Source organism: Nymphaea colorata, chromosome 2, assembly GCF_008831285.2.
Source record: "Nymphaea colorata isolate Beijing-Zhang1983 chromosome 2, ASM883128v2, whole genome shotgun sequence".
In the NCBI taxonomy this organism is placed as follows: Eukaryota; Viridiplantae; Streptophyta; class Magnoliopsida; order Nymphaeales; family Nymphaeaceae; genus Nymphaea; species Nymphaea colorata.
This window is the reverse complement of record NC_045139.1, coordinates 26000788-26052564: the sequence shown is the minus strand read 5'-3', so window position 1 is coordinate 26052564 and position 51777 is coordinate 26000788. Positions and strand designations below refer to the sequence as shown.

The window sequence follows — 51777 nt, the reverse complement described above, 5'->3', positions numbered from 1 at the left end:
TTGCCTAGGTCTGCCCTATGCTGCTTTGTAGCTCTGGTTAAAGATCTGACATTGACTTTGGTCTGGCCTAAATCGGGTCCTGGTCCACTGCCCTGATCTCTGTCAATCTCTGAACTCAGCTCAAGCCCTGTCTTACCCTTTGTTACCTTAGCTACTCCACCCGCTCCTCCCACTACATCCATATGAGTAATGTCCGATGCAACTACAATTGTTGAACCCTGAACCATGTCAAGGTGTCGTGTGGTCCCACCCACTCGCATGCGCTTGGCTCTACGCACATAGGTGCTATCGGCCGACCCCACAGGTCGCTTCTTTGGCTTGCGCCCTTCCTCAGCCGCGCATAGTGCCGCAGCTTGCTGCTCTCTGCGTTCCACGTCGAGGTTAACCTCACAAGATACAGAGGACATAGGCCTGTCAAGTGGTAATCGGCATGCCCAGCTGCAACTCATGCCGCTGGTCGGCTCTGCTCTAGTGCTCTTGGCCAGGCCTTCGGCAGTCCTCGATAGTGCCAAAATTAGGCACGTATCAGCTCCTCACTCGCCATCAAGCAACCAAAAGAAAACCACAAAAATCCAAATTTTCTCGCTTTTTAACGCTAAAACAAACTTACAATGATTATAGTTGTTTTAAATTGCTTGATAACACCATTGGTTGCCGATTTTTTGTTTGTTTGTTTTTTGGGTACATAGGAGCAGTTTAGAACGACATTAACTACAACACAAAGTCAAGCTACATCAATCAGATCATCATCAATCAACTAATGCAGTCACTCCAAAGGATCCTTGAAAGGCCTATGAGGTAATAACATCAGCACACATATTAGCTTCTCTATACGTATGACATAAGGCACTCCCAATCTCGTCCCATTAATTCATTACTGCTCACTATCTGGAATAAAGGGTCACGAGGCTGCACTTCATTTATAACTTTATTCACAACTATCAAGGAATCTGATTCAACAATAACTTTATGAAAGTCACGTTCCCAAGCTAATTTCAAACCATGAAAAATAGCAATAAGTTTAGCCTTAATTATACGACCATAACCCGCACAACAAGTGAAGCGAAATAACTGTTCTCCATTATCATTGTGAAATAAACCACCAGCTGCTAAGTCACCTGGATTTGTTTTAGCAGCCACATTAACATTCAACTTAACAAAACCCAAGAGAAGTGACATCCAAGCAATAAAGGTATGAACTTTAACGACTTTTGATTTTTGCTCTACAGCAAATCAATGACAAAAATGAATTACCAAAGTTGTTAAATAACAACTTTAACAACAGTCCATTTTTTTTTTAAAGATTTTCAACAAACTGAATACACATCCAATAGATTAAACAAACATTACCTATTTTTTGACTTGGGATGAACATCCACATTATCTAGATTCGAGGATTAAATCCTGAGATTTTTATCTCAGGATTTTAATCCAAGTAGTGTTTGGCAGCATTAGGATTGAAATCCTAGGATGATGCCCATAATTTCAAGACTGGAATTAGTCGAATGGAGATTTGCATTCCCATTCCAAAATGGAGGCGTGTCTGTAAGACGTGGATTGGAATACACTGGATTTTTGTCTAGTGTTTGTCTGCATTAAGGAAAAATAGAAATACAAAGAACAAGTGAATCAAAATGAATGGGGAAGCAACCATCAAATTCTTACATTACATGCATAACATAAGATAACGATTTGACAAAACATCAGATCCTATAACTCGAATGAAGATCTTGAATTACAAATGGAGAAATAGAAAGAACAAAGAAAACAAAATGGCACAAAAAAAACACCTTAATTTTACAAGACAAAGATTTAAGTCATTTTTTCTTTAAAGGGAAAGCAAGCATCAAATTCTTACATTACAACAAAAAGGAACCCGATTCAGAGATGAAAATCAACGGAAATTATTTGGTGTTGACTCCACTTTGTCTTTAGAGAACACTTTAACATTACATTTTGCAAAAGAGGAAGGCGATCAATTGAGGTGGAAGACGATAAGAGAAAAAGAGGAATAGCTGCCCACTGATTAGGGGTGAACAACGAGTCCAGCTGCTCAAACTAAATTCATTAAAGCTCAGCTTGTGAACAAGTTCGAGCTGAGTCATTTGCTTAACAAGTCGAGTTCGAGTTCTTGAGTCGACTTGTTCAAATAATCAAGTTGAGTTCGATCTCAACACATAACTGCTGAGTCAAGCTCGAGCCTTAATCCAGTTTGTCGAGCCTTAATCAAGTCAATATATTCAAACGAGTTTCCGAGTTTGTCGAGCCTTAATCGAGTCGAGCTCGAGCTCAACACGTAACGATGAATATCAATTCTTTTCTAAGGAGTTTGTCAAGCCTTAATCAATTCGAGTTTGAGCTCAAAATGTAACTGCCGAGTCGGGCTCGATCTACTTCCGTCGAGCAATTCTCGATCTCGAGCCGAGTCGAGCTCAAGATTTCATTAATCGAGTCGAGTTCGAGCTGACTAGACTCGAGCTCGACTCGGCTTGTGCTCACCCCTACCACAGACAGCCCATCAGCAAAGAAAGACATAGAAGTCACAATATGAAACTCACTAATTTGTCGGGTGGTTGGAGAAAGAACAAGGGTTGCTAACTTGCTGATGGGTTCATGAAGAGAGGGAGATAGGCATTGGAGAGAAGCAATGGCAGAACCACATGGTGACTGGTGTAGCCAACTGTCCAGTCTCTTATTTTTTTTATTTTTAAATGAGCATCTTTAAACATTGACATATATATATATATATATATATATATATATATATATATATATATATATATATATCCCACCAGATATGAGTATTTTTAAACGAGTGCCCCTCCAGCCAATTTTTCTAGCTACGCCACTAGAGAGATGTAGGTTGTTGCTGGAGATCCTTTTGTTAAAGACAGGGAGTGTCTTCCAAAATAGAAAGAGTCGGCACATTGCCTGCTGCACCCCCACTCGACGAACCTATTCCTGCTGCACACCCACTCGACGAACCTATTCCCGCTGCACACCCACTCGACGAACCTTCGCCCCATGAGTGGAGCCAAGGGGGCCGCATGGGCCCTGGCCCCACCTCAATTTTTTTAAAATTTATATGTAAAAAATTTAGAAAATTTCACTTGTCTTGTATAAACATTTTGAAAAATGATATTTCGGTTCGTGTCAAAATTTAGAAAATTTAATTCGACCCTCCTCACCTTTGCCCTTTTCCTGGCGAAGGCAGGTCTGTCCCAAACGAACCTCCACCTACAGCACACCCACCCGACGATGCTGGCCACCACCTCCAAAAAGGTGATCAGTTGAGGGGGAAGACGATGCCCTAAGGTGCAATTTTTTTTTTTTCTGGGATTTCTCTCAAGTAAACCGAAATCCATGGATTACAATCTTGATTTTTGGTTAAAAATTTGAGATTACGATCCAGTGTTTGGCGGAATGAGGAATAAATTTGAAAAACAAGACAAGGATCCTACTTGTTGGCGAATGTAAACACCAGCCCCAATTTTTTTCTATATTTGCATATAAATGTTATTAAATATTTGTTTGTATATATACACTTATATCTTATTAAGGAATGAAAATTATTGAAACGGTGTTTCTCAACAAGAAATTTCCAACTCAGGTCAGTAATTCTGCAACGATTATGAGAAGATTACAAATAGCGGCACAATTTTTAATATATTTACAAATAAAATTACCAATAACTAGCTTAATTTTATAAAAAAAAATTGTCAAACGCGTTTCATAAATATGAAACATCGATATATATATATATATAAAGACTATCTTATCACTTATAAATTTTTTCGTCAAATATTTCACGATTTACTCTTTCTTGTCAACATGCTTGTAAAAACAAAAAAAGAAAAGAAAGGGTACATGAGAACCGTTAAATAGTTAAGAAATCAACTTAAAAGACCTGATTGTGCGATTTTTTAGAAATTAATTTTTTATTAAGGTAAAGTGCTTCAGTATATTTTAATATTTGTTTTTATAAACTAAAGTTTGTAATTTGCAAATTCTGACGAACCGTTTTAAGTATTTATTCAAAAGGAAGTTGCGGCTTGTGGGGACGTCCGAACAGGAGACCTTCGGGTCGAGGAAGATCAGATAAAGATTGGCCGTATTAAAGGGAAGGACCTGACCGACTGACCGATCGTGCTCAAGGAGGAGAAGGGAGGGTTCCCTTATCAATAGCGTTGGAAGTGAGGAAAAGAGAGGGGAAAGGAGTAGCACCATCTTGTCCCTTGCTGCTGCTCCTCTCACTCCCTTTCGTTTGCAGGCCCGTCCTCTACAAATCCTCATATATATCTATCTGTTTCTCTCTCTCTCAATTGCCAAATACATCTCTGCTTTTCTAAGTGGAGAGGAGGAAGAACTCTCCCTTTCTCTCTTTCTTGCTGTGAAGTGTATTCCCCATTCCAGAGCAAGAAGGTGGAGGAAAGGAGGACGAAGGAGGTAGGGTGTTCGGGGTAGCACTCCCCACCTTTGGCCCTATTCATTCAGGGAAAGGAGTTGCTTTTCTATCTCTACATGAATTTACAATTTTCTCTTTATTGGCCCTGTTGTTTCCTTCTACTGCTTGTCCGTGCTGTGGTCGGACTTCACATTCTTGTGGTACGGAGAAGCGGTAGGCGGATAAAGCTTGAAAGCCTGACTTGTGGAGATTTTCTGTTCAGTTAATTCTGTAGATTACACCCGAAATGTGAAGCATTTAAACCGATATTAGTTCTCTAATTTAACAAACTTTCACTTCCCGGTGACCTAAGTTGGATGTTAAGCTGTTCCTTCATCTTAACAATGGATGGTCGATACCTGTTGTATTTTTCGTGAATAAGTTTGTGTGTCCAGACGGACAGTTATGTCTCTCTTGGTATTTCCTCCTTGTCTACATTCGGGCTAAGGAGTTCTACTGTCGAAGGTGGCGTTTGGATTTAATTGCTTATCTAGATAAAGGGGACAAGATGGAACGTTCTGTTATGGAACCAATGCAATTTTGTTACTTATCCTCTCTATCTGGATAAGTCAGTGCATCCAAAATACTAGCCGTTTAAGGGTTTAAAGTGATTAAACTTTAAACTGTAAGTAGAATATGTTTCGTACTGTCTGGCATGTTACTGCAGGCAGGTGGAACCGGTTTTGTCATTTTCTTGTGGTGCATGATTACGATATTACTGTTTATTGGGTGCTTTAAAAAATGACCCTTAGTGTTTGGAACTGTTAGGGCATCTGTTTTACTGATTGGAATGCTATTGCAAGGCAAGGAAAAAAAAATTGATGCTTCCCTATGGTACTCTTGAGAATATTATGGATTTTGTGAAGATTTCTGCCTTTCTTTTTTTCTCAATATCAAGTGAAGAGGAGAGCTTCAGATCTTCTCATGTTACTCCTGTCGATGGCTTTACCAATAGGCCCTATATGTTTCACTATTTGGGACACAAAACTGGCTCTTTTATCCTGTAATAAGGTTTCATTTTTTTTTCTGGATAGTTTGGGGGCTTCCAACCATTGGATACGTGATTAGCTCTTGGAGTTTCTCTACCTAGATCTTCCTTTTTCTCTTTGTGTCCATGGAGAGGAGACATTGACTTACTAAACGTTCTTTTCTCTTCCTCGTCTTCTGTCTTACTAGCTAAATATTTGGTGGATACAAATTCTGTCACCTTGGTTATCTTTTAATCATGCTTCAGTCTACCGTGCCTTCATTAGTAATCTAAGTTAAAGTTCTATATGCAAGCAATCATGTAATCATTGAACTTCCTAGTGATTATTTCATGCTTCATAGATGGAATATTCTGCATTTTGTTGCTTTTCCTTGCTGGTGCAATAGTTATTATGAAATAATGTTTGTATATCTGGCTTTGAGAGCATTGTCATGGTATTGGAATTACAAAAACGTAATGTGATTGAATTTTTTTTGCCCTTTAGTTTTTCCATATGGGTTTAGTTTCAAACATGATTTAGGCTGTTTTATATCATTCTATTATCTTGCTGAAGGACTACATAAGTGACACGTTAACTCATTAGACACCTATTCATTTTCAGGAATATACGTAATGGCTGTAACTCCTTGTGGCAGTACATGGGTAGTGCAATTGGGAATAAGACCACGGTCTATGATGAGATATTCGGCTGTGAATACAATTGCAGTTTCAGAGAAAAGCAAGTTATGGACATCTCACTGGTGAGCATATTATTTACTATCTTGGCAACAAGGCATCAATTTGCTGTATCTGGCCATAAAGTTCTGCCCACATGTTAAGTACTTAAGGCCTTTAACTTAAAGGTCACGAGTTCAACAATCCGTGATGTACCTGTGTTGGCATAATCTGGTAGTCGTCTGCCTAATCCACTTCAACTTGCAAAGAAAAGAAGAATTTCCTGTATGACATTTGTTCTCACGAGGATAACTATTCTGTATTACTCAAGCGATTTTATGTGTGTGTCTCTGATTGAGAGAGAGAGAGAGACTCTAGCATTTTACAAAACAGTCGCAAGGTCTCTATGTTTTATCGAGGATTCTTCCTAACCTTAGATAAGTTGTACAAGCATTTCATGTGAATAATTGCTGCACTTATGTGCTGTGACTAAAATACTAGACAAGGCACTTGTTCTGGAACCAGATAGTCATATAGTGTGCAGAGAAGTTAAGTTACTATTATTAAAAGTGCATGATATTTACTTATGTAGCATTTGCAAAAATCATAGACTGAAGGGTTTTTTTCAAAAATTTCTTTGGAGTTTTATTTTTTAACCTTGAGAACTGAATTTAAATATAAAAAATGATGGAAAAGTTTATAAAATGATAGGTTTCATACTTTTTGTTTTACAAATGTCAAAAACAGTCACAAACATTTCATACAAGCTTTGAAATTGTAAAAGGAAAACATACACCCGTAAAATATATAACAGAAGATTTATTTTTAACAGAGAAAATATGGGGATCTATCATGATATTTATTTTGGGTGATTTAAAAATAGTGGAGTGTTTTTCAAACTACTGTTTGAACTAGTTTGGGATGTAAACATGATATTACTATATTATAATATTGCCAATATCGGTTACTCGCTTAGAGACTCTTCACCCCTTCTGCAGAAACATTATTCATAAAAATTTATGGTTAACATAACTCTGAGTGAATACTTATTTTATCCTTTCCCATAGTTGGCCTCCTTCAAACTTGGCGTTTGGTTGGCTAAAGTCATCTGTACAGCTTGGAAAGTGAACTCAGTGATTTGGGTCAATCAAGCTGCTTTATTTAATTTTCTTGAAACAAAGGATAAACACAACCTATGATAACATCTATATATTGGAAGTTGGACAAATATAGCTATGATCGGTTGCTAGAAAGATGGTACTTAATAATTGAATTGTTTTATGTTAAAGCTCTTTTATTGACTTTTGCATCTCCCTGTCTAAAAGGAGTTCGGTATAGAGAAATTGGGTTTAAACTGTCAGACAGAGCCAGGGTTTGGGTGTCAGCCCTTTGTACGAGCTGAAGCATGTATAGACCCTGGGTCAGGGGTATTAAGCTATGTGTCCTTATGATTCTGGGCGACCGACAAAGTCTTTCAACCCAGTTGCAGTTTTCCTTGTCCAAGAAATTGGGGAAAAAAAAAAAAAATTACTCCTCCTTACCTCTGTCTCGATGTTACTTAACTGCAAATTTCAACAGTATTACATGTGTTTTAGGCTTTTAGCAATGTTTACTTTGTCATCATTTGACAGATTATTTGTATGTTGTACTTATCTTGCAGTGCTTTGAGCAAGGAAAAGAAATTGGGGTCGTCATGTACAAGCTTCTTTTCCCAAGATTCTCTTTTCGCGTTGGTTAATATGGGGTCACAACATCTTAGTTGTCGTAGAGGAGCACGTTTTGTTGTTAGAGCTGATGCTGTAAGTACCAATGGTGGAATCATTTTATGTATGATTTTCTGGGTTTTCCCTATATCTTACTCTGATTTGTTGCATGCTTTTTTTGATTTATGTTTAATTATTCTGATGCTATCTAATTCTTCTTTAAATAGGATTATTATTCTATCCTTGGGGTGTCAAAGAATGCCAGTAAGTCGGAGATAAAAAGTGGTAAGTATTCTCACCACTTTTTCTTATTTGTCAGTCTTGAATGCAATTCTCTCTCTCTCTCTCTCTGTGTGTGTGTGTGTGTGTGCTCCCTGTGCTTATGAGCCTCTAGGAAAAAAAGGCCATTTGGAGATGGAAAACAAGGGAGTGGCCCATAACATACGCATATCCCTGTTCGACGTTTGCTAACATTTTTGTCACACACTCATGTACAGATGTAGTGTATCCATACATACATATATAATTATATCTATAAACCTTGCCAACAGAAACCTGATAAGGTCATGATCCACAAAATTCAAGCAAAAGTAATTCAAAAGTTCATATGTAACCTGTTGGACCATTGCAATGACCTCCAAAATTTAAGCAACATATTTTATAAGCCAATGCACAGTCCAATACAATTAAAGGTGACAATTATTCATATTCCATTGAGATTAAGATTGCTGGAATGCAAATAAAAGAAGACAAGATCATGTGATACACAAAACTTTCCTTGTGCAAAGGAATAAAAGAAAAGCTCAATAGTAAGTATTTACATAGAAAAAACTTGTTGGGACATCAACAAGCTCATTCTTGTGTTCATCATTATTTATTCATAAGGGACTGGCAGTATGAGGGACAATATGAACCAAGCAGAAGCATGATAATTCTTAAGGGACAGAGTATGTAAAAATACCCGGTAGCCTATCTTTTTTCTTTTCATTCATTTAAAATAAAGGCACATGTATTATTGTTGTGATAGTTTTCTGCTTCAAAAAACCTGTTGCACAGATCAAATAGCCTTCTTTTTTTTTTTCTTTTCACCAAATGCATGTTTTTTTATTCAATGGAAATCAGATCAGATTACCAAAAATGGGGACTATTCAAACATAAATTAATGGAAACCCGAAAACCTATCGGACTCATTTCATTTCAGCACATGCACTGTTGCTATCCAAAACCTACTGCAGAAACTGACTGCTATTCCAACAGAAATCAACAGAACTGGGGTATTGAGAAAAGAGGGCACGACTGATCCTGATCCTAAAACTTATAGACTATAGTCTATAGAACCAACAAGGAAAGGACTTGCTAAACCTCTTATTTGGTTGGAGAAAAAATTCAAAAGAAATATTAAGTGAAAAAATATGGAAAAATAAAAAGCACATTGCTGGAAGGTGTAGCCAGAAAGCTCAAACTCTCTCTGGAGTTAGCTGCTGGTCATGGGAAGCTGCCGCAGGTTTCTGGAGGCTGCACAGGTGGAAGAGGAGGAAGAAGAAGAAAGATTCAGAAAAGAAACACAGAAGGCTTTAAAAATTATAAACAGGTTTGCCAGACCTGAACTGGTCTTGCTGTAGATGCAGTCGCACCCCATATCCAAACATACCTGCGCCCACATGTTGCCTTACTCACATGGGTATGTGAGGATAAATCACATACTCATGTGACATAGGCTAATGCTAGACGAGAATCATGAGATAGTTCGATGGACCCTTGTGGCTGTGCATTTGTAAATTTGTATATTGTTTCCCTAATCTATTTGAATGTGGATTATGTGCATACCGTTTGTTTTAGCAGTAACATTACTGCTTGTCCTCATTGGTCATTATGGTTGATGATGTTTGTTCTTTTGCTTTTCAGCTTATCGTAAACTTGCCAGAAGTTACCATCCAGACGTGAACAAGTGAGTCTACAGTTTCATAATTTTTCATCATTTTGTAGTACCATTCTTGATTTTCTTGTGAACTTTATGATAGATTTTCTTTGTTAAAGTTATTGCATGTTGAAACTGCACATAGGAGTGGGGACAAGTGCCAGTATAGTGGTACAGGTTTGGACACAGCGGTTTTAGAAAATATGGCATGGGAGTACGGGAGGGTACACACCTATGTCACATGGGTACGGGTGTGGGTTCAGGCGAGGATGCAGGTACGGCTGGCCGTATATATATATATATATATATATATATGGAAAAATACATTCATTAAAATTACAATCCAATAAAATGCATATAATTATATTGTAATGTATTGAATATATAAATTCTATGTTGTATATTGAACATATAATTACAGATACAGCAATACATGGGTGCACCTGCGCACCTGAAGTGTCGAAGGCATGTCTGTACCCACACCCGTGTCCAGGTGAGTCGACAGACACTTCAGGTGCACAGGCACACCTGTGTATCAGAGGTACACGCAAACATATTTAAAATATGCATAATCCACAAAAATGCAAAATTAGTAAAATTAACTTTGAAGTGAAAAATATAATTATAAACTCAATATGTTATACACATATATGAAAATAGAGATTCAGTATTTCTCGAGGCTACTACAACCAAAATCCATGGTTTATAATTTATAAATTAAGTACAAGGAAATCCCACTTAAAATTATTTTCTATTGTGTACTAACAAAGCGAGAGTGACTATATCCACTAATTTTATAGGACATTAGAAGGTTGGCCAATGCAAAAAATTTATAGAATCTCCTGTGCCAGCATATAGGACTACTAATGCAGGACTACTAATGCAACAAGAGCCATGAAACATGTCTAACTTTTATATCAGGACGCAGCATCAACCCTGCAGCCCATCATTTGATGCTGCTGTTCTCAAAAGTAAAATGATCTTGCATGTTGGTCAATAATATTTGGATAGAATTGCCGTTACCTAACTTAACTTTTTTTCAAATCTAGCATATTTTTCTATGAAGAAACAATTGCAAAAAAGAGTATGTTACAGTAACAACAAAATAGGTGAACAAGGGAAAGCAATTGGATGAGGAAGATGGAATAATTGGACGATAAAAGAATGTGAAGAGCACTGCAGAGTCTCTGAAATCTGAAGACTCTGAACTGGCTGTGATGGTCTGTACAAAATACTCAAAGCAGCATAAGTCATTGCAACTGTGACAACTTCTACTTAACATATAGAACTTCTTCAGTCGCTTTGAGTTCGTACACTTGTATACATGTAAACACCAAAATGAAGAATGTTTCACTTACATTTGAATAAAAATTTTTTTCAACTCAACAAAAATGATTGCGCTTCTCACTACGGATTGAAGGGACTGTAATGACAGAACAGAAAGCATGGATCTTGCATGATAAATTGGGGAAAATTAAAAAATTGTTCTGCATAATAAATTGGGGGAACTGACCAAAGATATTCTAATTAGGAAATTGGGGAAAAATGGTCAAAGATGACAAGATGTTCAGATGCAAAATCAACAATCTCTTTTATTAAAACATCTAGAATACGCATTTAAAAAACACAAAACAAATCAAGAAACCCCAAAAGGATAATGAAAAAACACCACGTGCGTTGCTGCCCTCATCAGTTGCTACCACCTCTGGTTGCCATTTGTTGCCAGTAGTCTTGCCTCTACACTAATCATTCTCATGTTGCTGAGAGAACACAACATGCTACTGATGGAAGAAGGCCTCGACGGAGGGTGGACGGGTTCTTCAGGTCAACGCTTATAATTTTTTTTTTTTTAAAGTTAATGTTTTTGGTCATGATTGACCCAAACCCCATTCAAAATGTACCCACAAGCCCAGGCATACCCATGTCACAAAATTGCATACTACAGGTATGCCTGGCCATCTCATGTACCCATGTTACTTAGCACCTGGGTTGAGAGAAATATCAATTGACTGGCTTTTGAAGGCCTTCAAGAAACCTCATGATGGCTACTCCTATTTCTGTTTTTAAAGCCGGTGGTCCTGTACCAGTCACTCTTTGTTGTTGGAGGCCCTTTGTAGTTTGTACTAAAGTTGCTGCTAAAGTTTGAGTTTTGTGATGCTTCTAGTTCTGGAACTGAGATTTTTTGGATTTCTCTGTGAGTTGGTGGGTGCATGTCACTGCTCGCTGCTTCCCTCTTATTGAGATTCAGCTTGCTACTCCCGACCCACACACACATTACCAGTTAACATTTAAAAAAAAAAAAAACTCTTTGAGGACTGGATTGTCAACCACTAGTGCAATTTTGACTGTTTTCAAGCCATTCAAGCTGGCATATAGGTGGTTTTTGACATGTCCATGTTAATAAAATAGAAAAATTTGAAGATTCCAGGAGTATCCATGGAAAAGATCATTTGAGCGACTTTTTTCCAATACTTAGGCCCCTGTTATGTTCAGCACGACCATGCAAGCAATGTTTGGTCATCTAGTTTTTGCTGTGAAGTTTTCTGCATTTGCCTTCTTTCTGTTCTGCCATTCCAGTGTTTTTCCCATTTTGGTTGGGAAAGAAGGGTGGAGGGAGGAAATTTCCGATACCTATGGTTTCTCATACTGGTTGAACATGATTTTCATTGCTTTCTAATGAAATTCCTAGAAATTTTCTGGCTCTTCAGCTTTTGATACCTGAAGGATGCTTTTGTTTATGAGATTCTTGAAGCATGTTGGTTGCTTTCATGAACTTAATTTAGTTACATTGCTAGTGAAAAGAAACAAGGTTCTGAGCTAGCAGGTGTACAGCCTTTGTTAAATCGGTTTCCTGTTGAAAAGTTATTTTCCTTCACTGATGCTGATTCCTTTCAATTCACACTAACTGTTCTAAATACTAGGGAGATCCTTCTCATCAGGTTTGGACTTTGGACTAGTATATACAAAAAGGGTATGTAATTTGGTGTTTGAATTGTTAGATACAAAAGTAACAAATGACCCAAGTGCTCTGGATAAAACATAATTTTGCTACATGTTGGCATTGATAGAGATGAATCATGCTGTACTTATTTCTATGAGCATAGGTTAGAGAATTGGATAGAAGATATCTGTCTGGATCTTTTACCTGATACTAACAACTAACAAATAAAGCCTGAAATACAAAAGGTGATGGGAAAGGCTTTGCACTTTGCAGCAACTGTTGTATAAAGCTTTTGTTCAAAAAATCTGATTTTCTGACGTATGATGTGACAACAACAATTTTCTGCAAACTAATTTTAAATAACAATTTGTGAAATCTTATATTCTTCTCTTTTGTCACTTGTAAAATTCTCATGTATGAACAACTGGGGCCAAGCCTTTTGGATCAAAACGTTTTTTGCATGCTAGTGGAGGATAATGGTTTCTTGCTTACGCCTGAGTAGTTGGGTTGTTTCTATTGAAAAAATAACCCGGGACACAATTATCACTAAGCTTAGCATATAACAAGACGTGAAGTTTGAAATGTGGGAAGAAAAGCCTTTTCACTTTAGATTTTTCCTAGTCTGTATATGTAACCATGACAGATACTAAATATAAATACTTTAGTTTGAAACTTTGAATTGCCGCTTGCTAAATTCAGGGTTGCTGAAAATCATTCTCTTTTAGTCTGGCATACTTTGGACAAGTTTAAAATGCACTTTCCTTTTAGATCTCAATATCTTGCCTTCAATATACTACACATCTAAAGAGAAATAATCATATTCCTTCCTACAAAAAACTTTTGAAGTGTGAACTTTCAAAAATAGAAAAAAAGGTCCTTTCTGAAGCATGCTTTTGACCTTCTAATGTGTATCATGTAATTATCACTGTATTGATGATGATTTTGGAGTTTGGCTTATTGTTCTTTGATATTGCTATTGCAGAGAGGCTGGAGCAGAACAAAAATTTAAAGAGATCAGCAATGCTTATGAGGTACTTTTGGTTTCATTTCCTCCTATGAACAAAAAGAAAAATCTCTCTAGCATATTTTCAATTATCTTGCTTTGTCACAGGTTTTATCTGATGATGAAAAGCGATCCCTGTATGATAAATATGGGGAGGCTGGCCTCAAAGGTGCTGGCATGGGAATGGGGGTAAGTTCTTAACTGATGGATGGTCATGAGTGGAAGTGCATATTGTTATGTGATGAATACATCTCATATAGACATTTTAAATTGTTCCGTCTAAACTTTTGATATTTGTGTTAATTTCGGCAGGATTTCAACAATCCTTTTGATCTATTTGAATCCTTATTTGAGGGCATGGGAGGAATGGGAGGTATGGGGGGGAGAGCTGCTAGGAACAGGCCAATGCAAGGTGATGATGAGACCTATAGCCTTGTTTTAAATTTCAAGGAAGCTGTTTTTGGCGTTGACAAGGAAATAGAAATTACTCGGCTGGAGAAGTGTAGCACATGTAATGGGTCAGGTGCAAAGCCTGGGACAAAGCCGGTCACTTGTAATACTTGTGGAGGGCAGGGACAAGTGATCTCATCAGCGAGGACCCCATTAGGTGTATTCCAACAGGTTTCTACTTGCTCTGCATGTGGTGGAGTTGGAGAGATCTCAACACCATGCAATGCATGTAGTGGTGATGGACGAGTGAGGAGGACAAAAAGAATCAGTCTTAAAGTTCCAGCAGGTGTTGATTCTGGAAGCAGGCTGCGGGTACGTTCCGAAGGGAATGCTGGTAGAAGAGGGGGCCCCCCTGGAGATCTCTATGTCTTCATCGATGTACTTGCTGATCCAGTTTTGAAGCGCGATGGAACCAACATCCTCTATACGTGCAAGGTATCCTACATAGATGCTATTCTTGGCACGACCACTAAGGTGCCAACTGTGGATGGGATGGTTGATTTGAAGGTACCTGCTGGAACTCAGCCAGGGACAACACTGGTTATGTCAAAGAAAGGGGTTCCATTTCTTGGCAAGTCTAATACCCGTGGCGACCAGTTAGTAAAAGTGCAGGTGGAGATCCCAAAACGGCTGAGCAGCGAGGAGAGGAAGCTGATAGAAGAGCTTGCTAGCTTGAGTAAGTCCAAGACTGCGAACAGCAGAAGGTAGTAAAATACACTTCACGTTCCGGATTCTTTCTCGATTTTGTGATAAGAAAAAGGTTATGTGAAGTTGGGTTATAGCTTATATCTGAATCTTCGTCTGGGGGCGACATGATTTTTGTTATTGGTTGCATATTAATAGCATGATAATCGGGGTTACAAGCCTGTAACTAGTTCATCTGTGTCGTTGGTCCTGGTTAACCCGGTGCGCTTCATCGATATGGCCAGCTTTTTCGAATTTTTGTTCTTTCTTCCCTCGCTGATGGCCAATCTGGATTACGGGTACCGAAATAATAAGCTGCCGAGGTGTTCCCAAATGTAAACAGATACTGGTTATTTGAAAAGAACGAGTTTTTGCCTAGATTGGTTGAGTGGTGACAAATACTTTATGGGCGAGACGAAAATGAATCTGAGTAGCAATTGAAGATTTGAACTTCTTGTTTGTCGCTTTAAAGCAAATTATTATTATTTTTGACATCTAATTAATTTTTTTTTTTTTTTGCAAAAAATGTGGTGAACAACGGAGGTTTCAATCTCATCAGATCTTGGTTGCCGATGTCGACAGTTTCTTTTAGTCTCTGTATCCTTGTAGTAACATGAGTTCGATAGGCCCCAAGAAAAATATTATAGATTAATTATCTCAAGAAGGGATTAACTATCCAATTTTTGAATTATATTTGAACTGATTATTTAGGAATACGATTCGGAGATTTTGGGTGCGGGGATATAATCGGCTTGATAACCAAGCGCATCTATGTCCAGCACAGCTTGATTAAGTGTGCGGGGATATGATCGGCTGTGGAGGGGTATAGCGTATGTTTTCATATAAACTCATGAGCCCAACTTAATTTATTTGCTCCATCTTCGATGAGTGCGTATCTGGTATATGGGTGTTCTACCTTGTCAAGGTAAACCTGGTCTAGGAACACATTTCTTGGTATACCCTTATCTTGACACTGGCAAACCCGCTCGGAGTATATGCGTGTATTCTTCGTCACTCCTGTTGTATAAAGCACTTGATCACTTGATCTTGATTGTATCCAAAGCAGTGAATCATTTTTCTCGACAACTGAAACCGGTTGTCCAGCCATTGGCTTTGCTTGGTGGGAGTACTAAGGAAGCACATACTTGTACAACAAGGTTGGACACATCTATTCTTGTATAACTAGGGATATCAACGGATCTGATTTGAATCTAGTAATACCCCTTTAGCACATTTGTTTCTCAGACGTTCACATATTCATGTTTGACTATAACTAAACAAAAAGTCATATCCGAATCCGAAATTTGATTTCACAATCTGAATTCAATTCGAATCTGATTTTTAATATTTTAATAGTAGAATGGTGCTCCTCTGCCCATGGATGCAAGCAAAGAGTGTGTATGCATGCATGTGTGTGTGTGTGTGTGTATAACTGAAATCAGCTGGCAACATTTATAGCCAGAGAGTTATTTTTTTAAACAAAAACGGGTTGGAGGATCACCCCTACTCCATTAAAGCTGAAAGAATGAACGACTAATAAAAATAACAAATGAGCAGCTCAGACACTCAGTTCACCACCACTCTTATTTAGAGAGCAAGGATACCACTTCTATAGAAATGAAATCATTACACACAATGTTATTTTGAATCCACCTAGAAAAACCAAAGACAACCCTGATGCGAGCAGGCAGATTATGGCCCGTTGCAAATTTCTGCAACGATGACTTCCATGCTACACTATTAGATTTCAAGAATATACAAGAATTATCCTAAACTATTAGCGGAAATATCCAATTCAAATAAGCAGTGTCCAAAACTGGCCCCCTTATGATTATCCACCAAGAGTTTATTCCTTTCATCGAACTATCTTTCCAAAGAAGCCCTGCATAGAATCTTCCTTGCTCCTTCCTTCATGAAGGTCAATTTTATGGCCCAACCCAACAAATTCTTAGTAAGCCAAAAAAGGGTAAAAAACTAAAAATACTAGTTCTTTTCCACAATTTAATCGCTCACTCCACATGTAGTGGCCAATCTTGCTTTAATATCACTTCAACACAGGCATTCCAAGCCTTCTTTTTTGTCTCTCTTGTTTTCCTGCACACATTCTGGTGTTTAACCTTGTTTCTAAAACACCATATTCTCCAAACGACAAGATTAAAAACCAAACCCCCCAACATTTCTTCATCTCTTTGCATAGCAGTCTTTTGTTAAACCACCACACAATCTTAGCGCAAATGTCCCTAACTGGCTTCCGACCAATGCCAAATCATGCAGCCACAAAAGCCCAAATATTAGCAGTGAAGGAGCAATTAGACAACACATGGTCTTAAATGTGTACATGTGTTTTGCATATAAAATAGATCGATGCCAAGTTTAGGCCAAAACGTTGTGCCCTAACTTCCGTGGGTAGCCTCCCATGTAAGGCCCACTAATTTTTCTTTTTCTTTAATTATTGTGAAAAGATAAATATAGGTACAGGTTATAAATGGTAGATTTAAATGACTGTTAAAAATATTTGAAATTATCAATTACATAATAGAGGGGCAGTTATGGAAAGGAAGGAAAGGGGTTACTAAACATATACCTGGCTAAAGAAGTAACTGAAATATTAAAAGAAATAGTAAAAAAGTTAAAGGTTATTTCTCTCCTTGAGAGAGACTACAAAATTCGTATGGCAGTTTTGGAGGCCTTGAAGAGGGTCTATTTAACCCTGTACTCCAAGCATTCTAGGTTCCTATTTGCTGCAGCCATAGAGGTTAGGGTTTCAACAACTAGAAATTGGGGAAAAGTGAAAGCTAGCCCTTGTTTTTCCTGCATGGTAAAGATCAAGAGCAAAGAGGAACTGGTCCACATGACTGTCATCCGTGGCTTGGAGGATCAAGAAAGCTATGGAGCTAGGGTGCTGACAGTCAAAAATCAGGGGCTGTACAGTTAGAGAGACCCTAGTAAGTGTTATATAGTTTCTTTTATAGATAATCTGTATAGGTAGGTATATATATAATAAGCAAGGAGAATTCTACTTGGTGGGGCTGAAATTACACATGTGAATGCATGTTTTGCAAGGAAATCATTTTAGACTACCTTGGAACGACAACCCTCTTGGTGGACTGAATTGACTGCAGCATGAAGCAATAAGGTATGGGGATATTCAGACATCAGCATGTAGTTCATGTATGTTATGCTTATGAAATATAGATGCATATCAATAAATATGTAATGTGTATCCGAACAGGCCTAGAGTAATAAGTAGGCTGTTGGACTGAAATAGTTAGTATGCATTACATTAAAATGAAAGGATGATCATGATTATGGAGTTGTTTCTGAAATTTAGAATACAATCAGATTTATTAAGGAAGTATTTTGCATGATCAGTCTTACGATAGATGGTGAATGTATGGGTGATGTGACGTGATGATATCTAAATTTCAGATGTGCATAGATTGATATTTTCTGTAGCTGGTGGCACTTAGTTGTAAGTTCAACAGGGAAAACCCCTGTTCTTATGAAGATCTGTATATATATATATATATAAATATATATGCATCTATATATAAGGTACACATATAGATCTTCAGTGTATACATATACGTACTTATATGTAGCTGTTAATTCAATTTGCGGGACATGTTGCAGTAGCTGAACTGAATACAAATGTGCTTGTTGAAATGATATGGGTGGTAAGTTCCTTCGTGAATGGGTCTGGTGATGATAAGGAAACTGTAGATGTATATCACCAAAAAACAGTAGGAGTAGGATATATCAACCATGTCTCTTAGCTATTATGTTTATTTCATATCCTTCTAAGGATCTCATGCATTATGTTAGTGTTTAAATCATAACAAAACACAAGAAAGAAAAAGAGAGAGTCTTGCATCAACATTAACTAGACCTATGCAAAACATAACACGATTGATACAAGGCCTACTTAGCAGGAGACTGCTTCGTACTCTATGATTGTCACTCAGTTGAAGTTAGTAATACTAGATATGTAGGGGAATATTTAATCGTAATAGAAGCATGCAGATCTTATACATTGGTATGTTTATATAATAACACAACAGAACTCAATCTGATTTGGGTGAGGAAATTCTGAAATACTCAGTCATCCCTTGATGACAAGCTGAGCAACAGTGAGTAGCCGCACATGCTTAGAAAGGTTGGAAATAAAAATTATTTAGTAAACCTGCAGATTTGATTAAAGAACAGTACGATTCTCATGTTATCTACGAATTAACCAGAAGAGATCAATGGGATGAATCTGAAGAGATAGAATCACCTTTTTGAGTAAGGTTAGCCTAGGAATGTCATCAAAGGAATTGTTGTTTTGCCAATACAGAAAATTCATTCAATAAGCAAAACTAACAAGAACAGGGGAACCAGAAATAGAATCACGATAAAAAATTTACAGAAATATTTAGGACAGGGAATGAGAATACACCAAATGGAAACTAGTAGAAGTCGACAATCAAACTTCTAAAATATCTGGTTGAAACAGTTGGCTGAAACCACCAAGCTCCATAAGAGTTAAGGTATTATTGTAGGGTGTGTGCAGTGTGGGGCTGAATGGAGAAAAGCTGTAAAAAATATGGTTTCAGAGATCAGTGTAGCTGACTCGGACATGTGGTTCTTCCTACTAAAAGTGATAAACATGAATACGAAGGTAAAATGTTGAGTGCAACTACTGAGAACAAAGAAATTCCTGTAGGGGAGGAAACAAAAAAAATAGCTAGAAATGTAATATACAATTGTATATAAACGCTACAGTTCTTTAACAAAGAGCTGAGGTAACTCAAACGTTGCTACCTCATGTACTTAAATTAAGTTGGTTGTGCCCTCAAATATGAACAAATTGTGAGGGGAAGATAGCCTGAATCGTTAGTATAAAGCCATAGGGTGGTTCAGCAATAAACATAGATATGGATAAGAGGGTATATACGTGTGTGTGAACAAGGAGATATATGAATGTATGAGGTGTATTCCATACCAATGGATACACATATATATGAATTTATAAAGGACCATAAATAAACAAAGTTTGGTAGTGTATACCTGATACGTATGTTATGGTGGTTGTCCCTAATTCTTGAGAATTTAAATTGGCTAGACTGGGTTTGTTTTGGGATTGGGGCTTAAAGTTGACTTTCGAGAGAGTTAATAAACTATGTCTAGTAAGGATAACCGTCACATTTGAATGCATAGAACAAGGCGTGGACTATGTTTTATACAATGGTACATGCGAGCGAGCATGAGCTTTGGTCTAGTAGTTGGTTTTGTCTAGGGAGATGGTGATGCACACGAGCTTACTTTACTCGCACACTCCTCCGTCCGCACTTGATGACCCACAGGGTATTGGGTGGCACAAGGGCTTGGGAATTTCTTATGCTTTTGCTTGGAGAGCAGGACGTCTCACGATCCCTCAACCCGAATGCCTAGAGGGGCCGGTCTACCACTTTGGGTAACACTGGTGGTTGGACCCTGTTGCTGCAGCGACGATATGGGATATCTCAGGAGGCTTCACTTCAGGTTACCCTTGATTAGTTTGGATCGCATGGTGAAGATATAATCTGCGCTACCTGTGAGTTGTGCCCACAGGATTTTTTGTTGTTGGTTCATCACGATGACCATGACCATTATTAATGGACTACGGTTGTAGTTCTACAAACATATGGAGGTCAGGTACACCTCATTCATAATGATAAGATCTAACCCTAAGGTGCATTATGGATTGATGACTTACGGATGTCGACCATAAAGTTCCCATATGTATTGTTTAACATAATTCTAAACTTATTTTGTCAGACCATATTCCATGAATGGCTGGATATTTCTATACTCAAAGGAAATCTAACCCTTCTTTCTATCCCTATAGGTAGTTCTTGAGAGATCGTGGCTACAGGAGTGACATCCTCAGTCTTTGTGATGGACCGGCATTGGCAATCTGGACACTACGTCGAATCTGGACTTTGTGGATACTTTAGTTGTTTGAGTCTAAGTGTTCTATGTGGAGTAAAAAAGGGTGTCTCTTTTGTTGGCATTTGATTTGTTTTCTGTTTTGGTCATTGCTCAAGTTTGTTTGGAATAAGACTCAATGTTTCTTCCGTTATTATCTATAAAAAAAAATTGGTGTCAAAAAGCTTGGGTCATGACACCCCAAAGCTACGTATATAGACTATCCAACAAGCCCTAGGAAGGGAGCCAGACAGCTGGATTTTCTTTCTCCAATTAATAGTTGTACTCTTTCTTCGAATCCTCTCCCAAATTTGGCTTTTGGATGTGATTGGAGGGTTGTTGTTACGTCAACACAAGGTGTCATGACCCTGGATCAGTTGAATATTACACCTTTCTCCGATAGAAGCAAAAACTTTCCATCTGGCTTCCCCATTATATCTCAACAGTGCATTTTCCATGTTGACCTTAAGATTTTCCTGCCAATTAACGAGATTGTGTAACTCTAAAGGAAAAAGAGAACTTCTATTTTTTATTTGTGCTTTTCTGTCGCACTACTTTACAATAAGCACAACTGTGCTTTGTATACTAAAAACAAAAGAATATTCTTAAAAAGATATTTTCTGTTGTAACAAATAGTTGTTGCATTGCTCCACCACGAATTCCAGCATTGCTCTGCTCCACCACAAGTTCCAGCATGCCTAGCCAGTTCTAATCTTTCACGCAATGCCTGATATCAAAAATATTTCATAATACATCTAATGTATACTGATTTTCTTTGGACTGTATTTCAGCTGAGTTAATATCCCCCCCTCAAACTGGACTGGGTGTTGTAGCTTAGTCCAAGTTTGTTCCTTACATAAAGAAATCGAGCTCATCCCAATGGTTTTGTGAAGATATCTGCCACCTATTCTGCTGAATGGATATATCTGGTTTCAAGGAGTTTGGATGCAACTCTTTTTCCGATATGATAGTAGTCCAATTCAATGTGTTTGAACCTGCTGTGCATTACTGGGTTAATGGTCATATGTAATGCAGACATATTATCACAGTACAATATTGGTGTCTTGGATAGACTAACCCCAATATCGCACAATATATAAGTGATACAAGTCATTTCTGTTGCTGTCGAGGCTAATGCACAATACTTTGCTTCTGAGCTTGAACGTGCTACTGTCGGCTATTTCTTAGCAGACGATGAGATGCCGTTTGGCCCAAGATAAATGCCATATCGAGTTGTTGAACGTCGGGTGATTGGACACCCATCCCAATCAGCGTTAGAGTACCCTTGAAGAAGCATGCAATCAGTTGGTTGTATTCAGAGTCCATGTTCTATAGTGGCCTTCACATATCTGAGAATTTTCTTAACTAATTGAAAATGGAATTGAGATGGTGATTGCATATACTGTGACACAAAATTAACACTGTATGCCAAGTCTGGACGAGTGAAGGTAAGATATTGCAGACAACCTACTATGCTTCGAAAAAATGTGGCGTCTTGGAAACATGGGCTCGGCTGATTGCAATGAGGAGTTTCTGCCATAGGTGTGTTGCTAGGCTTACAATCACTCAAGTTTGCACGTTGAAGAATTTCCTTTTCATATCTTGTTTGATTTAAGAATATGACATCTTCTTCTTGTTGTACTTGTATGCCTAGGAAGTGATGGACATCTCCTAGATGTTTCATAGCAAAAGCTGAACTGATATCTGCAATAAAACTTGTGATTATATCTTGTCTATCACCAGTAATTAGAATATCATCAACGTATAAAAGCAGCCATATGGTTCCATGCTCGCCTTTGTAAATGAACAGCGATGAGTCTACTAGACTGCAGAAAAATCTATAATGTATCACAAAGTTGCTGAATTTGTCAAACCACATTCTTGAAAATTGACACAGCCCATATAAAGCCTTATTTAGTCTACAAACGTAGTTAGGCTTATTTGGGTCTCTAAATCTTGGTGGCTGATCCATGAAGACAGGTTCATCTAGTTCGCCATGGAGGAAAACATTCTTGATGTCCATTTGATGTATCCTCCATTTTCTTGACAAGGCAATAGTAAATATAATTATGATTGTTGTTGGCTTAATAGCAGGTGAAAATGTTTCAATGAAGTCCACTCCTGGTATTTGGTTGTAGCCCTTTGCCACAAGCCTCACCTTCAACATGTCCAAGCTTCCATCCACTTTAACTTTGGCTTTGAAAACCCACTTGCATCCAATGATGTGTTTTGCATGTTCTCTAGGAACCAAGTCCCACGTTTCAGTGGTTTTAAGAACATCAATTTCCTCCTTCATGGCAGCTGCCCAACCTCTATGTGATAAGGCTTCTTTGATAGAATCAGGTTTTTTAGGAAGTAATGTACATGATAGTAGGTATAGTGGGTTGGGCTTAACTATTCCATGCATCGAACATGTCTCAATCTGCTGTATGAGAGTTGGTGTTATGCCTACTTCAAGTTTTGCTCATTTGCAGATGTGTTTGTCTCCTGTGAGTTGTTGTTTTCCTGCTCACTAATGTTTAAACTTCTGATGTGAGAGCTTGAAGTATTGTGGTTATGTTCATCACCAACCACTTCCTCTATTCCATGCATCTTGGCTATTTCACTTTCTGACAAAACACACATAGGTTCTTGTTCTTGTGTCTTGGTGCCCAAGTATTTCTTTGTTTCTTCATTTTCAGGAAACCAAGCATCGTACTGAGTTCTAACATTTTCAACCTTTGTGTCTACCACACTCTTGAAAGCTGTGTTCATCAAATATGCAATGCTTGGAGAATTAAACTCGTCTTGATTTAAGGTGTAAACATCTATAGCCTTTATGCAAAGTGTTGTAATATAAAAATATACAAGGTAATGATCTTGGTTCTAGCTTATGTCTGGCATAATCTCTCAAGTATGGGTAGCATAAGCACCCGAATGTTCTCATGTAATCATACTCAGGCCTGACACCAAACAGCTTCTCATAAGGTGATTTCATATTCAAGAGTGTTGTAGGAATTCTGTTATGAACCCAAACAACAGTGTTAAACGCATCCACCCAATACTTTAAGGGTAAATTTGCATAGAATAACATCACTAGACCCAACTCAGTAACAATTCAATGTCTTCTTTCAGCTTGTCCATTCTACTGTGGTGTGTATGGGCAAGACATTGTATGACAAATTCCATTATCATAATTTTTTTTTTCATTCTATTATTATCAAATTCTGTTCCCCCATCTGAATGAATGATCTTGATCATTTTATTGAATTGATTCTTTATGTATACAATAAACTTCTCAAAACTAGACACAAAATCTGATTTCTCTCTTAGAGCAAAAATCCAGCAATATTTTGTGGAATCATAAAAAAAAATTACATAATATCTCATCCCTTATACTAGAACTATTGGTAATGGCCCCCATAAATCACAGTGGAGCATATCAAAAGGTTGTGTCTCTTGTTTATCTGCAGTAAAGAATGGTAAACGAGAAGATTTTGCCATAGAACATCCAACATATATATTTTTCTCTTTAACATTCAAACTACATATTTGTTTTTCTCTATTTAGAAATTTCAAAACACCATAGTTAACATGAGCGAGCCTTCTGTGCCATATCTCCAAACTGACTATGTTTTGACTGTTTGAAAAACACGCATCCTTAATTCCTGCTTCAAGCATGTAAAGATCACCTTGACGACGTCCTTTAGCTAACACTCGCTTTGTTTCCCTGATCTTAATTTGGAAATGGTCATGCAAAAAATAGAAATCCACTAGTAAGTCTCTTGTTAGTTGACTTACTGAAATCAAATTTCTTCTAATTTCAGAAACAACTAAAACATTCTTCAACTCTAATCTATTTTAATCTATTTTGGTTAGAGCCGATTTTTGCTTCTCCAACATGTGTAATCTTAAGAGACTGTCCATTTCCCACTATAACTCTTTTTGTACCTCTATATTTGGTTGTGTTCAGAAGCATACCTGAGTATGATGCTATGTGCGAAGTCACTCCAGAGTCTGGAAACCAGGCGTCATCCTGGTTAGCAGCCATAGTTATTGCTGCTAAAGCTTATGCAACTTCTTCTACCTTATATGCATTATCAAATCTGTGCCAACATCTAAGAGCAGAGTGATTCAGTTTAAAGCAAATCTAGCATACCATACATTTTTCTTTGTTCGATGTGGTGTTTCTTTTGGCATCTGTAAATTTCTCGTGATTTGTTGAAGACTTGGCAATGTTTCCTTGAATACCTGTTGCCCAAGGTTATATGGATAAAACTCGCTGCCTTGAGAAGAGAAGTATTGTCTTCCTCTTCCTCCACGTTTACCATAGAACGTCTGACTTTGGGCATAAAATGCAGATTGATGCTGGATTTCTCTTTCATATTGATTGAGTGACTTCAATTTTTTGTGGCTTTGTAGCAATGGTATAACATCCTTATAAACAGGAATTGGGGGATTCCACATTGACGTCACAAACGACTCATATTCAGGCCCCAATCCATTTAGGAGAAGAAAGACCTTTGTATGGTCATTCACCGGTCTTTCAATGGCCTGCAATTCATCGTAGATACTTTTAAAAATCCGTATGTAATCATCCATAATCATATTCTTCTTTTTGTGTGTCTGCAATTTTTGTAGCAAACAACATTCTCTTTCTTGAGAATCCAAAGCGTATGCCTCCTCGAGTGTCCTCCATACCTATTCTGATGTTTCCAAACCAACAATGAGCCCTAGGACTTCTTCAGATAGGGTGCCTGTGATCCACCCACGCAGGAGTCAGTCCGATTTCTTCCATTGCAAGTAGTCTGGGATAATCTCTCGCTTATCTCCATTGATAATGTACTGATCAGGAACAGAGATTTCGTCATTGATAAATCCTTGCAAATCTTGACTCTCGATCAAACCAAGAACCTGGGTCTTCCAGAGAAGGAAATTCGTTTGGGAGAGTTTTATGGACACGAAGTTTGCCACATTCAGCATGGACGGGTAGGAGTACTGCTAGTTTGTGACTGCTGCTACAATGAGAGACGCCATGGATGCTGCTCTCTCGAGCTCTGAAATAGAGGGAGGGAGCAAGAGAGATACTCCCAAATCTCTCTGATAAGCATATTGAATCCCACCACTGCTAAAACATTTTGAGATAAAAGTCATTGACACTACCATTGTGCATATCTAACAAGCAAATTTGATGAGTCAACTAGAAAACAACATGAAAAACTTGAAAGAGAGCTGATATTTGCCCAATAAGACATAAATAACAACATAATAAACACTATTCCTTTCAATGAAATGAGAGGGGACATCAGAATAGATGTCAAACTAACGAAGGCCAGTAACAAATTGTTCTTGAGAACTAGGACTGGTCTAAACAAATATATACTAGAAATATATAAAAGAGAAATGTATCTCAATGTTCAGTTTGTAACATGAATTCATAATGAAAGAGCTAGAGATAGAGAGCTAAAAAAAAGAGTGACGAGAGAGAGAGAGCCCTAATGATCACCTCCTCTCTCCCAACAACTCTCCCCCCCTTCGATGTCCAAAGATTGATACAGGGAGGAAGGGAGGGAGACAATGAGAGGAAGAAAGAGAAGAGAACTCCAAATCGATGCAAAGGAGAAAAAACCCTAGTTACTACAAATCAGAGACAAATAGAGGGAGGGAGCAAGAGAGAAAAGAAGGGAAAGGGAGAAAAATGAGAACCGGACCTCACCTGGAAAAAAAACTATTCACGACAACGATGGAGCTCCTTGCAGCAAACGAAGGTGATCGCACGACCTATCATCGATGGAATGGAGGAAGCAAGACCTATTAGTTAATTGAATGGAGGAAGAGAGCAACAGAGAGAGCAAGGGAAAAAGGCGTAGAGTAGTGGGCGAGGGGGAGACTCAAAAGAGAGATGGGGGAGAGACAGAGGAGAAGGAGAAAAGGAGAAAGGGCTCGACTCGAGGGCAGGAGATGCTCTCTCAAGTGTTTTGTTCCACGTTGTTCCGAGGGTTAGCTTGGAACAGTGTGGGACAGGGTTAATTAGTTGTATACCCCATGTTCAATTTACTAAAGGTGAAAGCATCTCTCCCAAAGAGATGCATTGAAGACAATTTTTTCTTTGCCATGAAGTCAACCACTCTATGTAGCCTAGGAAATGATTAAGACATGCGATAGGGTTCCAAAAAGGGTATAAGAAAAAACATTCATCTACCACCATACATCTTCTTGATTACCACTGAGTTGCTCGCTATGAGTTCAATAAGGCCATACAAGAAGATAAAGGCACTAATAGTTGGAAAGTATTAGAAAGCAATCACATCCATTTTGTATGCCTATAACTTTCTTTATTTGCAGCTTATCATAAGATAACTATAAGGTAACTTTGGCTTCTAATAAATGAGTTTGAAGTTTTTCCCAAATTAAACAAAAACTTTATCATATGTATTATATGACTTTGAGAGAACTCACTAAAATTGTTAACCAATTAGAAGGCAAAAAACATTCCATAAAATATCTAGAGTTGCCACTACATTTAAGTGGATCACATAATAACAACGTTGGCCTCTTCTGATCAAGGTTGAGCAAAACTCGCATTATATAAATAGAAAATACTTTCATATGCATGTAGCATGTGTTTAATCAAACATGTTTTATCATCAATTCCACATTAATAAAGTATTGTAAGTTGTGAATCAATGTTTTGAACCACTTGGAGAAATATGATGCAAAGTTTTTGGCAGTGGAAATGAGAGGATTCATAGCATATTCATCTTGTTAAGTGAATTTAAGTTTGTCTTAAGAGCTAATGTAGAACGAGTGGGAAACTAGTTAAACATAAATAACATGAGTTTACCATTTGTCACATGTAGGGTGATGATTTCATATCATTGATGGTCCATGTCAACAGCCAAGGTATATAAGAAAAAAATAATTAGTATTATAGTATTTGGGTTGTTTGTTCTTTTTGCCAGTGTTTTGCTTTCATTAATGCTTGGAAGTTGATAAGACACCAAACATCTTGTGAAGTTAAAGGTGCTGTAGTGATAAAGTTTTAAGTTGATAACTGACTCTTATATTGTATACTAATTAACCTAGTCATTATTGGTTGAAGATTTGTTCTAGGTTGGTGTTCATTAGAACTTGCTAATTGAATATGTCATCCAAAATTTTAACTATTTAATAAAATAATCTTTATTATACTTGGACATGACATGTGCATTCTTTCCATTTGATAAGGCTAATTAGACCATCTAATATGGTCAACCCAACCTCACTCCTAGTTTTCTAGAAGTTTCATTAAAGTCTTTTGGAAGCAAACTTTTGGAAGCAAATGAACCATGGAGAAATGGAGAGTTTATTTTGTTAGGGAGTTGTTTTCATTAGGCCTATTGAGCCCAATATACTGGGTCATTAAGTTCCTATTAAATGCTATATTATGCATTTAGGCTTCAATTTGTTTTCCAGATGTTCCCACTTCTTCATGTCTGTGAAGATTACCATCACTTATTCTTCAACTGTAGTGTTGCTACTACAATGACTGGATTTGATGCTAGATTCATATTTCTTTTTATTCAATTGCATGATTAATGCTTCATATCCAACAATTGACCAATCCATGACTCATATATTGATCCATAAATGACATTTTAGATTGCTACCAAACAGTCAATCACAAATGAATGGTCATGTGCCTACTAAACATATAAATTATTAGACAATTTGTTGTTTAATAATTTTTGTGTCATCTTTCTATGGGGGATAAAGACCCACTTATCATTTACTTTTTCAACTTTTTGTTTCCCAACTCTTCTACTATTCAATCAAACATAAGCATGAAGAAAAAATATGAGATGAGAGACAAGCAAAAACAGAGAATCAAAATGAGACAATTTTGACATTGTTCAATAGTTTATGTCAATACTCATTGCAAGGAATGTCAAAATTATTATTTCTTATACTTCAAGGATACCAACAATTCATAGAATGCATCTCATGATTATAGTAAAAATTGTATCAGTTTTTTAAAGGAATGATTTGTTGCTTTCTATTATATGCAGAAACCTTACTTGTTATTCCTTTGTATGCAGATTATCTTTGCTATAATTTACTTAGTTCCCTCTATCATCTTTGATATTTTTGATGTAATTATTTGCCTTCCCATATAAGTCATTTCTGTTATATTCAATATTTTTATCTCTAGCATGACTGTTTGCCCCTCATATCTTAATGCATCTGGTTGATTTGGTGAGGATAGACATGCGTCATTTGAATCTTTTTATCATTTAGAATGTATATAGTTAATATAAGGGTGCACAGGAGAAATTGCCTTTGTCTAATATACATTTAAAAAACCTAAATGTAGATACCTTATTTGTCTTAAAAACTTGCATTTAAAGGAATCTAAGTTATCTAACAACTAATTAGTTCCCATGAACAAAGTATGGAGTGCTTCAAATCTCATTGTAGAGCTCAATTTCCATTAATTTATCATTTCAAATGCATGATGTACAAAAATACCTTTCCTCTATCCATAACTTTGGAAGAGTTCAACATTAGTAAGTACAAGTAGCAACCAGGTGACATGGGTCTTCTCATTTTCTTACTTTTAGATGTGTCAATCTGGCTCCTATGCATTTAGCATTAATCAATCAAACTCCTAATAATGAACATAAAATACTATTAAGGATAAAATAAATATATATTGTTTTATCTTGCAAATTTTATAAGACTACTTTAATTACCATAAGGAGAAAACCAATAAAGTAAGTGCAACAACAAGCACAAACAAGAAAAAACAATGAAACAAATGTCAAGAAATGTGTTATGCCTTGCTCTTAAAGTTTTACAGATGAATTTATATGATATAGATTCCCATTTACAATCCTTATATAAAAAAAGGTGTTCATAAAGGTAGCATATGTTGTATTCTCTCCAATTTTCCATGGATGGACTTGACTTTTATTTAGGAAGTATTGCTTATGACCTTGAGTCTAAAAGATAGGGTGATTCAAATCCTCAGTTTGTGGAAATCACAAATATATCAACTCAGAAGCTTTACAAGGAATCCATATCGATCTCCAATAAAAAGTGTTAGGCATTTTTTGGAGGAATGTTAAAAAAGAGTGTGGTGGAGTGTCTAGCAAGTGATAATGGTGAGGAAAATCCTAGGGCCGTGAAACCTTTCTTCCATCAAGCAAGGGAGGGTTAAGAGACCATAATTAGACCATCCAAGATGGAAGTGGGCGTTGGTAGTTTGTGGGTGATGATCATCAATTGCAAGGCAAAGCCAGACCTCTGGGGAGGGCCATTAGACCATGCAAGATGGAAGTGGGCATTGGTAACTGAGCGGTGATCATCAATGGCCACACGGTGCGGGCAACTGCCCACACCAGTCCCTTAATTTTTATTTTTATTTTTAAATAGACATCTTTATATATATATATATATATAAGTACCATATATGAGTATTTTTAAATGAGTGCCCCTTCAGCCAATCTTTTTGGTTCCGCCATTGATTGCAATAGTCTAGTTGCCCTTTCTCATTTTTCATTTTCTTTCATGTTTGAAAGGACGACACCTTCACTGGATCTCTCTCTAAGGAAAGACCACGAGTAGGGGAGGGCAATGACTCCCCTTCTTTTTATAACAAACATGAAGCTTTTTTTTTTAAAGGATCTTCCAAAAACACAATGTTCTTCTTGTCAAAGGCCCTTTTAGGGTCTAATTTAACAACATATCTTAAAAGCTTAGGTTTTACAAAATTCAGTTATGTGGAAACTTGATTTTCTAATGACACATCTTAAATCTTTGTTCGTTTGAATGACAATTAAAATACCGGTTTTTATCTTATGCAAGCTAATTTTGTTTGAAGGACAAAAAACATATATTTGTCGGCATTGAACTAATGAACTTAATGACTATGAGAGAAAAGTTATTAAATCCATTATTTAAAAACTGGTGAGTTTTCATTTTGAAAAAGCTGGGAAGGGGGCCAACTTTTTCCTTGCCATTTAAGACATCCTTTTCAAGGATTGAGTTTTAAAAACATTAGTATCACATCTCTAAACAGGCCCTTAGTTAGGGGTGAACAACAAGTCGAGCTACTTGAATTTGACTCGTTAAAGCTCGGCTCATGAACGAGTTCGAGCCGAGACATTTGCTTAACGAGTCGAGCTCAAGTTCATGAGTTAGCCGTTCAAAATTCAACACATAAGGATGAATATCAATTCTATTCAAACAAATTTGTCGAGCCGACAACCTGTAACAATGAATTCAATTCTATTCAAACGAATTTGTTGAGCCTTAATCGAGTCGAGCTGCTTTTATCGAGCTCGATGTTTAATGAATATCAGTTCTATTCAAACGAGTTTGTTGAGCCTTAATCGAGTCGAGCTGCTTTTATCAAATCGAGCTCAACTTGACTCTAATGTCACTAGGGTGCGGCAGAATTGGACCCGCACCCGCGTCGACGCGGGTGCGGGATGAGGCATGTACGTGGTACGTTTGGATCTGGTCCAGATCCAAACCAAGTTCATCTGACAAAAATGTCTCAAAAGTTGAGCTCTTCTCACCCGTCGAGGTCTCACCCATCGAGGTCTGCCACCACCGATTTACATAAATGGGGAGCGGAAACATTATTATATGTTACTTTCTTGTTTAAGATTTTATCGATACAGGACTAAAAACTGAGCTCTTCTCACTCAAATGTCAAAATTTTGAAATTTTTATGAAATGGTGGGGCGAGTGATAGAGTTTGGGTCTGGATTTGGATCTTGATCCAATTTGACTTACCCAGTTATAGGAATAACCCTCGTTACTGAACAACGGAGCGCTTCGCCCGTTCCTCCGACCCCAAACCTAATCTTCTTATTAAGAAAGAAAGGAATGGAGAAAATTACAATTTTGATTTTGATATTTAATAATTTTGTGGTTTAGAGATAATTTTGTTATATATATTATTATTATAAAATAATAATAATAATAATAAATAGTCTTCCCGCACCGCCGCACCAATAATTTTTGAGATGTGCCACGCCGGCACCCCCACCCGCACCCCGCACTCTGGTGACATAGCTTGACTCGTGTTCACCCCTACCCTTAGCCTCTTTCTTAAGTCAAACTTATTTACCAGCTTTCTGAACTGTCTATCTATTAAGTAATGGTCTTCTCTTTGTAGAGTCTCCCATGCTTAGTTTATTTAATAGATTTTAGTCATTCAATACAATAGATAATGAGGCAAGATTAACAGTTATGGTCTAAGTTTTTTTTTTGGAATTTTACTTGGATAAACCACCTTGGCGGAGCTTAGCGACTTAGTCACTCACTTGATTGTACTGTAAAACACCAATGAGACTCTCACACACCTCCTAGGTTCATAGCATTAGGGATGTCAATATATTTGATTTAAATCAAATATCCAACCGAACCGATCCGAAAAAATCAGTTTCGGATAGATATTAAATCAAATGCTATTAATCTTTGAAAATTGGCAAAATCCGGTTCAAAATTCGAATTTGGATATAAATATAAAAATTAGATTCGGATTGTAAAATTGGATTTTGGATTCAGATTCAGATATGACTCTTCTTTATTCAAATTTGAATTAGAATATGTGAATAACCGAAAAAGTCGATATGATTAAGGATACATCCAACCTGAATCCGATCCGTTGACATCCTTACATAGCATTCATCAAGATTAAGACCAAGAGGACTCGCATCGATGAAACTTAAACCAACAACTAGCCACCAACCTGTACTGCAGTCATTGAGGTGCACCAAACCCCTTGAGCAGGCCATAGTTTAAGTTAGTAAGCCTCACACTTATTATTCATCAAATAGTGCAGCAGCAATTTCGATTTAATAGTGGTAGAGCCAGAAATTTCTGGTTAAAAGGCACCAATGACTTAACTTATAACTTTAAAGGGCACTTGTATGTAATAAACAAGTAAAAGTTATGGGGATGTCTATTAATAAAGATTTCAATTTATGTGGGGTGGCAGCTTTTGCAAGTAGCAGTAACCAGTTAAGAAGACAGTTCCTCTTCCCCCTGCCCTTGGGGACTATAGTTGCTTTGGAACCTAGGCGAGGGTCGGTATGCTTGTCAATTAGAATATCACACATCTACTATCTGTAATCCAAAGGAGTACTGCCTCACGGGCATCAACCAATTACCGGACTTACACTGGTTCTACGTCCCACGGGGCTCTGGACAGGAGCTTCAAAGCAAGAACAAACAAAGTAGTAGAGAAATTAGTGCGATAAGACAAAGAGGACATCATATAAAGCAAAGACATAAACACAATAACAAGTATAAAGTGCTGCATGCTAATGGTGATCCCCAAGCTAAGTTGTTCGGAATCTGTGTCGTCCTTCTCACATGCAATCCGCAATATCCAGTAAGATGGAAGCTGCCCCAAGTTGAACTCCACTTCATCTTCCCAAATGTACTTGAATATCGACTGGATGTGTATGGGCCTCTCCAAATTAGATCAGCTCAATGGGCTGGGCCTCTAAAACGAAGAACAAATATTTGAAAAATATTTTCTACAAGACAAAGAGGACATTATATAAAAGCGAAAAGATAAGCATAAGAACATGTTGGGATTCCCCATCTGGATAGTCCTGCGTCGATACGGGTCCATATCCGTTTCGGACCCTTAAGTATAAATACCCGTGTCTTGTGATGGAGTGAGACACATTCAGTTTTTACCGTCTGGGTAATCAGTCCCCTTAGCCATACGTGAATTGCCTGTCCCCATCACTGGGTTGCTATGGCTGAGGAGAGAAACCCATTGCCGCTGCCGCCGCCGCTACCTCCGCAGGGGAACGACTCTATGGGGACTGTAGCCGTTCTTCCAACAGCCGCCGACATTCAGTCGGCGGTCGCCTCTACAGGTTCTACTTCCGCCCTATGAAACACATGGATCTATGAATGGTTTTCGATTTCTACATTTTCTTTTGGTCACTATCTTGATTTATCGCAAAGCTCCAACAATGGGTTATGGGCCCACTCCATGCTTCCGCTGCGCGTTTCCCTTTGCATACTGTTTTTTCACGCAAAGGAATAGGGCAGAAACGTGGAAGAAGAGGGCACTGGCGTGCCTGTTCCTTCCTCTGTTGCAGAATGGGCAACGGAAGCGTTGGGTTTCTGTTGCAGCCGCAGAGAAAGGAACAAGGAGAGGAGACGGACGTGCGTCTTGCCAGCACCCACCCACTGCTTTGGGACAGAATCTGTCGCCCTCCGTTGTGATGGAAGCCTCTGCGCTTCTATTGCAACAAGAGACAGAAAAGGGCGAACATAAGGGAAAAAGAAAGCAGAAACCGGGAATAAGGGGTGTGTCGGTCGGCCGTTGGGCGACGGCCGACCTCCAGCCCTCCTGGCGTGACCCGCCGGCCACCATCCACGCCGATGGGTGGCCTGCCGGCGGCGTTTCCGTTGTTGTAACCACCGCCAGATCTGAAGAAAGGGGAAAACGAGAAATGGGAAGGGGAAGGCCGTTTCCGGCCGGTCTTCGGTGGGGGACGGCCGGCCATCGCGGCGGGCGATGGCCGGCCGCCCTGTCGGCACCCACGGAGTTGGGTGGCCTGCCGGTGGCACACCACCGCCCGCCTGCCGTTCGGCAGGCGAGTGGTGGAGAAGACGCTCGAAATCGCTCGCGCGATCAAGCGGGTGGGTCGGACCCTGGTCGGGTCATGACCCGGATCCATAATGATTTTAAAAAAAAAAATTCTCGTTCCCGCCCGTTCTTTCGCCCGTGTTTTGATTTTCTTGATCGGGTCGGGTCCGACCGGACCCGTATCCATACGGTCTGAATTTTAAAACAGAACCGATTCGGTCTGTTTCAGAACCGATTCAGACCTTTAGGGACCGGTTCAGGATTTTTGGGGCCGATTCGGATCTTTTCTGGACCGGTTCGGTTGATTTTCAAACCGGTTCATTCAGTTTGAGAACCGATTCGGGCTTTTTCAAACTGATTCAGAGTTGTTTGAGACCGGTTCTTTTCATTTTCGGACCGGTTCATCTAGTTTTCCACCGGTTCAGTCGGTTTATGTGGTTGCATGTCCATTTACAGTGTTTAATGAATTGGTTCGATCATTTTAGATCGATACGGGACCGATTCATTATGTTTTATGGAGCTTTAATAAACAATCTAGATAGCATTAAGTTGATTATGCAGAAATGATATGTGTATTTTATTTTATATGTGATTTTATAACATATTCTTGTATAACATGTTTTATTTAGGATTATGCTGAAGTTAATTTTGTTGCATGATCATAAAGTTCGTATGATAACGCTAATGTAAAGAGCCTATGATTAATAAAATCATGTTATACCTCACCAAAGTGACTACACATGATTTAAAGGCACATTAGTGTTCATGTTGTATTTATTCTCATTTGAAGTAACATAATTACCCAAAGGTAGTGTGTTATGTTCAAGAGAATGAGTAGAGTAAAAGAGGAAAATATATTCTTACATAGTTTTGTCATTTTACATCCAAAGATGTTATGCTTGACTATAGTTTGAATTTACATTTTCTAGTTTTACTAGATAAAGTTAAGACGGAATACATGTGCATATTAGGTATATTACCAAAGTAGTATCCTAACGACTCCTGGTATTTGTCTTGGAAATAGTAAACATAATGAGCCTTTTATTTAGTTTACTTCTTCATATAGTTTGTCTCATATAATGCATGTCAACTTATTGATGTCTTTTGTCATCTGCAGTGTCTGGTTCTATTTATTTTAATGGCTCAAATTCTATCCCTTTACTTGATGATTCTAATTATGTTGAATGGAAATAAAATGTTGTGTTTACATTGGGGTATATGGATTTAGATATGGCTTTGAGGCGACCTGAGCCACCTCCTCTTACACCACAAAGTACACATAATGAAACAGTGTACTTTGACAAGTGGGAGCGTTCTAACCGACTAAGCTTGTTGCTTTTGCAATCAAGGGTCGCTAAGAACATACGTGGTGCTATCCCACCTTGTAGAACAGTGAGAGAGTTCTTGGCAGTTGAGACTCAGTTTGTCAGCTCTCATAAAGCCAAAGCCAGTACCCTAATGTCAAAGTTAATATCTATGAAATATCAAGGAGGGGGTAACATTCACCAGCATATGTTAGAAATGAGGAACATTGTTTCTCAATTGAATGATATGAAGTTGACTATTTCTGAATCTTTCTTGGTATTCTTTACTTTGACCTCTTTACCAGCTGAATATACTCCTTTTAAGATCAGTTACAACACACATAATACTGAATGGACATTCAATGAATTGATGTCTAACTGTGTTGAAGAGGAGGAAAGAATGAAGGGTGAGAAGTTCCAAACCGCACATATTGTTTCTCACTCTGGGGCTGGTAAAGTTGGCATAAATAAAAGTTCAATGAAAAGGAGTGCCAAGAAGAAGTCAATAAGTCAAACTGCGCAGACTAACTTAGCTCCTATAAAGTGTTTCTTTTGCAAGAAAAAGGGGCATAAGAAGTCAGACTGCATCAAGTACAAGAATTGGTTAGATAAGAAAGGTAATATGTCATTTGTTTCACTTGAAAGTAATATGTTACATGTTCCTATTAATAGCTGGTAGATTGACTCAGGTGCTATTGTGCATATTATCAATTCTTTACAGGACTTTCTGAGCAAAAGAGAACCAACACTACATGAGAGAAGCATTTTTTCAGGAAACAAAATGCGCTCACATGTGAAAGCTGTAGGAGAATGCCATATTAGGCTTCATACTGGCTTTGTTTTGGATCTTCATGATGTTTTCTTTGTTCCATCATATAGTAGAAACTTAATTTCTGTATCAAGATTGGACAAATTTGATTTCTGCTTAAAGTTTGAGAATTCAAAGATGTTCATTTATAAAGATCTTGTTGAAATTGGTTCTGCTACTTGTGATGGTTTATACAAATTGAATGTGAAGATCCAATCTCCTGAATTGCTGGTTTCTAGTCACTGTATAAGTGGCAATAAGCATAATACCATAAAGGATGATTCGTACATGCTATGGCACTACCGTTTGGGTCATATCTCTGAAAAGAGAATAAGGAGACTCTTAAATGAAGGGATCTTACGATCTCTTGATTTTACAGATAAAAGCATATGTGTAGATTGCATAAAGGCAAAACAAACTAACATATATAAAGAAGGTGTCGAGCGATGTACTAAAAGATTAGGAATTGTTCACACAGATGTTTGTGGACATTTTCCTCCTTGTTATACAGGCGAAAAGTATTTTATCACCTTTATAGATGACTATTCTTGGTATTTGTATCTCTACTTAATCTTTGAAAAATCCGATGTGTGTCAAGTTTTCAAAGACTATAAGAAAGAAGTAGAGAAACAAACCGGTGAAGTTATCAAGATAGTCAGATCAGATAGATGTGGTGAATATTATGGTAGGTTTACTGAGATGGGACACAAAGAGGGACCATTAGCACGATTTCCAAAGGAAGAAGGCATTGTGCCTCAATACACTATGCCTGGCAGCGCCTACCAAAATGGTGTTGCTGAAAGAAAAAATTGTACGCTTAAAGAAATGGTTCGAGCTATGTTAAGTTATTCCACTCTCCCTTTAACCATGTGGGGTGAAGCTCTTAAGACAGCAGTGTATATACAAAATAGTATTCCTACTAAGGCTGTTCCCACAACTCCTTACAAATTGTGGACAGGTAAGAAACCTTCTCTCTCTTATATGCACATATGAGGATGTCCTGTTGAAGCTAAATTATACAACCCTTACATAAAGGCCTTTGATCATAGAACAACCAGTGGTTTTCTTTATTGGTTATCTAGAAAGATCGAAAGGCTATAGGTTTTATTGTTCATCTGATACACCACATATTGTGGAAACAGATAAGGCTAAATTCCTGGAAGATGGCTCATTTGGACTAGATACATTACAAAACCTCATTTTTGAGGAAATACAGGATACTGAAAGTAGATCTGCTAAAGAGAATACAAGTGTGTATGATTATGTTGTCTCTCATGATGACATGAATGCAAATCATACAGGTAATGCATCAGATCCAGATGAATTAAATGTAGATCATACTGATGAATAGAAACAGGATGTAGACATACAAATTGAAAATAATCAATTACCTGTTCGTAGACCTGCAAGAGCTAAGAGATCTGCCATATCATTAGACTACGTGGTATACCTACAAGAGCCTAGTGATTTCATAGATGTTGATGATGACCATTTCACATTTATTGAAGCTGTTGAAAGCAAACAATACAGACACTGGATTAATGCTATGAAAGAAGAGCTTGACTCTATGGCTAAAAACCAGACATTGAGCCTTGTGTCGTTGCCTGAAGGAGTTAAACCCGTAGGGTGTAAATGGGTCTATAAGACCAAGAGGGACTCTAAAGACAACATAGAGAGATACAAGGCAAGATTGGTTGCTAAAGAATTCACACAAATGGAGGGCGTTGACTATAATGAGACATATTCACCTATCTCTGCTAAAGAGTCAATGAGGATTGTTCTTGCACTTGTAGCTCATTTTGACTTAGAGCTACATCAAATAGATGTGAAAACGGCTTTCTTAAATAGTGATTTGAATGAAGAGGTATATATGGATCAACCTCAAGGGTTTTCTGAGAGTGGTAAAGATCATTTGGTTTGCAAGGTTAATAAAGCAATTTATGGACTTAAACAGGCCTCACGTCAATGGTACATTAAGTTTTCCGAAGTCATTACGACTTTTGGGTTTACAGAAAACATCATTGATCGATGTGTGTATCTTAAGACATGTGGGAGTAAGTTCATAATTTTGAATTTATATGTGGATGACATCTTACTTGCTTCAAATGATCTTCAATTGCTAACAGAAACCAAACATTTTCTCGCATCTCATTTTGAGATGAAGGACATGGGTGAGGCTTCATTTGTTCTCGACATTGAGATTCGTCGAAACAGATCTAAATGTGTTTTAAGTCTCTCTCAATCAGCATACATCAATAAAGTACTTAAGAGATATGGGATGAAGAATTGTTCTCCCATTTCGGCACCCATAGGTAAATGTGATAAATTGAGCCTAAATGATTGTCCAAAGAACGAATTTGAAAAGACACAAATGATCAACATTCCATATGCATCAGCGGTTGGCAGCTTGCAGTATGCGCAGATTTGCACTAGGCCTGACATTTCCTTTGCTGTTGGCATGCTTGGTAGATTTCAATCTAATCCAAGCATGGCACATTGCAAGGCCGTAAAGAGAGTCATGCGATACTTGCAAGGGACAAAAGATTACATGTTGACATATCGCAAGGTGGACCATTTAGAAGTGATTGGCTATTCTGACGCCGATCTTGGAGGATGTACTGATAGTAGAAAGTCTACTACTGGTTTTGTTTTCCTTCTATCAGGAGGTGCCATCTCATGGGGGAGCAAAAAGCAGACTGTGACTGTTGCTCATACCATGGAAGCAGAATTCATTGCATTATATGAGACTACATCGCAGACAATTTGGATAAAGAACTTCATTTCAAAAATCAAAATAGCAGAATCTATTGATAGACCACTTAAGGTTCACTGTGATAATGAAGCTGCAGTGTCCTTTTTCAATAACAACAAAAGTACTACTTCTTGTAAGCATCTGGAACTTAAGTATTTTGTTGTTAAGGAACAGACAGAGAATCAACTAGTGTGTATTCAACACATTGGGACTACAGATATGGTTGCAGATCCTCTTATTAAAGCACTAGCATCTGGTATGTTTTTTGAACATGTTAAGAGGATGGGTTTGTGTAATTCAATGTAAACACACTATTATATATATTTATGAATGTGATCATATAGTTTGTTGATTCTCATTAAGTTTGTTGTCTATTTGTTTTGTATTCTCATTTGTTTGTTGAGAAGTTTTGTAAGACAACAAAGGTGGGACCTTGGAATGGATTTTAAGGCTAATCCATTCATTTTGTTTACCCTTGATATCGACTTGGACTAGTGAGAGATTGTTGGGATTTCCCCATCTGAATAGTCCTGCGTCGATACGGGTCCATATCCGTTTCGGACCCTTAAGTATAAATACTCGTGTCTTGTGATGAAGTGAGACACATTCAGTTTTTACCATCTGGGTAATCAGTCCCCTTAGCGATACGTGAATTGCCTGTCCCCATCACTGGGCTGCTATGGCTGAGGAGAGAAACCCATTGCCGCTGCCGCCACCGCTACCTCCACAGGGGAACGACTCTATGGGGACTGTAGTCGTTCTTCCAACAGCCGCCGACATTCAGTCGGCGGTTGCTCTACAGGTTCTACTTCCGCCCTATGAAACACATGGATCTATGAATGGTTTTCGATTTCTGTATTTTCTTTTGGTCACTATCTTGATTCATCGCAAAGCTCCAACTTTTGGTCACTGTCTTGATTCATCGCAAAGCTCCAACAGAACATGCATGAAGTGCTGCAAACTGATGGTGGTCTCTAAGCTAAGTTGTTAGGAATCTGGTCCTCATGGCATACAATTATCTGCACCATTCAGTAGGTTGGAAGATAAGCTGAACTCTCCTTCCTTCTTCCCATGCATTTGGTTGTCAATAGCTAGCGGATGTGGCGTCGGCCAGGGGCCTTCAGAAATCGACCGATGATATGTAGTTAATTTGAACCAATTATATGCCATTCATTGGCTGATATTTTAGTAGAACCGAAAAAATTTAAAATGTTAATGTCTGATTCATAACATAAAAGGCAATTATTTGAAATACAAGTCGTTGGGTATGTGCCCGTTTTGATTTTCTGCAGCTAGTTTTAGAACTTGATGATAAAGTCGTCGGGGTTTGATTCTTATGGTCGTCAACTTTCTGTTCAAAGCGATCACTAGAATCAAACGGACAACTAGACTTTAACTGGTCCGTCAGTCCGACCAATGCAACAGAGCCTTCAAACAGTTCAGTTTCAAAATAAAGGTAGATCTAACAGGATTTCTTTTTGCTACTAACACATGCATTCGCAGCCAGCTTTTCCGTTTTCCTTGCTTGCGGCCAGCAAGAAAAGCAGCTTGACGTTCATTTCTACTTTCTCGTGAAAACAAATGCAGCCGCAGAAGAGCATGGCGTTGACAACTGTGAAGTACTCGTGGATGGTCCTGGCATAAGATTTTGACAACAATAGTACTGCCCTCAAATTCAGGGAGTAATAAAGAAAACTGTTGAGTATGGAGCCCTGGTTAAATTAAGGATTTCTATGGAACGGATTCTGACCAAGTGTAACTTTTTATAATACCTAATTTAACTTCTCGAATGAGAACTCAGACCAGCATATTGACTTATGATTTTGAACATAAAATTAAGTTTAAAAAATTGTATCCATATATTTGCATGCAATTGCATTCAAAATATTATAAAGGGCGCACAAGATACCTCATACCTTTTATATATATATATATAACACAGATTTAGTAAGAAAACCCTATTGGATGTCCGTATCCATTTATTAATAATCATGTTTGAACCAAAGAGAAAATGACAAGGTTGAGTACCGGAGATTAACATTAATGAGAAAGCGCCACATTTTCAAAAGCCCATGTTAAACTCTCCTTCTCTCTTTCTCTTTCTCTCCCTCTCCCCCATAAAAGTCTTGTGGTCAATTTTATATTCTATACTGCAAATGCAAATAGTGGCAATACGACACTCTAAGTTAACTGTGTATCACAAATCAATTATATGGAAACCCAGAACTCGAAAGGCAAGGAAGGGCTTTTGCGTTTATTGCTCTTTCTTTTCCTCTCACTCAATTTCCATCTAATGGAAAGAATACAGAACTAAAGAATAGCTCTCTCTCTCTCTCTCTTTAGATATATATATATATATATATATATATATATATATATATATATATATATATAGGTGACTCTTCAGATTTGAACTGTCTCATCTTAGATCGAATGACCCACAACACTCATCGCTCTATATCAATCTCGTCTCTTCCAAGGGAAGCCCTTGCCTCTACCAGTCAAGGTTACAGGGCAAACCTCCACCCACGATGGGTAGAAGAACAGAGGAGCCGGCAGAGCTCCTCCTTAGGAGAGATTATTAGGAGAGAAGATAAGAGATTGAAAGAGAGAGAGAGAGAGAGAAAGGAAACGAAGAAAGAGAATGAAGTAATCTGGGACATCCGACCTTAGATCGGACAGTCCAAATCTGATGTTACTGTACATCCTTAAGCAGATTTAAGGAGAGTCACCATTGGGTTTATATATATATATATTAAAGGTTCCCATACAATGAAAGCATAGAACCAAAGAGCAGCAGGAAAATACTGGGCATGCTTAAGGAAAGAAGAAAACAGAAAGGTGGGGGGGGGGAATGTACGGGCGAACCATGTGAAAAGCCCACTCTGAAATGAGGAGCAATCATAGATTCCTTGACAAAAAATTCTGTCCCAGAATCCATTCTGGTGATATCCTTTTTGCAGAATAACGTTGGTTGTCAGTAGGTGGTGTCTCCCCTCTCTCTCTCTCTCTCTCTCGGACTGCGAACCCCGTCAACAATATCTCAACTTTGGCTTTAGTACTTTGTGGTGGGAATTCAAAGTTGATAGCGATCAATCTTTAACAGAAGGCTCTAAAGTTAGATTCCTGTTGTCAAACAGCGGTAAAAAGTCGGGGCCTCCCTCTGCAGATGTCCCCGAAGTGGTAGAAATGAATATAGAATACTTCTGGAACAAGGTTAATGGTACTCCCATTATTATGTCCCGAAGACTCAGTATATGAGCGCCATCAGTACTGCGCCCCATTGACAAAGACATGCCCAAGTTCTCCTCCCCCTCCATCTCCCGGGATCGACGGTTGGGATTGCTAGGCCGATCGAGTCCGGAAAGCAGGCTAAATCCCATTCCTTGTTGACAAAGAAGCAGAGTTATCATCTCGCACATGCTCAAGGTTCCCCACTTTTTCACGTCCTAGAACCTTCGGCTATGGCTCCTTGCTAAATGATCTAAAGGGAAAACTATGTTCTCTGTTGCTCGGCCCTAAAAAACCATACTCAACTCTAGCTGATTAGTTCAAGCCATAGTTTCTGTGGGTGAGCAGAAGCCCCTCCTAAAGGCAAAAGCCCTCCCCTTGTCTCTTGGGTCTAGGGCTCCATAGGGTCTCCGCACAGAGAAGGTGCACTGTCAACTTAGTATTACCACATGCAACCCACTTCATATGGCCTATGAACCTAGCACAGGTCATTTGGTAATGAAAATAGTTTGTTAATGTTTCATCAATCTGCCTCAAAGATTATAATCTCTCATAGGAATCAAATAAGAATACAGGTTTTCTTTTTCTCCTCTCCCCCTGCTGACCAATTATAATACGCCCCTAACTCATGCTTAAGCCTGCACTCACTGGCATCTAATTAGTAATTTCTCTAGTGAAGAGTAAAGAGTAAACCCACGGCTCCACATTAAAAAGCAACTGGATCAAAAAAGAATGATAACTGATTAAAACATATATCTTATCACCAAAAGAACCATTTGGAGTGGTGGAGCTTGGATACACAGTTGGATTGAAGGGGGTCAGGTCATAGGGCCGGAGTAAGGGGCGGAGCCAAAGGGGGCCCCGCATGGGCCCTGGTCCCACCTCAATTTTTTTTTTAATTTTCATATAAATTTTAGAAAATTTTTACTTGTCTTGTATAAAAATTTTGAAAAATGATATTTTGGTCCATGTTAAAAATAGAAACTTTAATTCCGTCCTCTTTATGAAAATTTTCTAGTTTCACCCCTGACTAGACTCAAGACTAAGTCTATTTTTCATTTACAACCCATGCAGACCAGCATGGTTAACATGTAGCCCCACATCTGGCCATTTGTAGTGATGCCAAAAAAACTAACCGAAAACTGTTTAACTTATGCTAACTGAACTTAGTGCATGGTCATGGCAAGCTCAGGATGGCTCATATAGCGTAGCTTGATGTATCATTGAACTCGGGCTCTATCCCTAGTAAGTCACGTTCAAGGCAGCATCTCGAATCCGAACTCTGTCTTTATTACTACTTGATATCTCCTGATGGAATGTAAAGTCTGTTTACTTATATTACATGAATTGTGCCCACTAGTTGATGAACACGATTAAGCTGAAGTGAGTTGAATAATTTGTGCAAGTAGGCTTGTTGAGACTACTTTACAAGTTGAACCTGACACCTCCGCAATCCTCCACCCGGACCAATGCTAGCTATTTATGTCAACCATGTCTACACTAAAAGAAGCTTGAATTTCAACAGAAGTATGCACAAACTTTTCATCACATTCCTGGCTCGGGTCTACGCTGTGTATCTGAGCAGAGGTATCTTTCCTTCTAGTGTTATGTGTCTTGTTCTTTCATGAATTCAACTATACTAATTGGCTTTACCTCACTTATTTCATGACACACATGAAAAAGTTTTTTTTTTTTGGTTTGGTGGGAGAAGCCAGGTATTCGTTTGATCTTAGCAGTACTATTTTTGATGTGACAACCTATATATAATCATAATAATAATTTAGTGTCAATTACTCAATTCATTGATTGGGGATGAAGTCACACAAACACAGTTGCCCGTATAGGTATGGAAACAGTCAAACAGGGAGCAAGTATGAACACACCACTTTTGAAAAGTCTATATATATATGTGTGTGTGTGTGCACGCAACATTGTACAAAAAGAAAATGCAGAATTATACAAAAACTATCGAAATTACCTAAAAAATATGCAAAATTTCAAAATTCACAAACAAATATGCACAACTTTACAAAACTTTTTCAAAATTCTAGAGAAAATAGGCAAAAAAAAAAATTCTGCTGTCACATGTTTCGCCATACCGGTGTATGTATGTATATATGTGTGTGTGTGCAACATTGTACAACTTTGCTCATTCAAACAAAGCGCTCCCCACCATTTCCTTTTTCTTTTGAACAGTGCAGGTCCATCAAACAATTCAATCTCGTTCGATAAAAAAAATTAAGATGGTACTTAATCCTATATATATGTATATGCATATTGCTGTCTTTAAGAATTTATTGTTTTACTTCTACATATTAGACCCTTTACATGTTTAGACTTTTTACATGTGACTATTATTTATGAAACGAAGGCACTTCAAATGAATTTGAACTGCTTATGTTTTAACAAATGAAAAATGAACAATTTATTGTCTAATGGCAGTTACAACCAAGTATGCTATAAGTTTTGAAAGTTTGATAATGAAACGAGTTGACATCATAGGCAAAAAAAGTTGAGAAATGTGTAGTTAAACCTGCTGTGCCATTTCCTAATATATATTCGTTCGTTTTATTTGGGTCCAAAGATACACATCAATGTTGGGAAGGTGGATGGGTTGAAACAATTAAGAAAGGAGAAACAACAAACTTAATTAGTAATTTCAACTGTTATTATTTAAACTTTGCTAGCATTTGGTTCGCTTTATTATCTATTCTCAATCCACCGCTCAGCTCTTCCTCAAAAGGAGGTGAAGGAAGGCACGCATAAAAGTTTTACCCCTGAAAGCATTTTCCTAATCATGCCCGTCTAAAAAGTAAGGTTTAAGCCGTGTATCTACTCTTAGTGAAGGGACGACAAAAATATGCCCATAATCAATTATACGTTTGCAAAAACAACACTTAGATAATTTATTGGAAATATCTGTAGCGCCACAGTTACAGTTATGCATGTTTCTTTACATTCTCTAACATCCTAAGTATGTTGTTGAAATTGCTGAGTGAACAATGAATTACAATTGTCAAAATTTCAGCATTTGTGAAGCAAACAAAAAAGACCAACAACTCGTATAGTATCAAAGGCCTGACGGGAGAATAAAATTTATTGCAAAACCTACACACACATGCAAAAGCATGGGGTACATAGCAAGTAAATGATGCAACGCCTACTTATATGTGTATTAAAAAGTTAAATTAAGGAGTTTGAGGTTCAAATCCCATCGTTGTCACGATGTAACACGCTCATCCTCTAAACTGTAATAGGTATCAACACAAGGTCCATTGGATTGGTATAGTATCAAATCGCTGTTAAAGTTTATAATATGTCAACATAGAACTATTATGTGATGAAATTTATATTATTAGGTTTATAAAATGACAACATAGGACTTTTATGTTACGAAGTTTAAGTTTATAATATGTCAACATAGAACTTTTAGATACATGTACGTCCCGTCCCATCTCTCTCTCTCTCTCTCTCTCTCTCCAGAATCCTAGATCTCTCTTCTCTCGGTGGCGTGGATGGGATAGATGGAGGAGAAGAATCCAAGTGGGTCCACATTGGAGGGCAAAGAAGAAGATTGATCGGTCCGACCGAATGACAACCCCCAGAAATAACCTCCACCATCTTTTTCTTTACCTCCCAGTGTGACAAAACCCTAGTTGTTCCTACATAGTCCAACTCCTCTCCGGACGCCATCTTCTTTAAAACCCCAACGCTGTCCGAAGCCTCCCAATTCTTTCCTTCTCTCTCATAGATTGTTATTACCAGGACCATCTATCTACCTTTTATCTCTGGTTAGCAAAAGGATGGCGGAGTATGGAGGAAGAGGGACGGCGTTGGTAGTAGTGGGGAGGGGAGGCCGGGAGTGCGCTCCGGCGTCAGAGGAAGAGGAAGCTGAAAGCGGGAGCACGGGAGGGGGAGTGACGGCCAAGATCAAGAAGGGGACGATGGGGGCGCTCGACGTAGCGCGGAAGCCCCGTGGCCGGCCGCCGGGGTCAAAAAACAAGCCGAAGCCGCCCATCGTCATCACTCGCGACGCTGAGAACGCCATGAGGCCCCACGTCCTAGAGCTATGTGCGGGCTGCGACGTCGTCGAGAGCGTCGCGCAGTTTGCCCGGCGCCACCACCTCGGCCTCTGCGTCATCAGCGGTAAAGGCACCGTCGCCAATGTGTCCCTCCACCACCCCGCCACCGTCGCAGCCGGCGCTCCGTCTGGCCGGCCTTCCGCCACCACCCTCACCTTCCATGGCCGTTTCGACATCCTCTCTCTCACAGGGACCTACCTCCTGCCCACCTCCCCATCCTCCCCTTCCACCTCCTCCTTCACCATCTCTCTCGCCGGAGCCCAGGGCCAGGTCGTCGGCGGCACAGTCGCTGGTAGCCTTGTCGCCGCCAGTCCTGTCGTCCTTATAGCCGCTGCGTTCAACAACCCCTCCTTCCACCGCCTTCCGGCCGAAGACGAGGACGTGAGGATGAACAGCGGCAACGGCTGCGTCGGTGGTGGAGTGAAGAAGGAGAGTGAGACAGAGATGGACGCGTGCTCCATGTCCATGTACAACCCATTGAGCTGCCAACTGCCGCATGACGCCTTCACGTGGGTGCCTCCCTCTCGGGCCCCTCCTCCTTATTGACGAAAATGATGTTGGTCGCTCGTTCGGCTCGCGAGCCACCGCATGCATCATTCCATGCAGAACGAGGAAGCTAGCCATGGGCCATGGCGGTTGCGTTCCGTCCCCCAAGTGTGTAGTTTTCCCTTGGCTCCCGCATGTCCATTAATGGATCTGATCGATCTCATTGCCAGTGGTGGTGCTGTGGTTTGTTGTGATTAATCTTCTGTTCTTCCGACTCGCCTTTTGTTTTTTCGACTGCAATGGGATCTTTCTTTTCTGTTCCATGTCATAGAAAAATTAATTGGTTTGTGTGTATGAAGCAGAGAGAGAGAGAGAGAGAGAGAGAGCATAGGGTCTTGCTGTGGGACGTGGAATTTCTGGCTGGCCTTGGAGAAGGATTGATTTGATTGCTTTGAGGGATGAGATTCCCAACTAAGGAATATATTTCTGGGGGGAGAGAGGGCCGTCCCTGTTGTGGTAACCAAAATGAAACTCACTTCATTCTGAATTCACAGCCTCGTTACCTTTTGTATCACGAGAGTCCGTGAAGTGAGAAAACATACATGCATCAAACCAGATCTTAAAAGAACAAAAGAAAATTGAACTTGACAAGACCAAGTAGTTCTGAGTCCACCGGCGATTGACAGAGACAGTAGCTGTTGGGGAGGTGTATAGGTGTGCGTGGAGCGAACAGGAAGGAGAGGGGGCTGATCTTTACGGTGGAAAAAATGGCAACTCAACGCCTTAAGGTCGATAAATCGGCTCCACAGGAGGCTTCTGGTTTGGTCTACCTGATCTGACAAGTGAAACGCATTCATGATGCCTCGCCTCAGGAACAGGAATCTCTGCCATGGTCATGTGGAACTTGGTAGTCGGTGCCTTCGTTTTCTAGTCTGCTGGTCTTATCGGCCCCTGAGTCTGTATTACGATAAAGGGTTGAGATTCTGCTATACTCATGGACGTCCACACACCTGAAGCTTCTTTTCATTATTACTTGATTAGTCTTCCGTTTTTTATTGAGTAGACCACCTGGCCAATGATCCAAAACGATGCCCATATTGTATTTGGTTGCTTTTCTCTGACAGTTTCATGTCAAACGTTGAGATTAGATGACTTCTTAAGTGCAAAAGCTGGCCTTTTTGGAAAGCGTATTCTCAGGCACAGACAATCTTTACTTTTCAGTTTTTCTCTTGGGGATGGAACTAGTGGGACCCTGTTAGAGAAACTTGCTTCCTGCGTCATGGGGAGCTTAGTTACTTTCAGAGTTTTAACTTCTAAGTAATTTTCCCCGTTTTTATAAATTAAATGTTTTAAATTTTGGTTTCTATTAAGTATTTTTCTTGTTTTTGTTTCATGGTCGATGTTGTTCTGCTTTCTACTTATTCTGATTAATCTCCTGTTTCTCTCTTTCTTTTTCGGAGATTAATTATTATCACAATAATTCATAGTCTCTTCTTTTCTATATGCATGCTTTCCTTTTTCAGTTCTCATATTCGTTAATTTCTTGTGTTTTGTCAATTTTTCTTACGTTAATAACTAAAAAGCAGTGAAAAACACTCGAACTTTTTTTTATTTTTTATTGAGAGAATGTTTTTGCTTATCTTGAAAGATAGAACGCCAACCAAATCATGAAATTGTGCAAATTTACGTTATACGAAGGCGCCATTTGGGAGTACTAAAATGCTGCAATTATTGCATCCGTAAATTCCCATAAGTTCTGGTACCGCCATGGATTTCTCAATAGATCTCGCACATTTTATTCATTGTTGTTCCACAAAAACGTTCTTATGGTCCTGTAGGAGAACCTACTACCCTGAGTTTGAGTTGCAGATTGTACGCAATAATATGAGAAGGGAGCACCATCTAAATTTTGAAGGCTTGTAGATGGCATGATTAATCGGGTTTAGATCTAAATCGAATCTCATTCCAGTACTGATCGACTGTTAGAAGGCTCGGCTCGGGCCCTCATGGAGACTCCAATCCATTACATATATGGAAGGCATCATGTGTGATAAATGTGCTTAAATTTTGTCTCATATGTAATTTATTTAATAAATGGGTGGTGCTGGAGCTGAGCTTAATTTATGAAAAGACCAGATTGAGTAACCGTATATCTGTGATCCCTATATTGATTCAAGACCTGGAAATTCGATCCCACATCAGTTGTTTGGATGCGTAAGACTGTTTTTACAACAAAATCTGGAAAATGGAATTTAAAACTTCTTGAACGTCTATCGATCATAAAAGTCTTAACAAGCTTATCTCCCAAAGACATTCATAAAAAGATAAAGAGAAAACTAAAAAAAAAGAGGGTCTGGAAGTTTCGTGACTAATTAGACAAGACTGTGGGTGTGAATTCGCAGCCATCAGCATCTTATTGGACGCACAACTAAATGGTATTGGAGAAAAGCGCATAGATTGATTGATGCGAAGTAAATGCATGCCTGCTTTCCCTTTGACATCAACTTTTCTTTAGGTACTCTTCACATTACCTTGAGTACAAATTTGAATTTTTCCTTTTATTTGAATGCCAAGATATGGTTTTGCAAAGCCAAAAAAAAACAAAAAAAATTAATGACAAAAACCTTGTGAAAGTTTATTAGCTGCAGAATCTTATAAGCAATACAGATTTTCCAAGCTGATCCGTGCATTGTTTTGTACGCTGTAGACCTGGTTCAACATTATCGTCCAGTTACCCAAAATGGGATGGTCAATCAAACTGGGGAACTCATGTATCTATCTCAAACAAACACAGTCAATCACTCGTCAAAAGATTCATGCATTCCCAGTATATGTGCAACCAAGATCTTCAGACCAGCGCGAGGATTTATATGCAATTTATTTGCTTGAGGATTTATATGCAACCAAGAAATTCAATATATGTCATCAAATTAAGATGACATTTTTTTCAAAGCCATATCACATTCAAAGAGGCTTCAATGTTCAGATTTCCATGCTGTTAATCACGGGCATGAGAGCAATTTGAAACCATACTCTGCCACATGAGAAACATGGGTTCAAAACCTGCAGCTAGGAAAGAAAAAGCAGCCTTATGAGCATGGCATACAAGCCAACTCTCAATGGTCAAGATCACTTTCGGGCTGAGAGAAAGAGAAAGAGAGTCTGCTTTAGTTCAGATGAGTGCACGCGTGGTGTTTTGGTGCACATGGCTATCGAATCCTGTAGCTGTTACCTCTCTTTCTCCCCCGATTAGTCATGCATCAGGGCCACCAAGCCTTTCCCTCTCACCACTCACAAGTTTCTCTCTGCAAGTTTCCTGCTCGGATCGACAACAACTCTTTCTCTCTCTCTCTCTTTCAAGAGAAGCAGAAAGGCTGCTACCCATGTATGGAATGATGGTGTGATCAGACAGCTTTAGCGTTCTTTTTTAGCAGGAGGAGATGATGACGGGAGCTTCTCTTCTCTCCTCTTCTTCTTCCTCTCCTTCTTCTCCCTCCCCCTCGGAACCTGCAAAAGCAGCCCGTACCACCTAAAAGCCCGTAACATTCTTCCGCTTTCCTCTCTCTCTCTCTCTCTACTGTTTCACCACCACCTTTCTTTCGTTCTGGCCTTGATCCGCTGGGCAAAGGCCTGCAAGCGCATTGCCCATGCCTGTTGCCGGTACTGCTGCTCCTAGCGAGGCCGGAGTCTGTACCCCTGCAGAAGGGCCAGCTGCACGTTCAAGTTGGGAGCCTCGAGTTTATGAACTCCTCTTCCTCCTAATGCTGCTGCTGCCGCTATATATAATAATGGGGTTGACGCCTTTCGCATTTATTTCAACATTGTGCATTCATTTCATCAAACAAAAGTAAGCAGAAAGAGAGAGAGAGAATCCGTGCTCTTCTTTTCTTTTCTTTGTTTCTCTCTGTCCATCCCTTCTGCTTATCATTACAGGTCATTCGTCGTTCCCATGCTTTTCTTTACGTCTCGAATGTGACCTGAGAAGCCTCTGGGTACTATTTTGCCTTTCCTCAGACCTAGCTTGCTTTTTAGCTGTTTTCTTTAATATTTTAATGCTCAACACATAAAACACGCAGTCATTACCACTCAAAAATTTTGATAAATTCCTTTTTCACATAATTAAAATATTATCAACAAAAAATGTGAATTTTAATTTTTTTATTTATTTCAAAAAATTTAAAACCAGTAGCTGAAAATCATGCCATTAACTTTACCCATCATTACTGAACATGATAAATATATGCAGTTGTGTGGGTATTCAATGTAATTATCAAGGGCCGATAAACATTTTTCCTTGCAGTTGAACTAGTCGAAATATAATTTTTCATATTAAACTAAAGTTTATAAAAGTTACATGTAGATTTTTAAAATTTTAAAAATCTAAAAGGGGCCATGCCCCGCCTCCGCCCCTGGTAATTTTGACTTAATGTCCATAAGGATGTGCATGCAGGAAATTGAACGTGAGAAATGTAGGGAGGGTCATGTCTTCTATTACTTGAAACCCTGGTCTTTCCTTTCTTTTTACTGTCCAAATCATTTGGTGCAAATTTTCAGCTTGGGATTTTTAATTCTTTTATTCATTCTTATGGAGAGGGCTGAACCTATAATTATGCACATAAAAAACCCTATATTGTCAATTCCCAAGTTAACCTTCAAAGGTTGCATCTCCAAAAAGAGTGGAAAATGTATAATCTAAGTATGGGCAATAGTACATGAATGAGTCATACTCAAATCAAAGCATTTGCTACTTGATTAGTCTTCCCGAGAACATAGTCAATGGCATGGTCATAGT

General features: G+C 38.6%; 2 protein-coding genes across 3 annotated transcripts; both read left to right on the top strand.

Moving 5' to 3' along the window:
* Positions 1–4140: 4140 nt before the first annotated feature.
* Positions 4141–14980, top strand: LOC116248064 (chaperone protein dnaJ A7A, chloroplastic-like). 2 transcript variants are annotated; one of them, XM_031620649.2, is made up of 8 exons: positions 4141–4446; positions 6034–6172; positions 7747–7885; positions 8017–8074; positions 9695–9737; positions 13631–13679; positions 13760–13840; positions 13964–14980. In XM_031620649.2, the coding sequence occupies exons 2-8, from the start codon at positions 6045–6047 to the stop codon at positions 14807–14809; spliced, it is 1344 nt and encodes a 447-aa protein (XP_031476509.1). In that variant the 5' UTR covers positions 4141–4446; positions 6034–6044; the 3' UTR covers positions 14810–14980. The 2 variants fall into 2 exon arrangements, with proteins under 2 accessions (XP_031476509.1, XP_031476510.1); XM_031620650.2 differs by having other exon boundaries at positions 4142–4270.
* Positions 14981–46150: 31170 nt separating this feature from the next.
* Positions 46151–47976, top strand: LOC116247521 (AT-hook motif nuclear-localized protein 17-like). The gene has a single exon (XM_031619695.2). The coding sequence runs from the start codon at positions 46221–46223 to the stop codon at positions 47043–47045; it is 825 nt and encodes a 274-aa protein (XP_031475555.1). The 5' UTR covers positions 46151–46220; the 3' UTR covers positions 47046–47976.
* The last annotated feature ends 3801 nt before the right edge of the window (positions 47977–51777 follow it).

Excerpts from the sequence above, each read along its gene's own strand:
- LOC116248064 (XM_031620649.2), top strand. The coding sequence starts at position 6,045 with ATGGCTGTAACTCCTTGTGGCAGTACATGGGTAGTGCAATTGGGAATA. Across the intron at positions 6,173-7,746 it reads AAGTTATGGACATCTCACTG|TGCTTTGAGCAAGGAAAAGA; the intron begins GTGAGCATATTA and ends CTTATCTTGCAG. Across the intron at positions 13,680-13,759 it reads AGATCAGCAATGCTTATGAG|GTTTTATCTGATGATGAAAA; the intron begins GTACTTTTGGTT and ends GCTTTGTCACAG.
- LOC116247521 (XM_031619695.2), top strand. The coding sequence starts at position 46,221 with ATGGCGGAGTATGGAGGAAGAGGGACGGCGTTGGTAGTAGTGGGGAGG.